We start from the raw sequence: 72089 nt of genomic DNA on the forward strand, positions 1-72089 counted from the left end.
AACACAACAAACATCCGAACAACGCGGTACACCCAGCTACAGGGGTGCCGCACACCCCCTATGTTTCACCGATGATGTGCTGGACCATGAATTTCCAGAGGGATTCAAACCTGTAAACATAGAGACTTATGACGGAACAACAAACCCTGGGGTCTGGATTGAGGACTACATCCTTCATATCCATATGGCTCGAGGAGATGATCTCCACGCCATCAAGTACTTACCCCTCAAGCTCAAAGGGCCAGCTCGTCACTGGCTTAAAGGCCTCCCCGAAAGCTCAATTGGAAGTTGGGAAGAGCTCAAAGACGCCTTTCGGGCAAATTTTCAAGGGACTTATGTCCGACCTCCGGATGCGGACGATTTGAGTCATATAACTCAATAGCCCGGAGAGTTAGCCCGGAAACTTTGGAACAGGTTTCTTACTAAAAAGAACCAGATTGTCGACTGTCCGGATGCCGAAGCCTTGGCAGCTTTTAAGTATAGCGTCCGTGACGAATGGCTCGCCAGACACCTCGGCCAAAATAAGCCAAGAACGATGGCCGCATTAACAAACCTCATGACCCGCTTTTGCGCGGGTGAGGACAGCTGGCTAGCCAGATGCAGCACCAGCGACCCAAGTACATCTGAAGTTAGAGATTGAAACGGGAAATCACGGCGCAACAGCAATAACAAACGCCGGAATAAAGAAGACAACACGAAGGGCACGGCAGTAAACGCCGGATTCAAAAGCTCTCGACCAGGTCAACAAAAGCCGCCCTCTAAAGGCACCAGGGATGAACTGTCCAGCCTCAACAAAATTCTGGACCAAGTATGTCAGATCCATAGTGCCCCTGGTAAACCTGCTAATCATACCCACAGAGAATGGTCGGTCTTCAAGCAGTCCGGCAAGCTAAACGCCGTACACAAGGGGGAGGATACACCAAGTGAAGACGAGGACGAGCCTCCCAAGCAAGACACTGGGGAACAAAAGAAATTTCCACCAGAAGTGAAAACAGTAAACGTGTTACACGTACTCAAGGGAAAAAACGACGCGGCACTACCAGGAAAATATACCCAAGTGCATGTCACCGCGAAGTCCTGCCACTGGTCGTCTCAACCGATCACTTTCGACCATCGCGATTACTCAGCAAGTATCCGACGCGCAGGATGGGCTGCCCTGGTATTAGACACAATAATTGGCGGATATCACTTCACACGAGTCTTGATGGATGGTGGCAGCAGTCTAAACCTAATATATCAAGATACAATCCGCGGGATGGGGTTAGACCCAACAAAAATTCGCCATAGCAATACTACCTTTAAAGGAGTAACGCCAGGCCTAGGGGCTCATTGTACGGGCTCCATCCTACTACAAGTTATATTCGGCTCCCCCGATAACTTCTGTCGCGAGCATTTAATCTTCCACATCGCTCCGTTCCAAAGCGGCTATCAAGCACTGCTCGGACACGAAGCTTTCGCTCGCTTTAATGCAATACCACACTACGCCTCCCTCACACTCAAGATGCCCGGTCCACGTGGCATCATTTCAGTGAAAGGAAATATCAAGCGATCTCTGCGCGCCGAAGAGAGTGCGGCTGCCTTGGCAGCCGCACACTAAAGGCGCCCGGACCAGCGAAAGCATCCAATAGGTCGTCAAGACCTCAGACACAACTAATCAAGTCCGGTGCTGCTATTCATACCGAATAAACGGTCACACCCCTATTTGCCAATACAAGGGGCTCAACGCGCAGACAAGTGGCAATTTTTTTCATCTTGAATTATACATGGTTTCTTTAAAAACTATCTTTTTGCACGACAACTTTTTCACCTAAATTCCTCTCTTTTATAGATGATCATCGTGCTACACCCGTCCAGGATACGGCACAACGGAGACACAGGCGCAGACGTGCAGCAGGGACCCGCTCCAAGGATTCTTTTTAGATTAAGACCCTGCGTAAACCTTTTTTACTGTCTCTTGTTGATAGATATCCACCGTTGAGAAGGATGTTAACGTCTTGGCATGTGGCCACGCCAGAACAGTGCACGTACCTGGACACAAGGGGCTTCCTACAAAGGCCATTATTTAGGCCCGGTTTATACCACAAAGACCGAATACCTTAGGGAGTGTTCGGCGTCGCGAGTTTGGCCCTATATGCATCAGCTCCGAATCATTGTCTTTGGTCAAATGTTGGGTTTGCCTGGATCCAGTGTTTTGGTGCCTTACGTTCCGCTTTACCGGCTAAGGTAGCACCAGGAGAACTACTGCGATTGTGCCCTGGTTCATCCGGACGAGCACCTCAGTAGAGAAAGCCGAAAACTGACTATCATGATATAGCATGAGACTGGTCAACCACTCGATGACCTATTGGAATGTTAGAATTCCTCCGCCTTAACGAAGGGCCGTTTTCCGGCCAGGCATGTACGCACCCCGGGATCGGGAGAGTGCAGAGCCACCAGGGGCTATCTAGTAGCCCCACTGTCAAACTCCTATGGCTAAGTGAAAGTGTTAAAGCATTATAGTCTGGTTGCCTCGCTCGCTCCGCTATCACCTCCTTAATAGGACCAAGATGTTGGGTTAAGTGTAAACGCATGTTTTTTGCGAGCACCTCCGCATTATATGCGTGGGGGTCGAAGCCGACGGCTGCAATCTTTCAGGTTATACACATGTATACATAAATGGCCGCCCAGGAGGCATCATATTACTTTCAGGAAAAAGTATAAAAATAGCCTTATAAAAATTTATAAAAGCATTTCGCTTACAATGACATTACATCTCACTCAAACATAATATTTTTTGAGCACTGGGTCTCTATCAAACGAGCACCCTCAAGAACTTCTTCAAAGTAGTGCTCAGCAACCATTCGGCCTATGGCCGAATCCCGCGCTGCAACAGTGGTAGCATCCATCTCCGCCCAGTATGCTTTAACATGGGCAAAGGCCATCCGTGAGACCTCTATGCACGCCGACCTCTTCATCGCATTAATGCGCAGCACCACGTCAAGGAACTGTTGCACCAAGCTGAAATAGCTATTCGGCTTTGGCCTTTCCGGCCATAGCTGATCCACAACAGACCTCATGGCGAGTCCGGACAACCTATTCAGTTTGGCCCATTCAGTTAATTGGTCAGTCAATGAAATCAGACGTTCGGGAGAATGGAATTGTCTCCAAAATAGCTAGTCTACTTCACGGTCTGTCTGACCCTGGAAGTACTTGGCCGCATCGGCAGCACTCGCCGCCAAATCCATATACACATTCTCTGAACTCCACAACCGATCTAGAGTGGCGTACTATGGATCTCCGAACTTCCTCCGCAACATAAAGGATTTCCCAGCTACAATATCCCCGGCTTCCCGCAGCTCCTCCTTCTTCACCCTCATAGCAGAGCGGATGTCTTTCCTCGTCGCAACAACCTTCTCAAGGTCTAATGCCTTCGCTAGGTTTTCCTTTTCAAGAACCCGGCAACGGTTGGCGACGGCTTTTAATTCTATGTCCATCTTGGCCATCTTATCCCGGCTCTCGCCATGCACGGCCTTCTCGGCTTTCAACTCTTTGGCCGCCTTCAAAGCAGCCGCATTACCAAACCTCACTTGTTCCTTGGCTCGGGCAAGTTCCGCCCGCAAGGCTTCAACAGTGGCAGCTCCATCTGCAGTCACAACGTATTAAAGATGCTGGCATCATGCTGCTCTTACTATGTGGCGTTTACCAGATAATGACACTTACCCTGTGCCTCATCAAGCCTTTTGTTAACAAGCTCGATGTCGGCGTCTGCCGCATCCAACTGCCGTTTTAAATTAGCAAACTCGTTAGTCCGGCTAGCCACCGGAGCTTCCATCACCTGCACATAGAGGCAGTATGGTTATTACATGGGAATATGAGCCTCTGTTCGTCGTCATTTCCGACGACAACCAGAGTCTCAGGGGCTACTATCTACACAGGGCACACCTAGCATGTGCAGGATTATCATACATTATTTTTACGTACCTCAAAGCCTGTTAGTAGACTCATAAAAGCTTCATGCAATCCGCTTTCGGTGGACAAGATTCTCTCCATCACCTTATTCATCAGCACACGGTGTTCATCTGAGATGGCCGCTCGCCCCACCAACTCCCTCAGAACATCCAATTGCACAGCAGACGGTGCCGGACTCTTTTGTCTGCTCTCTTCGGGAGTCGGACACTCGGAGCTTCGGGGGTCAATGGGATTATCTTCTGGCCTCACCGGACTCGGAGAGGCCCTCCACGACGACACTTCGGGGTCGCCCACTTCCGGAGCGGAAGAGTCCGGAGGAGGCGTTTCACTCTCCATCATCTCTGGAAGAAGATCCGCCGAAGACGAGCTCATTTGAGAGGGGCTAAGGCCCGAACTACAAAGATATATGCGGTGGTTATTTTCTCAGAAGAAAAAGATGGCATACATGTACTATTAAAGTATTTCGGGTCACTTACGACTCGCTGGCGAATTGATCCCCCGCGGACTTTGTGCAGCAAAAGCACCCCCCAAGATAGGACCCTCTGTGGGAGACTTCTTCTCCCGTTTGGAAGCTTCGGCTTCCGACTCGCCAGGCGCAGTCCTTTTCTTCCTCCGGTCGTCTTCCTTCATGAAGACGCTCGCTCCCTCGGTTAGAATGGGCAGCATTGGGGGCCCGCGTCCGCCCGTATTATCCTCCCCAGTATCTTCCTTCAAGGGCTCCGGGCAAGGTGCGACCTGGAGCATCTTTTCCAATACCGGATTCTCCAAACCCTCGGGGAGGGGGGCCGAACACCGAATCTACTTCGCCTTTGTTAGCTAGTCCTGGTCAAAAAGTGAGCTCTCAGAAATAACTTCGTAACAAGTGAGAGATAGTATGTTCGGCCGGAAGATTCCTTACCTGTTCGGCGGCGCGGTTACTGCTCAGGCCCAAGTCCTCGGTAATTTCCGGACACTCTACCTGAGGTCCGAAGAATGAATTATACATCTCGTCGTGCGTCAGGCCGAGGAAATTTTGAATGACACGCGGTCCCGCGGGATTGAACTCCCACAATTGAAGGGGCCGGCGTTTGCAAGGCTGGACTTGACGAACCAGCATAACTTGTATTACCGCAACCAAACTAAAATCTCCATTGAAGAGATCTCGAATGCGGCTTTGTAGTATAGGCACATCCTTGGCTGGACCCCAGCTCAGACCTCTGCTGATCCATGACATCAGTTGTGGTGGAGGGCCCGAGCGGAAAACAGGGGCGGCCGCCCACTTGGCACTTCTAGGAGCCGTGATGTAGAACCACTCTTGTTGCCACAATTCAGACACCTCTCGAATGGAACCTTTGGGCCATGGAGCTCCCGTCATCTCGCGTATTGAGGCACCTCCACATGCTGCATGTTGCCCCTCGATCATCTTCGGCTTTACTTCAAAGGTCTTGAGCCACAGGCCAAAGTGAGGGGTAACCCGGAGGAAGGCCTCACACACGACAATAAATGTCATGATATGAAGAAAGGAGTCTGGAGCTAGATCATGGAAATCTAGCCCGTAATAAAACATCAAACCCCTGACGAAAGGATCTAGAGCAAGACCTAGACCTCGGAGGAAGTGGGAGACAAATACGACATTCTCGTTGGGTTTGGGGGAGGGGACAGCCGGCCCTCGGGCAGGCAGCCGATGCAAAACCTCGGCGGTCAGATATCTGGCCTCCCTCAACTTTTTGATGTCTTCTTCCGTGACGGAGGAAGGCACCCATCGGCCTTGAAGGCTAGATCTAGACATGATTGAAGGTTCGGAGCACCTGACCTAAACTTTGGGTGTTTGATCTTGAGGTGGGGGAAGGATTCGATTGAGCACGGGAGGGAAAAGAGTAAAAGCCTTGTCCCTTTATAAAGAGGGTAAATATCAAGCGTCCTCTCCGTGGCCGTTTGGACTTGCCTATAGTCTAGGAGTCCTAGAAGCGGTTGGGTTACCCACGCCCGTATTGATGAGAATCCCGGAATAAGGGGACACGATCTCTGCTTCGACAAGACATGCCAAGGAAACCGCCTCGCATGACGCACTGAGGTGGGATAATAAAACGATTCGAATAAAGGCTTGGCCGTGGTGCGTCACACTACGGAATACGTCAGCGGATTAGATTTGTGTAAATATTATTCTCTCTATGGCAATATGTGTAAACTTATTTTGCAGAGCCGGACAATATCTTTGTGTTCAAAATCTTCTATGAAGTACTTGGAGGAGGAACCCGCCTTGCAATGCCGAAGACAAACTGCGCGTCAGACTTGTCATCATTGAAGCCTGGTTCAGGGGCTACTGAGGGAGTCCTGGATTAGGGGGTGTCCGGATGGCCAGACTATACCTTCGACCGGACTCCTGGACTATGAAGATACAAGATTGAAGACTTCGTCCCGTGTCCGGAAGGGACTTTCCTTCACGTGGAAGGCAAGCTTGGCAATATGGATATTTAGATCTCCTACCATTATAACCGACTTTGTGTAACCCTAACCCTCTCTGGTGTCTATATAAACCGGAGGGTTTTAGTCCGTAGGACAACATACAGAACAACAATCATACCATAGGCTAGCTTCTAGGGTTTAGCCTCTCCGATCTCGTGGTAGATCTACTCTTGTACTACCCATATCATCAATATTAATCAAGCAGGACGTAGGGTTTTACCTCCATCAAGAGGGCCCAAACCTGGGTAAAACTTCGTGTCCCTTGCCTCCTGTTACCATCTGGCCTAGACGCACAGTTCGGGACCCCCTACCCGAGATCCGCCGGTTTTGACACCGACAGAGACCATCCACTTGCCTCCCGCTACGGACATGGTTGGAGAAGGTTGTGGTCGAAGTGAGAGCTTGGGCGCTAGAGCTCGAGTATGCGGGAGCGGATGAGCAGAGGAGGAAGAAGGCATGGATAGAAAGGTGAATCCTTATCCCTTTATATGGGCGGACAAAATTAAACGTCCCCACTTGCCTAGTAAAACTTGCTTATCCCCCAAGCACCGCAATTGATGGCGTGGTTGGGTTACCCACGCCCGTATTGATGAGAATCCCGTAATAGGGGGACACGATCTCTTCTTTGACAAGACGTGTCAAAAAACTGCCTCGCATTATGTGCGGGGCTGGTTAAAAGAAACGGTTCGAATAATCACCGGGCCATGACGTAACGTCATGTTGCCAAAGCAAGCTAGCGGATTAGATCTGCGAAAGCATTATTCTCTACTGCGAAGTGTGGAACTTATTTTGCAGGGTCGGACACTATCCTTGTATTCAAATTCTTCTGTGATGTATTCGGAGAAGGAACCTGCCTTGCAATGCCGAAGACAAACTGCGCGCCGGACTCATCGTCATTGAAGCCTGGTTCAGAGGCTACTGAGGGAGTCCTGGATTAGGGGGTCTCCGGACAGCCGTACTATCTCCATTGGCCGGACTGTTAGACTATGAAGATACAAGATTGAAGACTTTGTCTCGTGTCCGGATGGGACTCTACTTGGCGTGGAAGGCAAGCTAGGCAATACGTATATGGATATCTCCTCTTTTGTAACCGACCTTGTGTAACCCTAGACCTCTCCGGTGTCTATATAAACCGGAGGGCTTTAGTCCGTAGGACAACAATCGCAACATACAATCATACCATAGTCTTGCTTCTAGGGTTTAGCCTCTCTGATCTCGTGGTAGATCTACTCTTGTAACACCCATATCATCAATATCAATCAAGCAAGACGTAGGGTTTTACCTCCATAAAGAGGGCCCGAACCTAGGTAAAACTTTGTGTCCCCTGCCTCCTGTTACCATCTGGCCTAGACACACAGTTCGGGACCCCCTACCCGAGATCTGCCGGTTTTGACACCGACAACGGGAATGGGCCACTGTTGGGCCATGCCACGTGTCGACCTATCATAGGCGTCTCCTGTCCAATGAGTGGATGACATCTATCCCAACGGTGAGGCAACACGTGTTTCCTTCGGCCAATCAGAATTTTACACGTGGAAATTTCCCATTGGTCAAGGCTGTTAATGGGTTATCGGATCCAAAATCCGACCCGATAGCTTAACGGCATTCCGTTACGGTGGATGCCACGTGTCGGTCACCCTTGACGAAAGCACTTCTGTGACACATGATTTATCGTCATGGAAGTGGACACTTCCGTGATGATAATTTTGGTAATGTCATGGTACACTTCTACGACAGCACAGGTATGACTATCTTGATTCTATCATATAATCGTCATGGATGTACATGCATGACAAAAAACGCGACCTACTGTGACAAACACGTATCATCACGGAAGTGTATTTTTGTGTAGTGTTATAAAGATGCTCTACAGGTATCTCCGAAGGTGTTTGTCGGGTTGGCATAGTTCGAGATTAGGAGTTGTCACTCCGAGTATCGGAGAGGTATCTCTGGGCCCTCTTGGTAATACACATCATAAGAAGCCTTGCAAGGAAAGTGACTAATGAGTTCGTTACGGGATGATGTATTACGGAACAACTAAAGAGACTTGCCGGTAACGAGATTGAACTAGGTCTGAAGATACCGATGATCGAATCTCAAGCAAGTAACATACCGATGACAATGGTAATTAAGTATGTTGTCATTACGGTTTGACCGATAAAGATCTTCGTAGAATATGTAGGAACCAATATGAGCATCCAGGTTCCGCTGTTGGTTATTGACCGGAGAGGTGTCTCGGTCATGTCTACATAGTTCTCGAACCCATAGGGTCTGCACGCTTAATGTTCGATGATGATTTTGTATTATATGAGTTATGTGATTTGGTGACCGAATGTTGTTCAAAGTCCCGGATGAGATCACGAACATGACGAGGAGTCTCTAAATGGTCGAGAGGTAAAGATTCATATATAGGACAATGATACTCGGACACCGGAAGTGTTCTGGGGGTACCGGGTACATATCGGGTCACCGGAAGGGGTTCCATGCATCCCCTCGGCAACTACATGGTCCTAATGGGCCAAGAAGGGGACATACCAGCCCCTAGGGGGCTAGTGTGCCCCATGTAGGCCAAAATAAGGGGAAAGGAAAGAGAGGAAGAGAGAAAGGAAGGGAGGGATTCGGCCTCCCCCTTACTTCTCTCCTCCCTCCTCCTTCCTTCCCCCTCCGGATGAATATGGAAGGGGGAGGCCGAACTGGGAGGCGCCCAAGTAGGATTCCTCCTACTTGGGGCACCCCCTTGGCTGCCTCGCCTCCCCTCCAACCTATATATATGAGTGGGCACCGCTAGAACACACAACATTGATTCCTAGCCATGTGTAGCGCCCCCTCCATAGTTTACGCCTCCGATCATATTCACGTAGTGCTTAATTAGGCGAAGCCCTGCATAGATCACTTCACCGTCACCATGACCACGCCGTCATGCTGACGGAAATCTCCCTCGACACTTTGCTAGATCAAGAGTTTGAGGTACGTCATCGAGCTGAACGTGTGCAGAACTCGGAGGCGTCGCACGTTCGGTGCTTGATCGGTCGGAACAAGAAGAAGTTCGACTACATCAACCACGTTGTCAAACGCTTCCGCTTTCGGTCTACGAGGGTGAGTGGACACACTCTTCCCCTCTCCTAGCTATGCATCTCCAAGATAGATCTTGCGCGAGCGTAGGATTTTTTTTGAAATTGCATGTTACGTTTCCCAATAGTGGCATTCGAGCCAGGTCTATGCGTAGATGATATGCATGAGTAGAACACAAAGAGTTGTGGGCGGTGATCATCATACTGCTTACCACCAATGTCTTATTTTGATTCGGCGATATTGTTGGATGAAGCGGCCTGGACCAACCTTACATGACTACGTTCATGAGACTGGTTCCACCGACAGACATGCAACTAGTTTTGCATAAAGGTGGCTGGCGGGTGTCTATTTCTCCAACTTTAGTTGAATCGAATTTGACTCCGGCCGGTCCTTGTTGAAGGTTAAAACAGCAAACTTGATAGATCACCGTTGTGGTTTTGATGCGTAGGTAAGAACAGTTCTTACTAGAAGCCCGTAGCAGGCACGCAAAACTTGCAACAACAAAGTAGAGGACGCCTAACTTGTTTTTGCAGGGCACGTTGTGATGTGATATGGTCAAGACATTGCTACCTCTTGAGCACTGTGTTGGTTTTCCCTTCAAGAGGAAAGGGTGATGTAGTAAAGTAGTGTAAGTATTTCCCTCAGTTTTTGAGAACCAAGGTATCAATCCAGTAGGAGATCACGCTCGAGTCCCACGCACCTACACAAACAAATAAGAACCTCGCAACCAATGCGATAAAGGGGTTGTCAATCCCTTCACGGTCACTTATGAGAGTGAGGTCTGATAGATATGATAAGATAATATTTTTGGTATTTTTATGATAAAGAGAAATAAAGATGCAAAGTAAAATAAACGGCAATAGAAATAGCTAAGTGTTGGAAGATTAATATGAAGGAAGATAGACCCGGGGGGCATAGGTTTCACTAGTGGCTTCTCTCAAGAGCATAAGTATTATGGTGGGTAAACGAATTACTGTCAAGCAATTGATAGAATTGAGCATAGTTATGAGAATGTCTAGGTATGATCATATATATAGGCATCACGTCCGTGATAAGTAGACCGAAATGATTCTGCATCTACTACTATTACTCCACACATCGACCGCCATCCAGCATGCATCTAGAGTATTAAGTTCATAAGAACAGAGTAATGCTTTAAGTAAGATGACATGATGTAGAGGGATAAACTCATGCAATATGATATAAACCCCATCTTTTTATCCTCGATGGCAACAATACAATACGTGCATTGTTGCCCCTGCTGTCACTGGGAAAGGACACCGCAAGATTGAACCCAAAGCTAAGCACTTCTCTCATTACAAGAAAGATCAATCTAGTAGGCCAAACCAAACTAATAATTCGAAGAGACTTGCAAAGATAACCAATCATACATAAAAGAATTTTAGAGGAGATTCAAATATTGTTCATAGATAAACTTGATCATAAACCCACAATTCATCGGATCTCGACAAACACACCGCAAAAGAAGATTACATCGAATAGATCTCCAAGAAGATCGAGGAGAACTTTGTATTGAGATCCAAAGATAGAGAAGAAGCCATCTAGCAAATAACTATGGACCCCGAAGGTCTGAGGTAAACTACTCACACATCATCGGAGAGGCTATGGTGTTGATGTAGAAGCCCTCCGTGATCAATGCCCCCTCCGACGGAGCGCCGGAGAAGACCCCAAGATGGGATCTCACGGGTACAGAAGGTTGCGGCGGTGGAAATAGGGTTTTGGGTCCGTATCTGATGTTTCCAGGGTATATGGGTATATATAGGAGGAAGACGTACGTCGGTGGAGAAACGAGGGGCCCACGAGGGTGGAGGGCGCGCCTCGGGGAGGTGGGCGCGCCCCCTGCCTCGTGCCTTCCTGGTTGATTGCTTTAAGTAGACTCCAAGTCCTCTGGATCACGTTTGTTCCGAAAATCACATTCCCGGCGGTTACATTCCGTTTGGACTCTGTTTGATATCCTTTTCCTTCGAAACACTGAAATAGGCAAAAAACAGCAATTTTGGATGGGCCTCCGGTTAATAGGTTAGTCCGAAAAATAATATAAAAGTGTATAATAAAGCCCATTAAACATCCAAAACATAATATAATATAGCATGGAACAATCAAAAATTAGAGATACGTTTAAGACGTATCAAGCATCCCCAAGCTTAATTCATGCTCTTCCTCGAGTAGGTAAATGATAAAAACAGAATTTTTGATGTGGAATGCTACTCAGCATAATTTTCAATGTAATTCTCTTATTTGTGGTATGAATATTCAGATCCGAAAGGTTCAAGACAAAAGTTTAATATTGACATAAAAATAATAATACTTCAAGCATACTAACTAAGCAATTATGTCTTCTCAAAATAACATGGCCAAATAAAGTTATCCTTACAAAATCATATAGTCTGGCTCTGCTCTATCTCCATCACACAAAATATTTAAATCATCCACAACCCCGATGATAAGCCAAGAAATTGTTTCATACTTTTGATGTTCTCAAACTTTTTCAATCTTCACGCAATACATGAGCGTGAGCCATGAACATATCACTATATTTGGAATAGAATGGTGGTTGTGGAGAAGATAAAAAGGAGAATATAGTCTCACATCAACTAGGCGTATCAACGGGCTATGGAGATGCCCATCAATAGATATCAATGTGAGTGAGTAGGGATTGCCATGCAACAGATGCACTAGAGCTATAAGTATATGAAAGCTCAACAAAAGAAACTAGTGGGTGTGCATCCAACTCGCTTGCTCATGAAGACCTAGGGCATTTTGAGGAAGCCCATCATTGGAATATACAAGCCAAGTTCTATAATGAAAAATTCCCACTAGTATATGAAAGTGATATCATAGGAGACTATCTATCATGAAGATCATGGTGCTACATTGAAGCACAAGTGTGGAAAAAGGATAGTAGCATTGTCCCTTCTATCTTTTTTGGGGCCTTCTCCTTTTTTTATGGCCTTTTTTTATTTTTTTTTCTTCCGGAGTCTCATCCCGACTTGTGGGGGAATCATAGTCTCCATCATCCTTTTCTCACTTGGGACAATGCTCTAATAATTATGATCATCACACTTTATTTACTTACAACTCAAGAATTACAACTCAAGAATTACAACTCAATACTTAGAACAAAATATGACTCTATGTGAATGCCTCCAGCAGTGTACCGGGATATGCAATGAATCAAGAGTGACATGTATGAAAGAATTATGAACGGTGGCTTTGCCACAAATACGATGTCAACTACATGATCACACAAAGCAATTATGACAATGATGAAATGTGTCATAGTAAACAAAACGGTGGTAAGTTGCATGGCAATATATCTTGGAATGGCTATGGAAATGCCATGGTAGGTAGGTATGGTGGCTGTTTTGAGGAAGGTATATGGTGGGTGTATGATACCGGCGAAAAGTGCGCGGTATTAGAGTGGCTAGCAATAACATTAGTCATAAAGAACTCATATACTTGTTGCAAAAATCTAAAAGTTATCAAAGCAAAGTATTACGCACATGCTCCTAGGGGGATAGATTGGTAGGAAAAGACCATCGCTCGTCCCCGACCGCCACTCATAAGGAAGACAATCAATAAATAAATCATGCTCCGACTTCATCACATAACGATTCACCATACGTGCATGCTACGGGAATCACAGACTTTAACACAGGTATTTCTCAAATTCATAACCACTCAACTAGCATGACTCTAATATCACCATTCATATCTCAAAACAATTATCAAGCAACAAACTTCTCATAGTATTCAACACACTCATAAGACCTTTTAACTAATCTTGGATGCCTATCACTTAGGACTAATTTTTATGATTAAAGCAAATTACTATGCTGTTTTGTAGGACTCTAAAAATAATATAAGTGAAGCATGAGAGAACAATAGTTTCTATAAAACAAATCCACCACCGTGCTCTAAAAGATATAAGTGAAGCACTAGAGCAAAAACTATATAGTTCAAAAGATATAAGTGAAGCACATAGAGTATTCTAATAAATTCCGTATCATGTGTGTCTCTCTCAAAAGGTGTGTACAGCAAGGATGATTGTGGTAAACTAAAAAGCAAAGACGCAAATCATACAAGACACTCCAAGCAAAACACATATCATGTGGTGAATAAAAATATAGCTCCAAGTAAAGTTACCGATGGACGAAGACGAAAGAGGGGATGCCTTCCAGGGAATCCTCAAGCTTTGGATTTTTGGTGTCCTTAGATTACCTTGGGGTTCCATGGGCATACCCAATATTAGGCTCTTGCCACTCCTTGTTCCATAATCCATCAAATCTTTACCCAAAACTTGAAAACTTCACAACACAAAACTCAAAATAGAAAATCTCATGAGCTCCGTTAGCGAAAGAAATCAAAACACCACTTAAAGGTACTGTAATGAACTCATTATTTATTTATATTGGTGTTAAACCTACTGTATTCCAACTTTTCTATGGTTTATAAAATCTTTTACTAGCCATAGATTCATCAAAATAAGCAAACAACACACGAAAAACAGAATCTGTCAAAAACAGAACAGTCTGTAGTAATCTGTAGGTTTCGACCACTTCTGGAACCCCAACAATTCTAAAATAAATTGCTGGACGTGAGGAAGTTATCTATTAATCATCTTCAAAAATAATTAACTAAATATAACTCTCCAATAAAAAATGGCAGCAATTCTCATGAGCACTAAAGTTTCTGTTTTTACAGCAAGGTTAAAAAGACTTTCCCCAAGTCTTCCCAACGGTTCTACATGGCCCAAACACTAATTAAACACAAAAAACACAACCAAAACATAGGCTAGATAAATTATTTATTACTAAACAGGAGCAAAAAGTAAGGAATAAAAATAAAATTGGGTTGCCTCCCAACAAGCGATATCGTTTAACGCCCTTAGCTAGGCATAAAAGCAAGGATAGAACTAGGTACTGCCATCTTTGATTTTAGGGAAGAAAAGAGCAAACTTATTATCTATGGCATTAATCTATCTATTTTGATAAAGCACATGGCTCTTAATGGTATAAGAAAGATTAAGCATTTTACGGAAATTTGCATCTAAGCTAGCTTTCATCTCTTTGGTAGATTCGTTTTGGTAGGAGAGCAAAAGAGATGTAGATTCAACCTTCTCATTCATGGGGTGCCCAAATATGGTTTTCATCTTTTCATAAGTATCTATGGCATCCCCTTCAAGAAAACCTTCTTCAAATATAGAATCTAAGACATGCTTAAACGAAGAAGGTAGGGCAACATAAAAGGTCTTTAAGTAAATTTCAATTTGGTATTGGGGGACATAGCTGGCCCGGATCCTTAATAGTCTATCCCAAGCATCTTTCAAAGATTCATCGAGTAAATAACGAAATATTCCGGAATCATCTTCATCAAAATTATTAAGATTCTCATTGATAACTCCGGTAGGTCTTTCCATAGCATCATTAATTATGAGTTTAGAGAGAATAGAAGGATTGTCCAAAGTACTAAAACTCGGGAGAGAACCCCCAACATTTTTTGATTCCGACAAGGCGAAAGAAAGGTGAGCGTAAAAGAGAGGGCGAATAAAACGGCAATGGTGAAGTGGGGGAGAGGAAAATGAGAGGCAAATGGCAAATAATGTAATGCGAGGGATAAGGGTTTGTGATGGGTACTTGGTATGTCTTGATTTGTGCGTAGACTCCTCGGCAACGGCGCCAGAAATGGCTCATTACTGGGAGTCAAATCTTGACTTGACTTGGCGCGAATCTCCCTGGCAACGGTGCCATAAATCCTTCTTGCTACCTCTTGAGCACTGCGTTGGTTTTCCCTTGAAGAGGAAAGGGTGGTGCAGTAAAGTAGCATAAGTATTTCCCACGGTTTTTGAGAACCAAGGTATCAATGCAGTAGGAGATCACGCTCGAGTCCCACGCACCTACACAAACAAATAAGAACCTCGCAACCAACGCAATAAAGGGGTTGTCAATCCCTTCACGGTCACTTAAGAGAGTGAGATCTGATAGATATGATAAGATAATATTTTTGGTATTTTTATGATAAAGAGAAATAAAGATGCAAAGTAAAATAAATGGCAATATAAATAGCTAAGTGTTGGAAGATTAATATGAACGAAGACAAACACGGGGGCCATAGGTTTCACTAGTGGCTTCTCTCAAGAGCATAAGTATTACGGTGGGTAAACGAATTACTGTCGAGCAATTGATAGAATTGAGCATAGTTATGAGAATATCTAGGTATGATCATGTATATAGGCATCATGTCCATGACAAGTAGACCGAAACGATTCTGCATCTACTACTATTACTCCACACGTCGACCGCTATCCAGCATGCATCTAGAGTATTAAGTTCATAAGAACAGAGTAATGCTTTAAGTAAGATGACATGATGTAGAGGGATAAACTCATGCAATATGATATAAAACCCATCTTTTTATCCTCGATGGCAACAATACAATACGTGCCTTGCTGCCCCTGCTGTCACTGGGAAAGGACACCGCAAGATTGAACCCAAAGATAAGCACTTCTCCCATTGTAAGAAAGATCAATCTAGTAGGCCAAACCAAACTAATAATTCGAAGAGACTTGCAAAGATAACCAATCATACATAAAAGAATTTTAGAGGAGATTCAAATATTGTTCATAGATAAACTTGATCATAAACCCACAATTCATCGGATCTCGACAAACACACCGCAAAAGAAGATTACATCGAATAGATCTCCAAGAAGATCGAGGAGAACTTTGTATTGAGATCCAAAGAAAGAGAAGAAGCCATCTAGCTAATAACTATGGACCCGAAGGTCTAAGGTAAACTACTCACACATCACCGGAGAGGCTATGGTGTTGATATAGAAGCCCTCTATGATCAATGCCCCCTCCGGTGGAGCGCCGAAAAAGGCCCCAAGATGGATCTCATGGGTATAGAAGGTTGCGGGGGTGGAAATAGGGTTTTGGCTCCGTATCTGATGTTTCCATGGTATATGGGTATATATAGGAGGAAGAAGTACGTCGGTGGAGCAACGAGGGGCCCACGAGGGTGGAGGGCGCGCCTGGGGGAGGTGGGCGCGCCCCCTGGCTCGTGCCTTCCTCGTTGATTGCTTTACGTAGACTCCAAGTCCTCTGGATCACGTTTGTTCCGAAAATCACGTTCCCGAAGGTTTCATTCCGTTTGGACTCCGTTTGATATCATTTTCCTTCGAAACACCGAAATAGGCAAAAAAACAGCAATTTGGGCTAGGCCTCCGGTTAATAGGTTAGTCCCAAAAATAATATAAAAGTGTATAATAAAGCCCATTAAACATCCAAAACAGAATATAATATAGGATGGAACAATCAAAAATTATAGATACGTTGGAGAAGCAATAGTTGGTGAGATGACAATGACGCTATGATGGAGATCAAGGTGTCAAGCCGGTGATGATAGAAATCATGACAATGCTTTGGATATGGAGATCAAAGGCACAAGATGATGATGACCATATCATTTCACATAATTTGATTGCATGTGATGTTTATCTTTTATGCATCTTATTTTGCTTAGTACGACGGTAGCATTATAAGATGATCCCTTACTAAAATTCAAGGTATAAGTGTTGTCCCTGAGTATGCACCGTTGCGACAGTTCGTCGTGCTGAGACACCACGTGAGATCGGGTGTGATAGGTTCTACGTTCACATACAATGGGTGCGAGACAGTTTTGCACATGCGGAATACTCGGGTTAAACTTGACGAGCCTAGCATGTACAGACATGGCCTCGGAACACTGGAGACCGAAAGGTCGAACGTGAATCATATAGTAGATATGATCAACATAGAGATGTTCACCATTGATGACTACTCCATCTCACGTGATGATCAGACATGGTTTAGTTGATTTGGATCACGTATCATTTAGATGACTTGAGGGATGTCTATCTAAGTGGGAGTTCTTAAGTAATATGATTAACTGAACTTAATTTATCATGAACTTAGTCTGGATAGTACTTGCAAATTATATTGTAGATCAATAGCTCGCGATGTAGTTCTCATTTATTTTTTGATACGTTCCTAGAGAAAAATAAGTTGAAAGATGATAGTAGCAAAGATGCGGACTTGGTCTGTGATCTGAGGATTATCCTCATTGCTGCACAAGAGAATTATGTCCTTGATGCACCGCTATGTGACAGACCTATTGCAGGAACAAATGCAGATGTTATGAACGTTTGGCAAGCTCGTAATGATGACTACTTGATAGTTTAGTGCATCATGCTTTACGGCTTAGAACTAGGACTTCAAAAATGTTTTGAAATGCCATGGAGCATATGAGATATTCCAAGATCTGAAATTGGTATTTCAGACTCATGTCCGCGTCGAGAGGTATGAGACCTTTGACAAGTACTTTGCCTACAAGACGGAGGAGAATAGCTCAGCCAGTGAGCATGTACTCAGAATGTATGGGCACTACAATCACTTGAATCAAGTGGGAGTTAATCTTCCAGATAAGATAGTGATTGACAAGGGCTCTCTAGTCACTATCACCAAGCTACTAGAACTACGTGATGAACCATAATGTGCAAGGGATGACGAAAATGATTCCCGAGCTCTTCGCGATGCTGAAATCAGTGAAGGTAGAAATCAAGAAAGAGCATCAAGTGTTGATGGTTAACGAGACCACTAGTTTCAAGAAAAAGGGCAAAGGAAAGAAAGGGAACTTCAAGAAGGATGGCAAGCAAGTTGCCACTCCCGTGAAGAAGCCCAAAGCTGGACCTAAGCCTGAAACTGAGTGTTTCTACTGCAAAGGAAATGGTCACTGGAAGCGGAACTACCCCAAATACTTGGCGGATAAGAAGGATGGAAGAGTGAACAAAGGTATATTTGATATACATGTTATTGATATGTACTTTACTAGTGTTCATAGTAACCCCAGGGTATTTGATACCGGTTCAGATGCTAAGATTAGTAACTCAAAACAGGAGTTGCAAAATGAACAGAGACTAGTTAAGGGCGAGGTGATGATGTGTGTTGGAAGTGATTCCAAGGTTGATAAGATCACCATCGCACACTCCCTCTACCTTTGGGATTAGTGTTGGGCCTAAATAAATGTTATTTGGTGTTTGCGTTTAAGAATGAATATGATTGGATCATGTTTATTGCGATACAGTTATTCATTTAAGTCAGAGAATAATTGTTGTTCTGTTTACATGAATAAAACCTTCTTTGGTCATACACCCAATGTAAATGGTTTATTGAATCTCGATCGTAGTGATACGCATATTCATAATATTGATGCCAAAAGATGCAAAGTGGATAATGATAGTGCAACACATTTGTAGCACTGCCATTTTGGTCATATTGGTGTAAAGCACAAGAAACTCCATGCAGATGGACTTTTGGAATCACTTGATTATGAATCATTTGATACTTGCGAACCATGCCTCATGGGCAAGATGACTAAAACTCCATTCTCCGGAACAATGGAGCGAGCTGATGACTTAGTGGATATAATACATATCGATGTATGCGGTCCGATGAGTGTTAACGCATGCGGCGGGTATCGTTATTTTTGACCTTCACAAATGATTTAAGAAGATATGGGTATATCTACTTAATGAAACACAAGTCTGAAACATTTGAAAAGTTCATAGAATTTCAGAGTGAAGTGGAGAATCATCGTAACAAGAAAATAAAGTGTCTATGATCTGATCGCGGAGGCAAATATTTGAGTTACAAGTTTGGCCTTCATATAAAACAATGTGAAATAGTTTCACAAACTCACGCCACCTGGAACACCACAGCGTAATGGTGTGTCCGAACGTCGTAACCGTACTTTATTAGATATGGTGCATTCTATGATGTCTCTTACCGATTTGCCACTATCGTTTTGGGGTTGCGATGCTTATGTGAAAATGCTTCATCCTGATAAGCTCGAACCCAAATCAGAGAAGTGCGTCTTCATAAGATACCCAAAAGAAACTGTTCCGTACACCTTCTATCACAGATCCGAAGGCAATGTCTTTGTTGCTAAGAACGGATCCTTTCTAGAGAAGGAGTTTCTCTCAAAAGAAGTGAGTGGGAGGAAAGTAGAACATAATGAGGTAATCGTACGTTCTCTCGAATTGGAAAGTAGCTCATCACAGAAATCAGTTCCAGTGATGCCTATGGTAACTAGAGAGGAAGCTAATGATAATGATCATGAAACTTCGGATCAAGTTACTACCGAGCCTCGTAGGTCAACCAGAGCATGTTCCGTGCCAGAGTGGTACAGTAATCTTGTTCTGGAAGTCTGTTACTAGACCATGAGGAACCTACGAACTATGAGGAAGCTATGATGAGCCCAAATTCCGATAAATGGCTCGAGGCCATGAAATCTGAGATAGGATCCATGTATGAGAACAAAGTGTGGACTTTGGTTGACTTGCCCAATGATCGGTGAGCCATTGAGAATAAATGGATCTTCAAGAGGAAGACGGACGCTAATGGTAGTGTTACTATCTACAAATCTCGACTTGTCGCAAAAGGTTTTTGACAAGTTCAAGGTGTTGACTATGATGAGATTTTCTCACTCTTAGCGATGCTTAAGTCTGTCTGAATCATGTTAGAAATTGCCGAATTTATGATTATGAAATCTGGCAAATGGATGTCAAAACTCCATTCCTTAATGGATTTCCTAAAGAAGAGTTGTATATGATGCAACCAGAAGGTTTTGGCGATCCTAAAGGTGCTAACAAAGTGTGCAAGCTCCAGCGATCCATTTATGGACTAGTGCAAGCATCTCGGAGTTGGAATATACGCTTTGATGACTTAATCAAAGCATATAGTTTTATACAGACTTGTGGTGAAGCCTGTATTTATAAGAAAGTGAGTGGGAGCACTACATCCTTTTTGATAAGTATATGTGAATGACGTATTGTTGATCGGAAATGATGTAGAATTTTATGGAAAGCATAAAGGAGTATTTGAAAGGAGAATTTCAATGAAATACCTCAGTAAAGTTGCTTATATATTAGGCATCAAGATCTATAAATATAGATTAAGATGCTTGATAAGATTTTTCAATGGGTACATACCATGACAAGATTTTGAAGGAGTTCAAAATGGATTAGTGAAAGAAGGAGTTCTTGCCTGTATTGTAAGGTGTGAAGTTGAGTAATACTCAAAGCCCGACCACGGCATAAGATAGAGAGAGAATGAAAGCCATTCCCTATGCCTCAGCCATAAGTTCTATAATGTATGCCATGTTGTGTACCATACCTATTGTGTACCTTGTCATGAGTTTGGTAAGGGGGTACGATAGTGATCCAGGAGTGGATGACTAGACAACGGTCAAAAATTATCCTTAGAGGACTAAGGAAATATTTCTCAGTTATGGAGGTGATAAAGAATTCATCGTAAAGAGTTACGTCGATGCAAGCTTTGACACCAATCTGGATGACTTCGAGTCTCGATTTGGATACATATTGAAAGTGGGAGCAATTAGCTAGAGTAGCTCCATGAAGAGCATTGTAGACATAGAAATTTGCAAAATACATATGAATCCGAATGTGGCAGACCCGTTGACTAAACTTCTCTCACAAGCAAAACATGATCAAACATTAGTGCTCTTTGGGTGTTAATCACATAGCGATGTGAACTAGATTATTGACTCTAGTAAACCCTTTGGATGTTGGTCACATGGCGATGTGAGATATTGGTGTTAAATCACATGGCGATGTGAACTAGATTATTGACTCTATTGCAAGTGGAAGAGTGAAGGAAATATGCCCTAGAGGCAATAATAAAGTTGTTATATTATATTTCCTTATATCATGATAAATGTTTATTATTCATGCTAGAATTGTATTAACAGGAAACTTGATACATGTGTGAATACATAGACGAAACACCGTGTCCCTAGTAAGCCTCTACTAGACTAGCTCGTTAATTAAAGATGGTTAAGTTTCCTAACCATAGACATGTGTTGTAATTTGATGAACGGGATCACATCATTAGGAGAATGATGTGATGGACATGACCCATCCGTTAGCTTAGCATATTGATCGTTCAGTTTTATTGCTATAGCTTTCTTCATGTCATATACATATTCCTTTGACTATGAAGATAATGCAACTCCTGGATACCGGAGGAATGCCTTGTGTGCTATCAAACGTCACAATGAAACTGGGTGATTATAAAGATTCTCTATAGGTATCTCTGAATGTGTTTGTTGGGTTGTCATAGATCGACATTAGGATTTGTCACTCCGAGTATCGGAGAGGAATCTCTGGGCCATCTCGGTAATACACATCATAAGAAGCCTTGCAAGCAAAGTGACTAATGAGTTAGTTGCGGGATGATGTATTACAAAACGAGCAAAGAGACTTGCCAGTAATGAGATTGAACTAGGTATGAAGATATCGACGATCGAATCTCGGGCAAGTAACATACATATGACAAAGGGAATAACGTATGTTGTCATTACGGTTTGACCAATAAAGATCTTCGTACAATATGTAGGAACCATTATGGGCATCCAGTTTCCGCTGTTGGTTATTAGCCGAAGAGGTTTCTCGGTCATGTCTACATAGTCCTCGAACCTGTAGGGTCCGCACGCTTAACGTTCGATGACGATTTTCTATTATATGGGTTATGTGGTTTGGTGACCGAATGTTGTTTGGAGTCCCGGATGAGATCACGGACACGGCGAGGAGTCTCAAAATGGCCGAGAGGTAAAGATTCATATATAGGACGATAGTATTCGGACATCAAAAGTGTTCCGGGGATACCAGGTACGTATCGGGTCACCGAAAAGGGTTCCGAGCAATCCCCGACAAACTATATGGGCCTAATGGGCCAAGAGAGGGACAGACCAGCCCCTAAGGGTCTGGTGCGCCCCCTATAGGCCGAAATAAGGGGGAAAGGAAAGGAGGAAAGGGAGAAGGAAAGGGGACGATTCGGCCTCCCCCTACCTGCTCTCCTCCCTCCTCCTTCCTTCCCCCTCCGGATGAATATGGAAGGGGGAGGCCGAATTGGGTGGTGCCTAAGTAGGATTCCTCTATCTTGGGGCGCTCCTTTGGTTGCCTCTCCTCCCCTCCAACCTATATATATATATATATATATATATATATATATATATATATATATATATATATATATATATATATATATATATATATAATGAGTAGCACTATTCTGATCCCAGAATCAGAATAGTTATTCGGATCACGATCGACCCTATATAGGGCGCGCGGAGATGCTCCTGGGTTCAGCCCACCCGAACTTCCCGTAAGAGAAAAAAGTTTCCTCGGCGGCCCACCTTATCCACTTCCCTCCCCATCCTCCCATGATCCCTTCCCCACCAACGTCCCGCCGCCACCTCTCAGGCTCTGGCGCGCCTCCCGTCGCCCCCTCCATCGGCCCGGACGCGCCTCCGCCGCCGCCCACCCTGGCTCCGATGCGCCTCCACTGCCGCCAACCCTCGCCCCGACAAGCCTCCGCCGCCCCCCACCCTGGCCCCGACGCGCCTACGCCGCCGCCGAGGCCTCGACCTAATCCCCACGCCCCCTCTAACCTCCCCTGTTAGCGCCACCCCGGCCTCCATCACAGGTAACAGGCGCCGCCGCCACCACCTTCCTGCCCGGCAACAAGCACTGCCGCCCCCACCTCCCTCCGGCGGAGGAAGCACAGCTGCCCCCATCTCCCTCCCCGGCAGACGCGCCACCGACCTCACCTCCCTCCCCGGCAGATGCGCCGTCGTGCTCCACCTCCTGGCTGGGCCGCCGCATGCCTCCACCTCCAGGCTTCCCGACGACCCCGTTCGATCCAGCCCCAGTTGGTTCAAGATGTATCCGGCGCCTCCCTGCAGATACTTCAATACATAGAAATAGTGCCCTGCCATCCTCCCTGCTCTGCTAGGGCCCGACGACGCGTTCCACCATATCCTCCCCGCGTCGAAAGCACTCATCGGGAGCTCCACACTGTCGGGCATCCCCCATGTAGCAGAGGGCGCCTCCCTTCGGCAGTCCAACCCCAACGCGTGCCGCTAGCCAACCTGCATCAGCACCGCGGAGCAATCCTCCCCTCAACCCCCTCCTATCCCACTGCACAACAGCGGCAAGAACCAGCTGTGGCTATTTTTGTAGTGTGATTTTTGTGTAAAAAAGTAAGTTTATTCTTTGATGCGAGGATGGTTCCCTGTGCAAAAGGATTGCAGAAGAGATTTCTATTTCCTTGTAGTGTTGTGTTTTTTAAGAGAAGAAAAGAGAAGTTCAGTTTCTCTTACGGGATTTCTCTCTTTCCAGGCACACAACACGCTGGAGTCCGCTGTGCTGCTGATCCACTCAAATACAGTAGCAACATCCGTGGAGCTCTTCTCGCGACAGGGAGCCTACAGCGGAACCGGAGTGGTTCAGGGGCATATCGAGCAGACTCTTTGACCCAGAGGTTTATTTGTCCCCTTGTGAAGAGGCAGAGCAGAGTGTTTCTCGCCGAGCGAGCGAGCGATCGATGCATGCACGTCAAGTCGCCTGCAGCAGATAAACACAAGCGAAGGTTCAGACGACTGTCTGTTCGCCGTGCCAGGATTCACTCGTGCTGCTTTTGTAAAGGCTCCAGAACTGCTACTCCAAGGTAAGATCGATAGGATGAAACTATGGGCAGCAAGCAGCAGTTACCTGTTCAGACGAGTGGTATAAGCTGACTCCAACAAGGCACTAAATTTTATGATTTGGTCCTTCTAAACTGTGTGGTGTAGGCTATGGCAGCAGCACCATTTTCCTCTTAATTGTAACTTTTGTGTTTCTGCTACTGCTAACAGAGGAGAAGAATGGCCAGCACCGAGCCACTTCTGCTACTGCTTGTGATTGCTTGCACAACTTACCAAGAAGAAGACAAAACGAAAAAAATGAAGGAGTTAAAGAGATAAAAAAGTAGTGTGCATACATGGTGTGGATAAGAAACGTGTGGTGTTTGAGAGGATAAGGAATGTATGCTACTATTCAATGATAAAACTAGGAAACATTCTATTTGACTAGTGCTCAGAGTCAACTATAAAGCTTGTATTTTTAAACTCTGATTCACACTAGAACTTTATAAAAAAGAATTCAAATTTATTTGCTCTAATGTTATTGCATGCTCTAATGTTTTCACTGCTTACAGTTCAAAAACAAGAACGGTTAAAGTTCAAAATATGAAATACTTGACAATAAAGAAGAAAAATAACATTCAAACAAATTAAAAACTTCGGTGAGATCAACAAGCAGATTTCATTCAATCTGTCACTTCAAAACAAATGGAAAAACCATGTAAAAATTACATGAAAAGTTCATCGTTAAAAAAAGACGAAGTTCAAATGAGAATAAAAGGAAGAAAGTATCACTAGTGAGCACGCCTTCGTGCTGGTCATTGCATACCCCCTCATGACGACGATGGTCGTGTGACCCTCTTTCCCAAATGAATCCTAACCTATAGGTCGAAATTTAACTAATGGATAATTTCGCTGTTTATTTCATAAACCAAGAAGTTCAATTATAAAAAAAATGAGAAGTTCAAAAAATACAAATGTAGAAGCTCAAAAATAATAATGGAGGAAGAAGTTCAAAAAATTCAACTTAAAAAACATTTCAAAAATAATATATAAATGATTTTCCAAATTTTAAAAAACTAGAAGTTCAAATTAAAATAACAGAGTGGTTTGGTGTTTATACAAAAATAGAATTTTCCCGTTACTAACCAGAAACTAAGAAGTTCAAATTTTAAATTTGGTGAAGTTCAATGCCTATAAAAAAATCAAAATTTCTTGATATTAAAAGAATAAAGCTGAGAAGTTCAAATTTTAGAACATCTTGATGGTTAGATGCGTGTTAAAACCATGTGAGTGTATGTGTGTGTAGGTGTGTGCCAACACAAAAGTTCGAATGAGGAAAATGTAATAAAATGAAACCTAAAAATATTCATTGCAACAAGTTCCCTTCAAGAAGGAACACATCACCGAAATATTGGTATGGCTATGAAATTTAGAAAACTAATTTTGCCCATTCTATAAAAACTAGAAGTTCAAATTTAAAATAATGGCACAATATCATTGTTTATATAAAAAAGCATTTTACCCGTTACTAACCAGTAAAACTAAGAAGTTCAAATTTAAAAAATGGTGAAGTTCGATGTCTATAAAAAATTCGGATGTTTCACATTGTTAAAAAATAAAACCAAGAAGTTCAAATTTTTAAAACAAAGAGGTTCAAAAACTCAATTTTCCTCGTTACTAAATAAGAAAACTAAGAAGTTCAAATTAAAATAACAGAGAAGTTCAAAGTTGATAAAAACCTTAGATTCTCGTTCCAAAGAATAACTAATAAGTTCAAATTAAAAAAAGGGAACAACAAAAATGATTTTAAAAAGATATTCCCTATTTTTTTTAAATTCGGATTTTCTTCGATTCTATAGATTAAATCAAGAAGTTCAATTTTAAAAAAACAGAGTAATTCAATGTACATTAAAAACTCAGCATTTCTCCTTACTGAAGAATAAAACCAAGAAGTTCAATTTATTAACGTGGAGAAGTTTGATATTTAATTAAAAACTCAATTTTTTTTGGTTACTAAAGAATAAAACAAATAAGTTCAATTCAAAATAACGAAGAAGTTTGATGTTTGTAACAAAACTACAATTTTCATATTTCTAAAAATACATAAAATAAATTCAGATAAAAAAGTTAGAGCGATTCGATATAGAAGTTCGATGATTATAAAAAACACAGATTTTCCTCGTTATTAAAGAATGAAAACAAGAAGTTTAAAAATAAATAACAAGAAGTTCAACTTTTAAAAATAGAACTCTTCAAATTTTCATAAAAAATGATTAAGAAATAAAACTAGGAAGTCCATATTAAAAAGATGGAGAAGTTCGATGATTATAGAAAACTCGGATTTTCCTCGTTATTAAACAATGGAAACAAGAAGTTCAAAAATAAAATAACAAGAAGTTCAACTTTGAAAAATAGAGCGCAAAAATTCATATTTTTTTAGGAAATTCAGATTAATATTCATAAAAACAAAATATTTTCACGTAACCGAGAGAAGTTCGGATTGATAACTGCGAGAAGTCACGTACAACATAATGTGCATTTGGTATTAAAAAGAATAAAAAAGCAAATACTAATTTTTTTTGTTATAAGTTCAAGTCCTCGATCGAAGAAAGTTAAAAAAAAATTATTGTGAGAGATGTTGTACAAAAGGAATATTATTTGTGTAACACAACGAATGGATGAGAAAATTACAAATGAAAATACGTCACAGAAGTTCAACGTGAAAACAGCTGGAAGTTCAACTAGTACGCTGAATGAATTTTAGATTAAAAACATTTAAAATCGTCGCGAGTATGAAAAGATGATCAACATGAGAAACTTGCGTGCTTACAGCAGCTTTCCATCCGTATATCACCTGCTCAATTCCGGTGAATGGATGGAGAGTTACGAGCAGTGGATGGAGACCTACGAGCAAAAAAATCACGTGAAAAACAGAGTGAAGTTCAGGTACACGCGCCGAGAAGTCCAGGTTCTTCACGCGGTGCATTTTCGAAGAATCTGTTTCGCATCTTGATGGTTAGAACGCATGATCCCGCCGTTTTCGAAATTACTTGAAACCGGCTAGGAATCAGAGAAAACCATCAACATGAAAAAGTTTCGCATTTTCCGTAGCTTTTCAGCGGTATATTATTTGCCCCATTCCAATAAAGTTTGTAGAAATTATGGCAAAAATACGTTTTTAACCATTTTCAAAACTGACATAAAACCGTAGTGAATTAGGAGAAACAATATATACAAAAAAGTTTCGCATTTCTTCAAGCTTTCCAACGCCATATCATTTGCTACATTTGTACGTACGGTTAAAAAATTAGCTCAAAAATACAAACTCGGTGGAACTTGTACCATTTTCTAAATTAATTTTAAGCCATTCAAAATTAGAAAAACTTTTAACATAAAAAAAGTAGCGCATTTTCATAAGCTTTCCAACGCCATATCATTTGCCTCAATTGGATTAGCCGTTTAGAAATGGCGTCAAAAATACGAACTCAGGTGTTCGGTTTACGAAATTTTACGATTTTCCGAATTACTCTTTAACCGTAGGGAATTAGAGAAAACTTTCAACAAGGAGCGGTTTTTCAGCAGCTTTCCAACGCCATATTATTTGCCTCATTCCGATAAACGGTTTAAAATGCGATCGAAAATACGATTCACGTTTTTTGTATGAAGAAAAAACGGTTTTCAAAACTGCTCTTAAACCGCTTACATTTTGCCAAAAATTTAACTTGGGTCATGATACTGATGTCCATAGCTATCCAACGGTATATCGCAATCCCCATTTGGACACCTTTTAGCTGAAGTTCAACCTAGTGCTCGGGGGAGGTCAGGCGCGTTACTCGGGAAGTTCATGTTGTGATCAGAATATTATTCTGATCCCGTGATCAGAATAGTGTTTATGTATATAATATATATATATATATATATATATATATATATATATATATATATATATATTATATATATATGAGGGGGCACCACTAGAACAGACAACATTGATTCCTAGCCGTGTGCGGCATCCCCTCCCCCCCCCCACAGTTTACGCCTCCGATCATATTCACATAGTACTTAGGCGAAGCCCTACGTGGATCACTTCACCATCACCGTCACCATGCCGTCGTGCTGACAGAACTCTTCCTCCACACTTTGCTGGATCAAGAGTTCGAGGGACATTATCGAGCTGAACGTGTGCAGAACTCGGAGGTGTCGTACGTTCAGTGCTTGATCGGTCGGAACGAGAAGAAGTTCGACTACATCAACCGCGTCGTCAAACGTTTCCGCTTTCGGTCTACGAGGGTACGTGGATACACTCTTCCCCTCTCGTTGCTATGCATCTATAGATAGATATTGCATGAGCGTAGGAATATATTTGAGATTACATGTGATGTTTCCCATCAAACCCCACATAGGGTGAGGAAGTAGGGTCCGATCTCCCTATTAATGTTAATAGCAGTTCGACCGCAGGACACCATCTGCATCACGTGGATGACCCAACGGTCATCGAAGCCTTTTCGAAGCAAAACTTCCCAAAGTAATGGCCAACTCATTGTATCGTAGGCCTTATGGAAATCAATCTTCAGGAAGACCGCCTTGAGGTGTTTCGCACGGACCTCGTGGAGGACTTCATGAAGGACTAGAACCCCATCCAGGATATAATGGCCTTGGATGAAGGCCGATTGATTGGGGTGGGTAATGTGATCCACAAGCAGGGTCACCCTATTGGCATACCCTTTTGCCAAGATATGGAAGATCATGTTGATCACCGTGATCGGTCGGAACTGGCGAATGTCGGACGCCCCAGGCACTTTCGGAATCAGTGAGATGATCCCGAAATTGAGGCGGCCGATGTCAATGGATCCCACATAGAATTCATCGAAGATGGCCATGATCTCGGGTTTGATCACATTACAGATAGTCTGGAAAAATTTCACCGGAAGGCCGTCAGGACCCGGGGCTGATGTTGGGTTCATGCCTCTAATGGCCTCCCAGACCTCGCCCTCAGAAAAGGGAGCGGTTAGGGCAGCGTTCTCCTCAGGGGAGACTCGTCTTTTTGTAAGTTTGCAAGCTCAAAATAATAGCATATTAAATAATAGATGATTGAACACATTCAACGAGAGTAGTTCTAATTTAAATACTACTCCCTCCGTCCCAAAAATAAGTGTCTTGACCTTACTATAAATTTACACTAGGGTTAGTATAAAATTAAGACAATTATTTTGGAATGCAGGGAGTATTACAATCCAATTAAGTTGCCTAGAAAGCCGGTCCAGTTGTGTCTGCACGACAGTGGACGGCTTCAACTTCCCGTTGGTTAGGTAAGCGACTTTCTCCTTCGTCGGCTCCGCGGCGAGGGCCTTGCCCGTGTTTGACGGCTGGTTGGTGATACGTCTCCGTCGTATCTATAATTTTTTATTGTTCCATGACAATATTATACAACTTTGATATACTTTTGGCAAATTTTTATACTATTTTTGGGGACTAACATATTGATCCAGTGCCCAGTGCCAGTTCCTGTTTGTTGCATGTTTTTTGTTTCGCAGAAAATCCATATCAAACGGAGTCCAAACGGGATAAACACTGCCGGAGATTTTTTTGGAATATATGTGATTTTTGGTAAGAAGAATCAACGCGAGACGATGCCCGAGGGGGCCACGAGGCAGGGGGCACGCCCCTGACCCTTGTGGCCACCCCGTAAGGCGGCCAGTGCCCTTTTTTGTCGCAAGAAAGCCAATATCCAGATACAAATTGAGTTAAAATTTCAGCCCAATCGGAGTTACGGATCTCCGGGAATATAAGAAACGGTGAAAGGCCAGAATCTGGAATGTAGAAACAGAGAGACACAGAGAGACAGATCCAATCTCGGAGGGGCTCTCGCCCCTCCGCCGCCATGGAGGCCATGGACTAGAGGGTAAACCCTTCTCCCATCTAGTGAGAAGGTCAAGGAAGAAGAAGAAGAAGAAGAAGAAGGGGGCCCCTCTCCCCCTCTCTCCCGGTGGCGCCGGAACGCCGCTAAGGCCATCATCGTGCGACGGCGATCTACACCAACACCTCCGTCATCTTCACCAACATCTTCATCACCTTCCCCTATCTATCTACAGCGGTCCACTCTCCCGCAACCCGCTGTACCCTATACTTGAACATGGTGCTTTATGCTTCATATTATTATCTAATGATGTGTTGCCATCCTACGATGTCTGAGTAGATTTTCATTGTCCTATCGGTAATTGGTGAATTGCTGTGATTGGTTTAATTTGCTTGTGGTTATGTTGCTATCCTTTGGTGCCCATCATATGAGCGTGCGCATGGATCACACCATAGGGTTAGTTGTATGTTGATAGGACTATGTATTGGAGGGCAAGAGTGATAGAAGCTTCAACCTAGCATAGAAATTGATGTATACAGGATTGAAGGGGGACCAATATATCTTAATGCTATGGTTGGGTTTTACCTTAATAAATGTTAGTAGTTGCGGATGCTTGCTAATAGTTCCAATCATAAGTGCATAGAATTCCAAGTCAGGGATGACATGCTAGCAGTGGCCTCTCCCACATAAAACTTGCTATCGGTCTAGTAAAATAGTCAATTACTTAGGGACAATTTTGCAACTCCTACCACCACTTTTCCACACTCGCTATACTAACTTTATTGCTTCTTTACTCCCTCCGGTCCTTTTTACTTCGCATATTAGATTTGGATCAAGTCAAACTTTGTAAAGTTTGACCAAATATATATTAAAAAATATCAATATCTACCATACCAAATATATATCCCATGAAACTACATTTCGTAATGAATCTAATAAAATTGATTTGGCATCGTAAATGTTAATACTTTTTTTTATAAATTCGGTCAAAGTAGAGATGCTTTGACTTTAGACAAAACTTATATGCAGTCTAAAAAGGACCGGAGGGAGTACCTAAAACAGTCCCTATTTTTTATTTACGTTCTCTTTATATTCTTGCAAACCTATCCCGTTACACCTACAAAGTAATTCTAGTTTTATACATGTTCTAGGGTAAAGCGAGCGTCAAGCATGCATAGAGTTGTATTGGTGGTCGATAAAACTTGAGGTAATATTTGTTCTACCTTTAGCTCCTCATTAGGTTTGACACTCTTACTTATCGAAAGAGGCTACAATTGATCCCCTATTCTTGTGGGTTATCAAGACCTTTTTCTGGCGCCGTTGCCAGGGAGTTATAGCGCGGGGTGAATATTCTCTTGTGTGCTTGTTTGCTTTATCACTAAGTAATTTTTATTTGTTGTTCTAAGTTGTTCTCTATCTTTAGTTATGGATATGGAACACGAAATACCAAAAAATTAGGTTTACTTGCTACACATGGAGATGGGGAACTTCCAAAAACCCTCGATGCTCATTATGTGAAAGATATTATGTACTACTGTGATAATCCTGAGAAAACCCCATTCAATTATATAATGGGAGACATGTTGGATCAACGTGAATACTTTAGGGATTATCGCTTGACTCAAAAAGGGAAACTATTACGGGATCAAATTTATATGTTGCACTGGTATGCTCGGCAACTATGCTTGAGATATGATTATACTTGTTGCTCTAGGATGAAGGCTCCACACCTTCCCTTTTCATGCAATTTTAATGATAATGAAACCTTAGCTTCTTATGCTAATGGTATATAAGATTATTATGATGTGGAACGAATAGAAGAATTTTTTGCTTTTAAGGGTGCATGTGAAATTGAATCTTTGTTTAAAGAGTTTGAAGATTTTGATGATTTAGTTTATAGACCTGAAAATTTATCTATCCTTAAATATTGCTATGAGAATTATAAATACAATTATGATATTGATGAACTTATTGAGAAAGTCTCTGTTGTCCAAGAAGAGACTAGAATTTTGCAGGAGTCTATGGAAGAAGGAATTGATGAAACTGTGGGCTCATTGGATGAAAACGATGATGAGGAGAGCAAAGAACAAAAGGAGGAAGAGCGGATTAGCTACCCGTTCCCACCTTTTAATGAGAGTAACTCTTCAACTCATACATTGTTTAATTTCCCTTCGTGCTTACCGAAGGATGATTGCTATGATGATTGTTATGATCCCATTGATTCTTTTGAAATATCCCTTTTTGATGATGCTTACTATGCTTGTGGCCAAGATGTCAATATGAATTATGCTTATGGATTTGAACTTGCTATAGTTCCTTATGTTAAACATGAAATTGTTGCTATTGCACCCATGCATGATAGTCCTATTATCTTTTTGAATTCTCCCGACTACACTATATTGGAGAAGTTTGCCCTTATTAAGGATTATATTGATGGGTTGCGTTTTACTACTACACACGATGATTTTGATAGATATAATATGCATGTGCTTTCTTCTCCTACTTGCAATTTTTATGAGAGAGGAACTACATCTCCGCCTCTCTACGTTTCCAACACGATAAAATTGCAAGAAACTTCTTATGCTATGCATTGGCCTTTACTTGATGTGCATGAATTGTTCTTGTATGACATGCTGATGCATAGGAAGAGAGTTAGACTTATTTCATTGCTTGATATATGTTTCTTTGTGCTCACTACTAAATGCCAAATCATTGCTAATTCCAATTGGCTTTGATATACCTTGGGATCCTGGTGACTCCATTACTTGAGCACTATATGCCTAGCTTAATGACTTTAAAGAAAGAGCTACCAGTGAGACAACCCAAAAGTTTTAGAGAGTCATTTATTTCTGTTGTGTGCTTTTATAAAGTTTAAAAATAAAAATAATGTGCCAAGATTTGCCTTTAGGATGTTTACATTGCTTGTTGGTTTGTGCGGTGCAAAACAGAAACTTTGGTTGTAGTGCGCAATTTTACATTTTTTTTACTGGAACGTCAAACGGTTCTGAAACTTTTTGCACTGTCTTTCTATAATTTTTTTCCTAATTTTTCAGAATGTTTGGAGTACCAGAAGTATGATGAATGTTCAGATTACTACATACTGTCCTGATTAAGACAAATTCTGTTTTTGATGCATAGTTTGCTTGTTTTGACGAAACTATCAATTTCTATCAGTGGATTAAGCCATGGAAAATTTATATTACAGTAGCTACAGTGCGAAAACAAAATATGAATTGGTTTGCAATAGTACTTAGAGTAGTGATTTGCTTTCTTATACTAACGGATCTTACCGAGCTTTCTGTTGTGTTTTGTGTGGATGAAGTGTTTGAAGATCGAGGAGATCTCAATGTGAGGAGAAGGAGGAGAGGCAAGAGCTCAAGCTTGGGGATGCCCAAGGCACCCCAAGTAAATATTCAAGGAGACTCAAGAGTCTAATCTTGGGGATGCCCCGGAAGGCATCCCATCTTTCTTCAACAAGCATCGGTATGTTTTCGGATTCGTTTCGTTCATGCGATATGTGCAAATCTTGGAGTGTCTTTTGCTTTTAGTTTTCACTTTTATTTGATGCACCATGCTAGTATGATATAGTCCATGGTTGATTTATAGAATTCTCATTGCACTTCACTTATATCTTTTGAGTATGGCTTTATAGAACGCTTCATGTGCTTCACTTACATCATTTGAAGTTTGGATTGCCTGTTTCTCTTCACATAGAAAACTGCCATTTGTAGAATGCTCTTTTGATTCACTTATATTTGTTAGAGCATGGGTGTCGGTGTCAAAACCGGTGGATCTCGAGTAGGGGGTCCCGAACTATGCGTCTAGGCTGGATGGTAATAGGAGGCAGGGGACACAATGTTTTACCCAGGATCGGGCCCTCTTGATGGAGGTAAAACCCTATGTCCTGCTTGATTAATATTGATGATATGGGTAGTACAAGAGTAGATCTACCACGAGATCAGAGAGGCTAAACCCGAGAAGCTAGCCTATGGTATGATTGTCTATTGTCCTATGGACTAAAACCCTCCGGTTTATATAGACATCGGAGAGGGTTAGGGTTACACAAGGTCGGTTACAAAGGAGGAGATATCCATATCCGTGTTGCCTAGCTTGCCTTCCACGCCAAGTACAGTCCTATCCAGACACGAGACGAAGTCATCAATCTTGTATCTTCATAGTCTAACAGTCCGGCCAATGGAGATAGTTCGGCTGTCCGGAGACCCCCTAATCCAGGACTCCCTCAGTAGCCCCTGAACCAGGCTTCAATGACGATGAGTCCGGCGCGCAGTATTGTCTTCGGCATTGCAAGGCGGGTTCCTCCTCCGAATACATCATAGAAGAATTTGAATACGAGGATAGTGTCCGACCCTGCAACATAATTTCCACATACTTCCGTAGAGAGAATAATATTTTCGCAAATCTAATTTGCTGACTTGTTTTGACAGTATGACGTTATGTCATGGCCCGGTGATTATTCGAACCATTTCCTTTAACTAGCCCCGCACATAACGCGAGGCAGTTTTTTGACATATCTTGTCAAAGCAGAGATCATGTCCCCTTATTACGGGATTCTCATCAATACGGGCGTGGGTAACCCAACCGTGTCTAGGACTCCTAGATTATAGGCAAGTCCCAAACGGCTACGGAGAGGACGCTTGATATTCATCCTCTTTATAAAGGGACAAGGTTTTTGCTTTTTCCCTCTCGTGCTCAATCGAACCCCTCCCCCGCCTTGAGTTCTAACACCCAAAGCCCAGGTCAGGTGCTCCGGATCTTCAATCATGTCCGGATCCTGCCTTGAAGGCCGATGGATGCCCTCCTCCGTTACGGAAGAGGAAACCAGAAGTTGAGGGAGGCCAGATACCTGACCACCGAGGTTTCGCATCGGCTGCCTGCTCGAGGGAAGGTCGTCCCTACTCCCGAACCCAACGAGAATGTCGTGTTCGTCTCCCACTTCCTCCGAGGCCTAGGACTCACTCTGGATCCCTTCATCAGGGGTTTGATGTTCTATTACGGGCTAGATTTCCACGATCTAGCTCAGGACTCCTTTCTCCACATCTCGACATTTATTGTCGTGTGTGAGGCCTTCCTCTGCATTACCCCTCACTTCGGCCTGTGGCTCAAGACCTTTGAAGTGAAGCCGAAGATGATCGAGGGGCAACATGCAACGTGCGGAGGTGCATCAATAGGCAAGATGGCAGGAGCTCCATGGCCGAAAGGTTCCTTTCTAGAGGTGTCCGAATTATGGTAACGGGAGTGGTTTTACGTCACGGCTCCCAGAAGTGCCAAGTGGGCGGCTGCCCCCGCTTTCCGCTCGGGCCCCCACCACAACTGATGTCATGGATTAGCAGAGGTCTGGCCTGGGGTACAGCCAAGGACGCATGCCTATACTGCAAAGCCGCATTCAAGATCTCTTCGAGGGAGATTTTAATTTGGTTGTGGTAATGCAAGTTATGCTGGTTCGTCAAGTCTAGCCTTGCAAACGCCGGCCCCTTCGCTTGTGGGAGTTCAACCCAGAAGGACCGCATGCCATTCAAAGTTTCCTCGGCCTGACGCACAAGGAGATGTACAAGTCATTCTTCGGACCTCAAATAGAGTGTCCGGATACTACCAAGGACGTGGGCCTGAGCAGTAATCGCACCGCCGAACAAGTAAGAAATCCTCTAGCCGAACACACTGTCTTTTATTCATCATGAAGTTATTTCTGAGAGTTCGCTCTTTGACCAGGACTGGCTAACAAAGGCGAAGATGATTCGGTTTTTGGCCCCTCTCCCTGAGGGTTTGGAAAATCCGGTATTGGAAAAGATGCTCAAGCTCGCACCTTGCCCGGAGCCCCCGAAGGAAGATACAGGGGGAATAATATGGGCAGACGCGGGCCCCCATCACTGCCAGTTCCAACCGAGGGAATAAGCGCCTCCATGAAGGAGGATAACCGGGGGAGGAAAAGGATTGCTTCCGAGGATCTGGAAGCCGAGGCCTCCAAACGGGAGAAGAAGTCTCCAACAGAGGGTCCTGCCTCGGGGGGTGCTCTTGCCGCACAAAGTCCGCAGGGGGATCAGCCCTCCAACGAGTCATAAGTGATCCAAAAAAATACTTTAATAGTGAAGGTATACTATCTTTCTTCTAAGAAAATGACCGCCGCATATATCTTGCAGTTCGGGCCTTAGCCCCTCTCAGCTAAGCTCGTCTTCGGGGGATCTTCTTCCGAAGATGGTGGAGAGCGAAACGCCTCCCCCGGACTCCTCCGCTCAAGAAGCGGGCGACCCCGAGGTGTCGTCGCAAAGGGCCTCTCCGGATCCAGTGAGGCCAGAAGATAATCCCATAGACCCCCGAAGTCCCCAGGGTCCGGCTCTCGAAGAGAGCAAAAAGAGTCTGGCACCGTCTGGTATGCGGTCGGACGTTCCGAGGGAGCTGGTGGGGCGAGCGGCCATCTCAGAAGAACACCATACACTGATGGGTACGGTGATGGAGAGAATTTCATCCACCGAAAGCAGATTACATGAAGCCTTTATGAGTCTACTGACAGGCTTTGAGGTACATGAGATAATATGTGATAGTATCGCACATGTTAGGTGTGCCCTGTGTAGATAGTAGCCCCTGAGACTCTGGTTGTCGTCGAGAACAGCGGCGAACAGAGGATCATAGTCACAGGCAATAACCAGACTGCCTTTATGTGCAGGTGGTGGAAGCTCCGGTGGCTAGCCGGACTAGTGAGTTTGTCGAATTAAAACGACAACTGGATGCGGCAGACGCCGACATCGAGCTTGAAACAAGAGGCTTGACAAGGCACAGGGTAAGTGTTATTTTCTGGTGAATGCCACGTAGTAAGAGCAGCATGATGCCAGTATCTTTAATATGTTGTGACTGCAGATGGAGCTTCCACCGTGGAAACCTTGCGGGCAGAACTTGCCCGAGCCAAGGAACAAGCGAGGATTAGTAATGCAGCTGCTTTGAAGGCGGCCGAAGAGTTGAAAGCCGAGAAGGCCGTACATTGCGAGAGCAAAGAGAAGATGGCCAAGATGGCCGTAGAATTAAAAGACACTGCTGACCGTTGCCGGCTCCTTGAAAAAGAAAATCGAGCGAAGGCAACTGACCTTGAGAAGGCCACGATGGCGGATAAAGACACCCGCTCTGCTATGAGAGCGAAGAAGGAGGAGCTGCGGGAAGCCGGGGATATTGCGGCTGGGAAGCCTTCATGCTACGGAGGAAGTTCGGAGATCCATGGTATGCCCCTCTGGATTGGCTGTGGAGTCCGGCAGATGCATATATGGACTTGGCGGCGAGCGCTGCCGATGCGGCCAAATACTTCCAAGGTCAAACAGATTGTGAGGTGGACAAGCTGTTCTGGTCACAATTCAACATTCCAGAGCGTCCGCTTCCATTGACTGATCAGCTAGCCAAATGGGCCAAACTAAATAGGTTGTCTAGACTTGCCATGAGGTCTGTCGTGGATCAGCTATGGCTGGAAAAGCCAAAGCCGAACAACTATTTCAGCTTAGTGCAGCAGTTCCTTGGTGTGATGCCGCGCATTAATGCGATGAAGAGGTCGGCGTGCATAGAAGGCTCACGGATGGCCCTTGCCCGTGTTAAAGCATACTAGGCGGAGATGGATGCTACCACTGCTGCGGCGCAGGGTTCGGCCATAGGCCGAGTGGCTGCCGAGCACTATTTCGAGGAGGTTCTCGAGGGTGCTCGTTTGATAGAGGCCCAGTGCTCGAAGAATATTATGTTTGAGTGATATGTATTCCCATTGTAAACACAATGTTTTTATGAATTTTTATAAGGCTATGTTTATACTTTTGCCTGAAAGTAATATGATGCCTCATGTGCGGCCGTTTATGTATACATGTGTATAACCTGAAAGATTGCAGTCGTCGACTTCAGCCCCCACGCATATAATGCGGAGGTTCTCGCAAAAAACATGTGTTCACACTTAACCCAATGTCTTGGTCCTATTAAGGAGGTGATAGCGCAGCGAACGAGGCAACCGGACTATAATGCTTTAACACTTTCACTTAGCCATAGGAGTTTGATAGTGGGGCTACTAGATAGCCCCTGGTGGCTCCGCACTCTCCCGATCTCGGGGTGCGTACATGCGTGGCCGGAAAATGGCCCTTCGTTAAGGCGGAGGAATTCTAACATTCCGATAGGTCATCGAGTGGTTGACCAGTCTCACGCTATATCATGACAGTCAGTTTTCGGCTTTCTCTACTGAGGTGCTCGTCCGGATGAACTAGGGCACAATCGCAGTAGTTCTGCTGGTGCTGCCTTAGCCGATAAAGCGGAACGTAAGGCACCAAAACACAGGAGCCGGGCAAACCCAACATTTGACCAAAGACAATGATTCGGAGCTGATGCATATAAGGCCAAACTCGCGACGCCGAACACTCCCTAAGGTATTCGGTCTTTATGGTATAAACCGGACCTAAATAGTGCCCTTTGTAAGAAGCCCCTTGTGTCCAGGTACGTGCATTATTCTGACGTGGCCACATGCCAAGACGTCAGCATCCTTCAAAATTGTGCTGAGAATTCGGTGGATGTGTATCAATAAGAGACAGTAAAAAGGTTTACGCAGGGTCTTAATCTAAAAAGAATCCTTGGAGCGGGTCCCTGCTGCACATCTGCGCCCGTGTCTCCGTTGTGCCGTATCCTGGACGGGTGTAGCACGATGGTCATCTGTAAAAGAGAGGAACTTAGGTGAAAAAGTTGTCGTGCAAAAAGTTGGTTTTTTAAAGAAACCATGTATAACTAGAAATGAGTAGAAATTGCCACTTGTCTGCACGCGTTGAGCCCCTTGTATTTGTAATAGGGGTGTGGCCATCAATCCGGTACAAATTACATATAGCAGCACCGGACTCGTCTAACCGCGTCCGTGGTCTTGACGACCTATAAAATGCTTTAGTTGGTGAGGCCATTTTTAGTGTGCGGCTGCCAGGGCAGTCGCATTCTCTTGGCGCGCAAAGATCGCTTAATACTTCCGTTCACTGTAATGATGCCACGTGGACCGGGCATCTTGAGCGTGAGGGAAGCGTAATGCGGTATTGCATTAAAGCGAGCAAAAGCTTCGCGTCCAAGTAGTGCTTGATAACCGCATTGGAACGGAGCAATGTGGAAGGTTAAATGTTTGCTACGGGAGTTATCGGGGAAGCCGAATATAACCTTTAGTAGCAGGGAGCCCGCGCAGTGAGCCCCTGGGCCTGGCGTTACTCCTTTAAAGGTAGTGTTGCTATGGCAAATTTTCGTTGGGTCTATCCCCATTTCGCGGATTGTATCCTGGTATATCAGGTTTAAACTGCTGCCACCGTCCATCAGGACTCGTGCAAAGTGGTATCCGTCAATTATTGGGTCTAATACCAGGGGAGCCCATCCTGCCCGCCGGATACTTGCTGAGTAATCACGATGGTCGAAAGTGACTGGTTGAGACGACCAGTGGCAGGGTTTCGCGGTGATAGGCCCTTGGGCATATTTATCTGGGAGGGCCGCTTTGCTTCCCATGATCACGTGTAATACATTGACTGTTTTGACTTTTGATGGAAACTTCTTTTGTTCCCCGGTATCTTGCTTGAGAGGCTCATCCTCATCTTCGCTTGGTGTATCCTCCCCCTTGTGTACGGCGTTGAGCTTGCCGGACTGCTTGAAGACCCAACATTGTCGGTGGGTATGATTAGCGGGTTTACCAGGGGTGCTATGGATCTGACATACTTGGTCCAGAATTTTGTTCAGGCTAGACAGTTCATCTCTAGCGCCTTTAAAGGGCGGCTTTTCCTGACCTGGCCGAGAGCTTCGGAATCCGGCATGTACCGCCATGCTCCTCGGGCTGTCTTCTTTATTCCGATGCTTATTATTTTTGCTGCGTCGGGATTTCCCGTTTTCATCTTTAACTTCGGATGTGCTTGGGTCGCTGGTGCTGCATCTGGCTAGCCAGCTGTCCTCACCGCGCAAAAGCAGGTCATGAGGCTTGTTAGTGTTGCCATTGTTCTTGGCTTTTCTTGGCCGAGGTGTCTGGCAAGCCATTCGTCGCGAACGCTATGCTTAAAAGCTGCCAAGGCTTCAGCATCCAGGCAGTCAACTATTTGGTTCTTCTTAATAAGAAACCTGTACCAAAGCTTTCGGGCTGACTCTCCGGGCTGTTGAGTTATATGACTCAGATCGTCCGCATCCGGGGGTCGGACATAAGTCCCTTGAAAATTTGCCCGAAAAGCGTCTTCGAGCTCTTCCCAGCTTCCAATGGAGTTTTCGGGGAGGCTTTTAAGCCAGTGCCGAGCTGGCCCTTTGAGCTTGAGGGGTAAGTACTTGATGGCGTGGAGATCATCTCCTCGAGCCATATGGATATGGAGGATATAGTCCTCAATCCAGACCCCAGGGTCTGTTGTTCCGTCGTATGCCTCCATGTTTACGGGTTTGAATCCCTCTGGAAATTCATGGTCCAGCACCTCATCGGTGAAACATAGGGGGTGTGCGGCACCCATGTATCTGGGTGTACCGCGTTGTTCTGATGTTTGTTGTGTTACATCATATGCTGGGGCGCGCTTGCGTGGTCCATAGATGGATGTGGTTGCGCCTTCCTTTTGGTGCGAGCCCTCATGTGGATCGCTTATTGGCTTGTGAGTGGAGTTGTTTGCCGCTCCATGTTGGCCGTGAGGTTGTCTATCCGGCCAGGTGGCCGTTTTGATTTTTGGTTGTGGGGGATCTAGGGCCTCCTCATCGAATTCGGGTAGCAACTTCCGCTTCGGGTAGCTCTTGGTGGGGCGATTACCACCATACTTTGTTGTTGTGTTGAGTACTTTACTCCCTCTGATTTGGAGTGTGTCCTGCGCAGCCTTGAGCCTTTGCTTCTGCTTTTTCAGACTCCTCGCGGTGGCAACCAGCCTTTGACGGGCATTCTGCTGCTCCGGGTGCCTGTCCGGCGTTATGTCATCTGGACTATTATCTTTGACAGGATTGGTTTGTTCGGTTTGATTCTCTGTATTGCCGTGGTCCGGCAGTGGTTCGCCCTGCTCCAACGATGGGTCTGTATGATCGTTATTTCTTCCGAGGCGGGATTTGGGGTGGTGCTTACGCCGCCGCTTTGACTGCTTCTCGAGGGGACAAGCCTTCGTTGCGTCCTTCCGTTCCTTGTCGTCGTCTTCTTTTGGTGTGTCCACCATGTATACGTCATATGATGAGGTGGGCGTCCAGCGCCCTGTGGGCGGTGGTTCTTCTTCGCCTCCCGCATCGTCGTCCATACTGTCGATGTTTTCGGAGTCGAAGTCGAGCATGTCGGTTGAGTCATCGACAGTGGCTACTAAGTGGGTGGTGGGTGGGCCTCGAATTTCTTCGTCATCCGCATCCCAGTCCTGCCGGACATAATTCGGCCAGGATTCTCCTGACAAGGAGAGAGACCTTAATGAGTTTAGTATGTCTCCAAAGGGCGAGTGCTGAAAAATATCCACGGAGGTAAACTCCATGATCAGCGCCCAATCGGATTCGATAGGAACGGGCGCAGGCGGTCCGGAGTCCGTGGCCGGAGAAGGATCCGGCAGTTTAACAACACGGCTCTCGTGCAAGGCAAGGTCGATGTTCGGCTCGATCGCCGCAGAGGGTAAGGCCTCCATGGAGGGGTCCATCCACCCATTCGCGGAAGGCGCGACTGGCTCCGAATTGATGGTTGGAGAGGCTGCCGGTGCGATCTCCTTAACACTGTCCGATGGGAGAGCTAAGTCAAGCTCATCGTGACCGCGTGGCGCACAAGGCAGAGGCTCGAATTCATCGAAGATCAAATCTCCACGGATATCGGCCGTGTAGTTTAAGCTTCCGAACCTGACCAGGTGGCCAGGGGCGTAACTTTCCATCTGCTCCAGATGGCCAAGCGAATTGGCCCGCAGTGCAAAGCCGTCGAGCACGAAGATCTGTCCGGGGAGAAAAGTCTCACCCTGGACCGCATCACTATCGATGATAGTAGGAGCCATCAAGCCTAACGGCGACGACACAGAGGAACTCTCAATGAAAGCACCAATGTCGGTGTCAAAACCAGCGGATCTCGTGTAGGGGGTCCCGAACTGTGCGTCTAGGCTGGATGGTAACAGGAGGCAGGGGACACAATGTTTTACCCAGGTTCGGGCCCTCTTGATGGAGGTAAAACCCTACGTCCTGCTTGATTAATATTGATGATATGGGTAGTACAAGAGTAGATCTACCACGAGATCAGAGAGGCTAAACCCTAGAAGCTAGCCTATGGTATGATTGACTGTTGTCCTAGGGACTAAAACCCTCCGGTTTATATAGACACCGAAGAGGGTTAGGGTTACACAAGGTCGGTTACAAAGGAGGAGATATCCATATCCGTGTTACCTAGCTTGCCTTCCACGCCAAGTAGAGTCCTATCCGGACACGAGACGAAGTCTTCAATCTTGTATCTTCATAGTCTAACAGTCCGGCCAATGGAGATAGTCCGGCTGTCTGGAGAGCCCCTAATCCAGGACTCCCTCAATGGGCATATATTTTGTAGAGAGAATTAAACTCTCTTGCTTCACTTATTTCTATTTAGAGAGATGACAAGAATTGGTCATTCACATGGTTAGTCATAAAATCCTACATAAAACTTGTAGATCACTGGATATGATATGTTTGATTCCTTGCAATAGTTTTGCGATATAAAGATGGTGATATTGGAGTCATGCTAGTGGGTAGTTATGGATTGTAGAAATACTTGTGTTGAAGTTTGTGATTCCCATAGCATGCACGTATGGTGAACCATTATGTAACGAAGTTGGAGCATGAGGTATTTATTGATTGTCTTCCTTATGAGTGGCGGTCGGGTACGAGCGACGGTCTTTTCCTACCAATCTATCCCCCTAGGAGCATGCGCGTAGTACTTTGTTTCGATGACTAATAGATTTTTGCAATAAGTATGTGAGTTCTTTATGACCAATGTTGAGTCCATGGATTATACACACTCTCACCCTTCCATCATTGCTAGCCTCTTCGGTACCATGCATTGCCCTTTCTCACCTCGAGAGTTGGTGCAAACTTCGCCGGTGCATCCAAACCCCGTGATATGATACGCTCTATCACACATAAGCCTCCTTATGTCTTCCTCAAAACAGCCATCATACCTACCTATCATGGCATTTTCATAGCCATTCCGAGATATATTGCCAGGAAACTTCCATCATCTTCATATACATGACTTGAGCATCATTGTCATATTGCTTTGCATGATCGTAAGATAGCTAGCATGATGTTTTCATGGCTTGTCTGTTTTTTTATGTCATTGCTACGCTAGATCATTGCACATCCCGGTACACAGCTGGAGGCATTCATATAGAGTCATACTTTGTTCTAGACATCGAGTTGTAATATTGAGTTGTAAGTAAATAAAAGTGTGATGATCATCATTATTAGAGCATTGCCCCAGTGAGGAAAGGATGATGGAGACTATGATTCCCCCAAAACTCGGGATGAGACTCCGAACTTTAAAAAAAAAGAGGCCAAAGAAGACCAAATAAAAAAAGGACAAAGAAGCCCAAGAAAAAAATGAGAGAAAAAGAGAGAAGGGGCAATGCTACTGTCCTTTTACCACACTTGTGCTTCAGAGTAGCACCATGTTCTTCATATAGAGAGTCTCTTGAGTTATCACTTTCATATACTAGTGGGAATTTTCATTATAGAACTTGGCTTGTATATTCCGATGATGGGCTTCCTCAAATGCCCTAGGTCTTCATGAGCAAGCAAGTTGGATGCACACCCACTTAGTTTCAGTTTGAGCTTTCATACACTTATAGCTCTTAGTGCATCCGTTGCATGGCAATCCCTACTCCTCGCATTGACATCAATTGATGGACATCTCCATAGCCCGTTGATTAGTTGCGTTGATGTGAGACTTTCTCCCTTTTTTGTCTTCTCCACACAACCTCCATCATCATATTCTATTCCACCTATAGTGCTATATCCATGGCTCACGCTCATGTATTGCGTGAAATTTGAAAAGGTTTGAGAACATCAAAAGTATGAAACAATTGCTTGGCTTTCCATCGGGGTTGTGCATGATTTGAATATTTTGTGTGGTGAAGATGGAGCATAGCCAGACCATATGATTTTGTAGGGATAACTTTCTTTGGCCATGTTATTTTGAAAAGACATGATTGCTTTATTAGTATGCTTGAAGTATTATTGTCTTAATGTCAAATGATAGACTATTGCTTTCAATCACTCGTGTCTTAATATTCATGCCATGATTAGATTACATGATCAAGATTATGCTAGGTAGCATTCCACATCAAAAATTATCTTTTTTATCATTTACCTACTCGAGGACAAGCAGGAATTAAGCTTGGGGATGCTGATACATCTCCGTCGTATCTATAACTTTTGATTGTTCCATGCCAATATTATACAACTTTCCTATACTTTTGGCAACTTTCTATACTATTTTTGGGGACTAACATATGGATCCACTGCCCGGTGTCAGTTCCTGTTTGTTGCATGTTTTTTGTTTCGCAGAAAATCCATATCAAACAGAATCCAAACGGGATAAAAACTGACGGAGATTTTTTTGGAATATATGTGATTTTAGGGAAGAAGAATCAACGCGAGACGATGCCCGAGGGGGCCACGAGGCAGGGGGCGCACCCCAGGGGGGTGGGCACGCCCCTAACCCTCGTGGCCACCCTGTAAGGCAGTTGGTGCCCTTCTTTCGCCGCAAGAAAGCCAATATCTGGATACAAATCGTGTCAAAATTTCAGCCCAATCGGAGTTACGGATCTTCGGGAATATAAGAAACGGTGAAAGGCCAGAATCTGGAACACAGAAACAGACAGACACAGAGAGAATGATCCAATCTCGGAGGGGCTCTCGCCCCTTGATACGTCTTCGTCGTATCTATAATTTTTGATTGTTCCATGCCAATATTCTACAACTTTCATATACTTTTGGCAACTTTTTATACTATTTTTGGGACTAACATATTGATCCAGTGCCCAATGCCAGTTCCTGTTTGTTGCCTGTTTTTTGTTTCACAGAATATCCATATCAAACGGAGTCCAAACGGAATAAAAACTGACGAAGATTTTTTTGGAATATATATGATTTTTGGGAAGAAAAATCCACACGAGACGATGCTCGAGGGGCCCACGAGGCAGGGGGCGCTCCTGACCCTCGTGGCCACCCCGTAAGGCGGTTGATGCCCTTCTTTCACCACAAGAAAGCTAATATCCGGATAGAGATCGTGTTAAAATTTCAGCCCAATCGGGAGTTACGGATCTCCGGGAATATAAGAAACGGTGAAAGGGTAGAATCTGAGAGCACAGAAACAGAGAGAGACGGAGAGACATATCCAATCTCGGAGGGGCTCTCGCCCCTCCCATGCCATGGAGACCAAGGACCAAAGGGGAAACCCTTGTCCCACCTAGGGAGGAGGTCAAGGAAGAAGAAGAAGGAGGGGGCTCTCTCTCCCTTGCTTCTGGTGGCACCGGAGTGCCACCGGGGGCCATCATCATCACCGCAATCTTCACCAACAACTTCACCGCCATCACCACCAACTCTTCCCCCCTCTATGCAGCGGTGTAACCTCTCTCTTACCCGCTGTAATCTCTACTTAAACATGGTGCTCAACTCTATATATTATTTCCCAATGATGTATGGCTATCCTATGATGTTTGAGTAGATCCGTTTTGTCCTATGGGCTATTTGATGATCAAGATTCGTTTGAGTTGCATGTTTTATTATTGGTGCTATCCTATGGTGCTCTCCGTGTTGCAAAAGCGCGAGGGATCCCCATTGTAGGGTGTTGCAATACGTTCATGATTCGCTTATAGTGGGTTGCGTGAGTGACTGAAACACAAACCCGAGTAAGGGGGTTGTTACGTATGGGATAAAGAGGACTTGATGCTTTAATGCTATGGTTGGGTTTTACCTTAATGATCTTTAGTAGTTGCGGATGCTTGCTAGAGTTCCAATCATAAGTGCATATGATCCAAGTAGAGAAAGTATGTTAGCTTATGCCTCTCCTTCAAATAAAATTGCAATAATGATTAGCGGTCTAGTTATCGATTGCCTAGGGACAAATAACTTTCTCGTAACAACAAGCTCTTTACTAAAACTAACTTAGTTGTCTCTTTATCTAAAACAGCCCCTACTTTTTATTACTTGCTCTTTATTATCTTGCAAACCTATCCAAAAACACCTACAAAGTACTTCTAGTTTCATACTTGTTCTAGGTAAAGCGAACGTCAAGCGTGCGTAGAGTTGTATCGGTGGTCGATAGAACTTGAGGGAATATTTGCTGCCTTTAGCTCCTCGTTGGGTTTGACACTCTTAATTATCGAAAACTGTTGTGATCCCCTATACTTGTGGGTTATCAAGACATTTTTCTAGCGCCCTTGCCAGGGAGCAATAGCGTGGGGTGAATATTCTCGTGTGTGCTTGTTTGCTTTATCACTAAGTAATTTTTATTCGCTTTTCTTAGTTGTTTTCTATCTTTAGTTATGGGTAGGAAACACAAAATACCAAAAAAATAGTTGTACCTACTGAACCAATGGTTGAAGAACCACTCAAAATCTATCACACTCCTAAAGCTTTTTACTTGGATAACCTTCAATCCCTATGTGCTCGTGCTGAAACCCCAACTAGCTTAGTTGAGGGCAAATCTTTAGATGAGCATGCTTGTTATGTGCGACACCGTATATCTGAAAAAGGGAAACTTTTACTGGGTCAAATTCATCGTTTGCAATGCTATGCTTGGAATTTATGTGAAATCTATGATTTTACTTGTTGTTCTGAAAACCCTAAGAAACACCTTCCCTATCAATGTGAGTTTAGTGATAATGGAATCGTATCTTCGTATGCTAAGGGTGTTTATAATTACTATGATGTTCAACAAATTGAAGAATTTGTTGCTTTTAAGGGTGCTTACGAAATTGCTTCTTTGATTGAAAAGTATGATGCTACTCTTTACAAATCTGAAAATTTTGCCATACTTAAATATTGCTATGATAATTATGCTTCTAATGCCTATGTTGAACCATATATTCAGGACTACTCCGCTGTCCAAGAAGAGACTAATATTATGCAGGAGTCTATGGAAGAAGAAATTGATGAAACCGTGAGCTCATTGGATGAAAAAGATGATGAGGAGAGCGAAGAACAAAAGGAGGAAGAGTGGATTAGCTACTCATGTCCACCTTATAATGAGAGTAACTCTTCAACTCATACATTGTTTAATTTCCCTTTGTGCTTACCGAAGGATGATTTTGATGATGACTATTGTGATCCCTTTGATTCTCTTGAAATATCACTTTTTGATGATGCTTGCTATGCTTGTGGCCAAGATGCCAATATGAATTATGGTTATGGAGATGAACTTGCTATAGTTCCTTATGTTAAACATGAAATTGTTGCTATTGCATCCACGCATAATAGTCCTATTATCTTTTTGAATTCTCCAAACTACACTATATCGGAGAAGTTTGTGCTTATTAAGGATTATATTGATGGGTTGCCTTTTACTATTACACATGATGATTTTTATGAATATAATATACATGTGATTGCTGCTCCTACTTGCAATTATTATGAGAGAGGAACTATATCTCCACCTCTCTATGTTTCCCACATGATAAAATTGCAAGAAACTGTTTATACTATGCATTGGCCTTTACTATGTGTGCATGAATTGTTCTTTTATGACATGCCGATGCATAGGAAGAGAGTTAGACTTCGTTGTTACATGATATATGTTACTTTGTGCTCACTACTAAATGCCAAATCATTGTTAATTAAAATTGGCTTTTATATACCTTGGGATCCGGGTGGATCCATTACTTGAGCACTATATGCCTAGATTAATGGCTTTAACGAAAGCGCTGCCAGGGAGACAACCCGGAAGTTTTAGAGGGTCATTTATTTCTATTGAGTGATTTCATATATTTTAAAAGAAACAAAAATAAAGAGGGGAACCCAAAACTTTTTCAAAAAGGAAAGTGAAAGTGAGAAAGACAAGCATTGTTGAAGTGGGAGAGCTCCTTGAACTTTGTTCATGCTCACGGCAACTTTGTGAATCTTGATTACAGAAACTTTTCAACAAACATAAGTATCTGCTTGTACAATTCCATTGTATTATAAAAATAATGTGCCAAGGTTTGCCTTTAGGATGTTTACATTTGCTTGATGGTTTGTACGGTGCAGGACAGAAACTTTGGCTGTAGTGCGTGATTCTACATTTTTAGTTGGAAGGTCAAACGGTTCTGATTCTTTTTGCAATGTCTTCCTATACAAATTTTTTATTTGTCCTAATTTTTGCAGAATTTTTCAAGTATCATAAGTATGGTGAATGTTCAGATTACTACAGACTGTTCTGTTTTAGACAGATTCTGTTTTTGATGCATAGTTTGCTTGTTTTGATGAAACTATCGATTAATATCAGTGAATTAAGCCATGAAAAAGTTATATTACAGTAGAGATAATGCGAAAACAAAATATGAATTGGTTTGCAACAGTACTTAGAGTAGTGATTTGCTTTATTATACTAACGGATCTTACCGAGTTTTCTGTTGAAGTTTTGTGTGGATGAAGTGTTCGATGATCGAGAAGGTTTCGATGTGAGAAGAAGGAAGAGAGGCAAAGAGCTCAAGCTTGGGGATGCCCGAGGCACCCCGAGTAAATATTCAAGGATACTCAAGCGTCTAAGCTTGGGGATGCCCCGGAAGGCATCCCCTCTTTCTTCAACAAGTATCGATATGTTTTAGGATTCGTTTCGTTCATTCAATATGTGCAAATCTTGGAGCGTCTTTTGCATTTAGTTTTCATTTTTTTTCTTTTATGCACCATGCTGGTATAAGATAATACTTTTTTGATTTATAGAGTGCTCTATGCACTTAACTTATATCTTTTGAGTATGGCTTTATAGAATGCTTCATGTGCTTCACTTATATCATTTCAAGTTTGGATTCCATGTTTCTCTTTACATAGAAAACCGCCATTTGTAGAATGCTCTTTTGCTTCACTTATATTTGTTAGAGCACGGTCATATCTTTTGTAGAAAGAATTAAACTCTCTTGCTTCACTTATATCTATTTAGAGAGATGACAGGAATTGGCCATTCACATGGTTAGTCATAAAATCCTACAAAAAACTTGTAGATCACTGAATATGATATGTTTGATTCCTTGCAATAGTTTTACGATATAAAGATGGTGATATTAGAGTCATGCTAGTGGGTAGTTGTGGATTAGTAGAAATACTTGTGTTGAGGTTTGTGATTCCCGTAGCATGCACGTATGGTGAACCGTTATGTAACGAAGTCGGAGCATGAGGTATTTATTGATTGTCTTCCTTATGGGTGGTGGTCGGGGACGAGCGATGGTCTTTTCCTACCAATCTATCCCCCTAGGAGCATGCGCGTAGTACTTCATTTCGATAGCTAATAGACTTTTGCAATAAGTATGTGAGTTCTTTATGACCAATGTTGAGTCCATGGATTATACGCACTCTCACCCTTCCACCATTGCTAGCCTCTCTAGTATCGCGCAACTTTCGCCGGTACCTTAAACCCACCATATACCTTCCTCAAAACAGCCACCATACCTACCTATCATGGCATTTCCATAGCAATTTCGAGATATATTGGCATGCAACTTTCATCATCATCATATACATGACTTGAGCATTCATTGTCATATTGCTTTGCATGATCGTAAGATAGCTAGCATGATGTTTTCATGGCTTGTCCGTTTTTTGATGTCATTGCTACGCTAGATCATTGCACATCCCGGTACACCGCCGGAGGCATTCATATAGAGTCATATCTTTGTTCTAGTATCGAGTTGTAATATCGAGTTGTAAGTAAATAAAAGTGTGATGATCATCATTATTAGAGCATTGCCCCAGTGAGGAAAGGATGATGGAGACTATGATTCCCCCACAAGTCGAGATGAGACTCCGGACAAAAAAATAAAAAAAAGAGAAAAAAGGGAAAGGCCAAAAAAAGAGAGAAGGCCCAAAAAATGAGAGAAAAAGAGAGAAGGGGAAATGTTACTATCCTTTTACCACACTTGTGCTTCAAAGTAGCACCATGTTCTTCATATAGAGAGTCTCTTGAGTTATCACTTTCATATACTAGTGGGAATTTTCATTATAGAACTTGGCTTGTATATTCCGATGATGGGCTTCCTCAAATGCCCGAGGTCTTCATGAGCAAGCAAGTTGGATGCACACCCACTTAGTTTCAGTTTGAGCTTTCATACACTTATAGCTCTAGTGCATCCATTGTATGGCAATCCCTACTCACTCACATTGATATCTATTGATGGGCATCTCCATAGCCCGTTGATACGCCTAGTTGATGTGAGATTATCTTCTCCCTTTTGTCTTCTCCACAACCACCATTCTATTCCACCTATAGTGCTATGTCCATGGCTCACGCTCATGTATTGCGTGAAAGTTGAAAAGGTTTGAGAACGTCAAAAGTATGAAACAATTGCTTGGCTTGTCATCGGGGTTGTGCATGATGTGAATTTGTGTGGTGAAGATGGAGCATAGCCAGACTATATGATTTTGTAGGAATAACTTTCTTTGGCATTGTTATTTTGAAAAGACATGTTTGCTTTATTAGTGGGCTTGAAGTATTATTGTTTTTATGTCAAATGATAGACTATTGCTTTGAATCACTCGTGTCTTAATATTCATGCCATGATTAGATACATGATTAAGATTATGCTAGGTAGCATTCCACATCAAAAATTATCTTTTTATCATTTACATACTCGAGGACGAGCAGGAATTAAGCTTGGGGATGCTGATACGTATCTATCGTATCTATAATTTTTGATTGTTCCATGCCAATATCCTACAACTTTCATATACTTTTGGCAACTTTTTATACTATTTTTGGGACTAACATATTGATACAGTGCCAGTTCCTATTTGTTGCATGTTTCGCAGAATATCCATATCAAATGGAGTCCAAACAGAATAAAAACTGATAGAGATTTTTTTTGGAATATATATGATTTTTGGGAAGAAAAATCCACACGAGATGATGCTCGAGGAGCCCACGAGGCAGGGGGCGCGCCCCAGGGGGGCAGGCGCGCCCCTGACCCTCGTGGCCACCTCGTAAGGCAGTTGATGCCCTTCTTTCGCCGCAAGAAAGCTAATATCCGGATAGATATTGTGTTAAAATTTCAGCCCAATCGGAGTTATGGATCTCCGGGAATTTAAGAAACGTTGAAAGGGTAGAATCTGAGAGCGCAGAAACAGAGAGAGACAGAGAGACAGATCCAATCTCGGAGGGGCTCTCGCCCCTCCCACGCCATGGAGACCAAGGACCAGAGGGGAAACCCTTCTCCCACCTAGGGAGGAGGTCAAGGAAGAAGAAGAAGGAGGAGGCTCTCTCTCCCTCGCTTCCGGTGGCACCGGAGTGCCACCGGGGGCCATCATCATCACCGCAATCTTCACCAACAACTTCATCGCCATCACCACCAACTCTTCCCCCCTCTATGCAGCGGTGTAACCTCTCTCTTACCCGCTGTAATCTCTACTTAAACATGGTGCTCAACGCTATATATTATTTCCCAATGATGTATGGCTATCGTATGATGTTTGAGTAGATCCGTTTTGTCCTATGGGCTATTTGATGATCAATATTGGTTTGAGTTGCATGTTTTGTTATTGGTGCTGTCCTATGGTGCTCTCCGTGTCGCGCAAGTGTGAGGGATCCCCGCTGTAGGGTGTTGCAATATGTTCATGATTCGCTTATAGTGGGTTGCGTGAGTGAGTGAAACACAAACCCGAGTAAGGGGGTTGTTGCGTATGGGATAAAGAAGACTTGATGCTTTAATGCTATGTTTGGGTTTTACCTTAATGATCTTTAGTAGTTGCGGATGCTTGCTAGAATTCCAATCATAAGTGCATATGATCCAAGTAGAGAAAGTATGTTAGCTTATGCCTCTCCTTTAAATAAATTTGCAATAATGATTACCGGTCTAGTTATCGGTTGCCTAGGGACAAATAACTTTCTCGTAACAACAAGCTCTTTACTAAAACTAACTTAGTTGTGTCTTTATCTAAACAGCCCCTACTTTTTATTACTTGCTCTTTATTATCTTGCAAACCTATCGAAAAACACCTACAAAGTACTTCTAGTTTCATACTTGTTCTAGGTAAAGTGAACGTCAATCATGCGTAGAGTTGTATCGGTGGTCGATAGAACTTGAGGGAATATTTGTTCTGCCTTTAGCTCCTCGTTGGGTTCGACACTCTTACTCATCGAAAACTGTTGCGACCCCCTATACTTGTGGGTTATCACCCCTCCGCCGCCATGGAGGCCATGGACCAGAGGGGAAACCCTTCTCCCATCTAGGGAGAAGGTCAAGGAAGAAGAAGAAGAAGAAGGGGGACTCTCTCCCCCTCTCTCCCGGTGGCGCTGGAACGCCGCCGGGGCCATCATCATGCGACAGCGATCTACATCAACACCTCTGTCATGTTCACCAACATCTTCATCACCTTCCCCCATCTATCTACAGTGGTCCACTCTCCCACAACCCACTGTACCCTCTACTTGAACATGGTGCTTTATGCTTCATATTATTATCCAATGATGTGTTGCCATCCTATGATGTCTGAGTAGATTTTCGTTGTCCTATTGATAATTGGTGAATTGCTATGATTGGTTTAATTTGCTTGTGGTTATGTTGTTGTCCTTTGGTGCCCATCATATGAGCGCGCGCGTGGATCACACCATAGGGTTAGTTGTATGTTGATAGGACTATGTATTGGAGGGCAAGAGTGACAGAAGCTTCAACCTAGCATAGAAATTGATGCATACGGGATTGAAGGGGGGACAATATATCTTAATGCTATGGTTGGGTTTTACCTTAATAAACATTCGTAGTTGCGAATGCTTGCTAATAGTTCCAATCATAAGTGCATAGAATTCCAAGTCAGGGATGACATGCTAGCAGTGGCCTCTCCCACATAAAACTTGCTATCGGTCTAGTAAAGTAGTCAACTGCTTAGGGACAATTTCGTAACTGCTACCACCACTTTTCCATACTCGCTATACTAACTTTATTGCTTCTTTACCTAAAACATCCCCTAGTTTTTATTTACATTCTCTTTATATTCTTGCAAACCTATCCAGTTACACCTACAAAGTAATTCTAGTTTTATACTTGTTCTAGGTAAAGCAAGCATCAAGCGTGATGTGATTGAGGGAATATTTGTTCTACCTTTAGATCCTCGTTAGGTTCGACACTCTTACTTATCGAAAGATGCTACAATTGATCCCATATAGTTGTGTGTTATCAGTTGGCCTCCTCGGGCGGCAATTTTCGGCCACGGATCTTGTGGTGGTCGAGCTCAACGGTGTGCAACGGAGGAGTGCAAGGGGCGCTTGGTAGCTGAAACACGAAGAATAAGTGTTAAAAATCTTAAGAAAATTTGTAAACATTGTTGGATGTTTCATCTGAAGGAAATATGCCCTAGAGGCAATAATAAAGTTGTTATTTATATTTCCTTTTATCATGATAAATGTTTATTATTCATGCTAGAATTGTATTAACCGGAAACTTAGTACATGTGTGAATACATAGACAAACAGAGTGTCACTAGTATGCCTCTACTAGACTAGCTCGTTAATCAAAGATGGTTAAGTTTCCTAGCCATAGACATGAGTTGTCATTTGATGAACGGCATCACATCATTAGAGAATGATGTGATTGACTTGACCCATCTGTTAGCTTAGTAGTATGATCGTTTAGTTTATTGCTATTGCTTTCTCCATAACTTATACATGTTCCTATGACTATGAGATTATGCAACTCCCGAATACCGGAGGAACACTTAGTGTGTTATCAAACGTTACGACATAACTGGGTGATTATAAAGATGCTCTACAGGTGTCTCCGATGGTGTTTGTTGAGTTGGCATAGATCGAGATTAGGATTTGTCACTCCGATTGTCAGAGAGGTATCTCTAGGCCCTCTCGAATGCACATCACTACAAGCCTTGAAAGCAATGTGACTAATAGTTAGTTACAGGATGTTGCATTACGGAACGAGTAAAGAGACTTGCCGGTAACGAGATTAAACTAGGTATGATGATACCGACGATCGAATCTCGGGCAAGTAACATATGGATGACAAAGGGAACAACGTATGTTGTTATGCGGTCTGACCGATAAAGATCTTCGTAGAATATGTGGGAGCCAATATGAGCATCCAGGTTCCGCTATTGGTTATTGACCGGAGACGTGTCTCGGTCATGTCTACATAGTTCTTGAACCCATAGGGTACGCACGCTTAACGTTCGATGACGATCAGTATTATGAGTTTATGTGTTTTGATGTACCGAAGGTAGTTCGGAGTCCCGAATGTGATCACGGACATGACGAGGAGTCTTGAAATGGTCGAGACATGAAGGTTGATATATTGGAAGGTTATGTTTGGACACCAGAATGGTTTCAGATGAGTTCGAGCATATACCAGAGTACCGGGGGGGGGGGGGTTACCGGAACCCCCCGGGGGCTTAATGGGCCTACATGGGCTTTAGTGGAAGAGAGAGGAGGCGGCCAAGAGGAGGGGCGCGCGCCCCCAAAGCCCATCCGAATTGGGGAGGGGGCCGACCCCCCTTTCCTTCTTCCCTTGTTCCCCTCCCCCCTCCTAGTTGGACTTGGAAAGGGGGGAAACCTACTCCTAGTAGGAGTAGGAATCCCCCCTTGGGGGTGCACCATGAGGCCGGCCGGCCCCTCCTCCCCTCTCCTTTATATACGGGGGAGGGGGCACCCCATATACACACAAGTTGATCTCTTAGCCGTGTGTGGTGCCCCCCTCCACAGATTTCCACCTCGGTCATATTGTCGTAGTGCTAAGGCGAAGCCCTGCGTCAGTAACTTCATCATCACCGTCAACACGCAGTCGTGCTGACGAAACTCTCCCTCGGCCTTAGCTGGATCTAGAGTTCGAGGGACGTAACCAAGCTGAACATGTGCAGATCACGGAGGTGCCGTGTGTTCGGTACTTGATCGGTTGGATCACGAAGACGTTCGACTACATCAACCGCGTTACTCAACGCTTCCGCTTTCGGTCTACGAGGGTACATAGACACACTCTCCCCTCTCGTTGCTATGCATCCTAGATAGATCTTGTGTGATCGTAGGAATTTTTTTTTGAAATATTGCGTTCCCCAACAGTGGCATCCGAGCCAGGTCTATGCGTATATGTTATATGCACGAGTAGAACACAAAGGAGTTGTGGGCGTGGGTATATACATATTGCTTGCCGTCACTAGTGTTTTCTTGATTCGGCAGTATTGTTGGATGTAGCGGCCTGGACCGACATTACATGACCGCGTTGTGGTTTCTCCAACTTTAGTTGAATCAGATTCAATGAACAAGGTTCTTTCTGAAGATCAAAAAGCAATCACTATACCGCATTGTGGTTTTTGATGCGTAGGTAAGAACAGTTCTTGCTAAGCCCGCAGCAGCCACGTAAAACTTGCAACAACAAAGTAGAGGACTTCTAACTTGTTTTTGCAGGGCATGTTGTGATGTGATATGGTCAAGACGTGATTATATAAATTGTTGTATGAGATGATCATGTTTTGTAACACAGTTATCGGCAACTGGCAGGAGCCATATGGTTGTCGCTTTATTGTATGAAATGCAATCGCCATGTACTTGCTTTACTTTATCACTAAGCGGTAGCGATAGTCTTAGAAGCAATAGTTGGCGAGACGACAACGATGCTACGATGGAGATCAAGGTGTCAAGCCGATGACGATGGTGGTCATGACAGTGATGGAGATCAAAGGCACAAGATGATGATGGCCATATCATATCACTTATATTGATTGCATGTGATGTTTATCCTTTATGCATCTTATTTTGCTTAGTACGCCGATAGCATTATAAGATGATCTCTCATTAAATCTCAAGGTATAAGTGTTCTCCCTGAGTATGCACCATTTCTACAGTTCGTCGTGCCAAGACACCACGTGATGATCGGGTGTGATAAGCTCTACGTTCACATACAACGGGTGCAAGCTACTTTTGCACAAGCAGAATACTTGGGTTAAACATGACGAGCCTAGCATATGCAGATATGGCCTCGGAACACTGAGACCGAAAGGTCGAGCGTGAATCATATAGTATATATGATCAACATAGTGATGTTCACCATTGAAAACTACTCCATCTCACGTGATGATCGGACATGGTTTAGTTGATATGGATCACGTGATCACTTAGATGATTAGAGGGATGTCAATCTAAGTGGGAGTTCTTAAGTAGTATGATTAATTGAACTTTAATTTATCATGAACTTAGTACCTGATAGTATTTTGCATGTCTATGTTGTTGTAGATAAATAGCCCATGCTGTTGTTCCATTGAATTTTAATGCGTTCCTAGAGAAAGCTAAGTTGAAATATGATAGTAGCAACTATATGGACTGGGTCCGTAACTTGAGGATTATCCTCATTGCTGCACAGAAGAATTATGTCCTAGAAGCACCGCTAGGTGTACCACCCGCGCCAGCAACTGCAGACATTGTGAATGCCTGGCAGATGCGTGTTGATGACTACTCGATAGTTCAGTGTGCCATGCTTTATGGCTTAGAACCGGGACTTCAACGACGTTTTGGACGTCATGGAGCATATGAGATGTTCCAGGAGTTGAAGTTAATATTTCAAGCAAATGCCCGGATTGAGAGATATGAAGTCTCCAATAAGTTCTATAGCTGCAAGATGGAAGAGAATAGTTCTGTCAGTGAATATATACTCAGAATGTCTGGGTACCACAACCACTTGACACAAATGCGAGTTAATCTTCGTGATGATAGTGTCATTGACAGAGTTCTTCAATCACTGCCACGAAGCTACGAAAGCTTCATGATGAACTATAATATGCAAGGGATCGATAAGACAATTCCCAAGCTCTTCGTGATACTAAAGGCTGCCGAGGTAGAAATCAAGAAGGAGCATCAAATGTTGATGGTAAAAAAGACCACCAGTTTAAAGAAGAAGGGCAAAGGGAAGAAGGGGAACTTCAAGAAGAACAACAAGCACGTTGGTGCTCAAGTGAAGAAGCCCAAGTCTAGACCTAAGTCTGAGACTGAGTGCTTCTACTACAAAGGGACTGGTCACTGGAAGCGGAACTGCCCTAAGTATTTGGCGGATAAGAAGGATGGCAAAGTGAAAGGTATATTTGATATACATGTTATTGATGTGTACCTTACTAATGCTCGCAGTAGCACCTGGGTATTTGATACTGGTTCTGTTGCCAATATTTGCAACTCGAAACAGGGGCTACGCATTAAGCGAAGATTGGCTAAGGACAAGGTGACGATGCGCGTGGGAAATGGTTCCAAAGTCGATGTGATCACCGTCGGCACGCTACCTCTACATCTACCTTCGGGATTAGTTTTAGACCTGAATAATTGTTATTTGGTGCCAGTGTTAAGCATGAACATTATATATGAATCTTGTTTGATGCGAGATGGTTATTCTTTTAAATCAGAAAATAATGGTTGTTCTATTTATATGAGTAATGTCTTTTATGGTCATGCACCCTAGATGAGTGGTCTATTTTTACTAAATCTTGATAGTAGTGATACACATATTCATAATATTGAAACCAAAAGATATAAGTTTAATAATGATAGTGTAACTTATTTGTGGCACTGCCGTTTAGGTCATATTGGTGTAAAGCGCATGAAGAAACTCCATGCTGATGGGCTTTTGGAATCACTTGATTATGAATCACTTGATGCCTGCGAACCATGCCTCATGGGCAAGATGACTAAGACTCCATTCTCCGGAACAATGGAATGAGCAACATACTTATTGAAAATAATACATACTGATATATATGGTCCGATGAGTGTTGATGCTCGTGGCCGGTATCGTTATTTTCTGACCTTCACAGATGATTTGAGGAGATATGGGTATGTCTACTTGATGAAACTAAGTCTGAAACATTTGAAAAGTTCAAAGAATTTCAGAGTGAAGTGGAAAATCATCGTAACAAGAAAATTAAGTTTCTACGATCTGATCATGGAGGTGAATATTTGAGTTATGAGTTTGGTCTTCATTTGAAACAATGCGGAGTAGTCTCGCAACTCACGCCACCTAGAACACCACAACGTAATGGTGTGTCCGAACGTCGTAACCACACTTTATTAGATATGGTGCGATCTATGATGTCTGATGTCTACTACACAACCTTCTTCTTGTAGACGTTGTTGGGCCTCCAAGTGCAGAGGTTTGTAGGACAGTAGCAAATTTCCCTCAAGTGGATGACCTAAGGTTTATCAATCCGTAGGAGGCGTAGGATGAAGATGGTCTCTCTCAAGCAACCCTACAACCAAATAACAAAGAGTATCTTGTGTCCCCAACACACCCAATACAATGGTAAATTGTATACGTGCAATAGTTCGGTGAAGAGATGGTGATACAAGTGGTATATGGATAGTAGATATAAGTTTTTGTAATCTGAAAATATAAAAACAGCAAGGTAACTAATGATAAAAGTGAGCACAAACGATATTGCAATGCTAGGAAACAAGACCTAGGGCTCATACTTTCACTAGTGCAAGTTCTCTCAACAATGATAACATAATTGGATCACATAACTATCCCTCAACATGCAACAAAGAGTCACTCCAAAGTCACCAATAGCGGAGAACAAACGAAGAGATTATGGTAGGGTACGAAACCACCTCAAAGTTATTCTTTCCAATCAATCCGTTGGGCTATTCCTATAAGTGTCACAAACAGACCTAGGGTTCGTACTAGAATAACACCTTAAGACACAAATCAACCAAAACACTAATGTCACCTAGATAGTCCAATGTCACCTCAAGTATCCGTGGGTATGATTATACGATATGCATCACACAATCTCAGATTCATCTATTCAACCAACACATAGAACCTCAAAGAGTGCCCCAAAGTTTCTACCGGAGAATCACAATGAAAACATGTGCCAACCCCTATGCATAGGTTCATGGGCGGAACCCGCAAGTTGATCACCAAAACATACATCAAGTGGATCACGTGATATCCCATTGTCACCACACATACGCACGGCAAGACATACATCAAGTGTTCTCAAATCTTTAAAGACTCAATCCGATAAGATTACTTCAAGGGGAAAACTCAATCCATTACAAGAGAGTAGAGGGGGAGGAGAAACATAAGATCCAACTATAATAGCAAAGCTCACGATACATCAAGATCTCGCCAAATCAAGAACATGAGAGAGAGAGATCAAACACATAGCTAGTGGTACATACCCTCAGCCCCGAGGCAGAACTACTCCCTCCTCGTCATGGAGAGCACCGGGATGATGAAGATGGCCACCGAAGAGGGATTCCCCCTCCGGCAGGGTGCCAAAACAGGTCTAGATTGGTTTTCGGTGACTACGGAGGCTTCTGGCGGCAGAACTCCCGATCTATTGTGCTCCCCGATCGTTTTAGGGTATATGGAGATATATAGGCGGAAGAAGTACGTCCGGGGAGCCACGAGGGGCCCACGAGGGTGGAGGGTGTGCCCAGGGGGGTGGGCGTGCCCCCTGCCTTGTGGCTTCCTCGTTGCTTCCCTTACGTGGACTCCAAGTCTCCCGAGTTGCTTTCCTTCCAAAAATAAGTTCCATGAAGTTTCAGGTCAATTGGACTCCGTTTGATTTTCCTTTTCTGTGATACTCTAAAACAAGGAAAAAACAGAAACTGGCTCTGGGCTCTAGGTTAATAGGTTAGTCCCAAAAATCATATAAATAGCATATAAAACATCCAAGGTTGATAATATAATAGCATGGAACAATAAAAAAATTATAGATACGCTGGAGACGTATCAGCATCCCCAAGCTTAATTCATGCTCGTCCTCAAGTAGGTAAATGATAAAAACAGAATTTTTGATGTGGAATGCTACCTAACATATTTATCCATGTAGTTCTCTTTATGGTGGCAATGATATTCAGATCCATAAGATTCAAGACAAAAGTTCAATATTGACATAAAAATAATAATATTTCAAGCATACTAACAAAGCAATCATGTCTTCTCGAAATAAAATGGCCAAAGAAAGCTATCCCTACAAAATCATATAGTCTGGCTATGCTCCATCTTCACCACACAAAATATTTAAATCATGCACAACCCCGATGACAAGACAAGCAATTTTTTCATACTTTTGATGTTCTCAAACTTTTTCAATATTCATGCAATATATGAGCGTGAGCCATGGATATAGCACTACAGGTGGAATAGAATGGTGGTTGTGGAGAAGACAAAAAGGGAGAAGATAGTCTCACATCAACTAGGCATATCAACGGGCTATGGAGATGCCCATCAATAGATATCAATGTGAGTGAGTAGGGATTGCCATGCAACGGATGCACTAGAGCTATAAATGTATGAAAGCTCAACAAAAGAAACTAGTGGGTGTGCATCCAACTCTCTTGCTCACGAAGACCTAGGGCATTTTGAGGAAGCCCATCATTGGAAAATACAAGCCATGGTTCTATAATGAAAGATTCCCACCAGTATATGAAAGTGACAACATAGGAAACTCTCTATCATGAAGATCATGGAGCTACTTTGAAGCACAAGTGTGGTAAAAGGATAGTAGCATTGCCCCTTCTCTCTTTTTCTCTCATTTATTTTTTATTTTTTTTATTTGGGCCTTTTTCTCTTTTTTATGGCCTCTTTTCTCTTTTTTTATTTGGGCTTCTTTGGCCTCTTTCGTTTTTTTATTTTCGTCCGGAGTCTCATCCCGACTTGTGGGGGAATCATAGTCTCCATCATCCTTTCTTCACTGGGACAATGCTCTAATAATGATGATCATCAGACTTTTATTTACTTACAACTCAAGAATTACAACTAGATACTTAGAACAAGATATGACTCTATATGAATGCCTTCGGTGGTGTACCGGGATGTGAAATGACTCATGAGTGACATGTATGAAAGAATTACGAACGGTGGCTTTGCCACAAATACAATGTCAACTACATGATCATGCATAGCACTATGACAATGATGGAGCGTGTCATAATAAACAGAACGGTGGAAAGTTGCATGGCAATATATCTCGGAATGGCTATGGAAATGCCATGATAGGTAGGTATGGTGGCTGTTTTGAGGAAGGTATATGGTGGGTTTATGGTACCGGCGAAAGTTGTGCGGTACTAGAGAGGCTAGCAATGGTGGAAGGGTGAGGGTGCGTATAATCCATGGACTCAAGATTAGTCATAAAGAACTCACATACTTATTGCAAAAATCTATTAGTTATCGAAACAAAGTACTACGTGCATGCTCCTAGGGGGATAGATTGGTATGAAAAGACCATCGCGCGTCCCCGACCGCCACTCATAAGGAAGACAATCAATAAATAAATCATGCTCCGACTTCATCACATAACGGTTCATCATACGTGCATGCTACGGGAATCACAAACTTCAACACAAGTATTCCTCAAATTCACAACTACTCAACTAGCATGACTCTAATATTACCATCCTCGTATCTCAAAACAATCATCAAGTATCAAACTTCTCATAGTATTCAATGCACTTTATATGAAAGTTTTTATTATATCCCTCTTGGATGCCCATCATATTAGGACTAGTTTCATAACCAAAGCAAATTACCATGTTGTTTAGGACTCTCAAAATAATATAAGTGAAGCATGAGAGTTCATCTATTTCTATAAAATAAAACCACCACCGTGCTCTAAAAAGATATAAGTGAAGCACTAGAGCAACAACAAACTACTCCGAAAGATATAAGTGAAGCTCAATGAGTAGTCGAATAATTATGCAACTATGTGAAGACTCTCTAACATTTAAGGATTTCAGATCTTGGTATTTTATTCAAACAGCAAGCAAAACTAAATAAAATAAAATGACGCTCCAAGCAAAACACATATCATGTGGCGAATAAAAATATAGCACCAAGTAAAGTTACCGATGAATGAAGACGAAAGAGGGGATGCCTTCCGGGGCATCCCCAAGCTTAGGCTCTTGGTTGTCCTTGAATATTACCTTGGGGTGCCTTGGGCATCCCCAAGCTTAGTCTCTTGCCACTCCTTATTTGTAACATCCCAAAATTCTAAATTTTGGAATGTTATAATAAATAGATAGATTGATTGATTGTTTGATTGATTGTCTAAAAGTGAGTGAATTCGAAACTTTTGAAAGTTAAATGAGAGGGAATAAAAGGACTTTCCCAAACATCCATATTTGCTTTCTGATCTCCATGAATTCAAATTCTTTTCAACACAAAACCCTAGAGAGAAGATGACATGACTTCTTCCATTTAAAATGAAAAGGGTGTTTGAAAAATATTTGAATTCCACTGGGAAATATTCCAATTCAGAAACTTTATGCAACTCAATGATTTTCACGAGAGAAGATAAAATGCCTTCTTCAAATTATGAAATATGAGTTGGGAGTTTCAAAGGATCAATTTCAAGTCCCTTTGGAATTAATTTCCAATTTGGATTTATTTGAGTTTTATTCAAATTATTTTTCTCCAAAAATAAAATATATAGAAATTAGGGTAACATGATTCCCTACAACAGAAAATTGGAGAGAAATAAATTTGATTTCATTTTAGTATTTCTAAAATGATTTTTATTGGACTTTATTAGACCAGTGGCACTCTTTGAATTATTAGAATTTGTATATATTTTATTTAATGCTAGAAAAATGTTCATGTCGTAGAAAATCTTTTTCTGAAAATTTTGATATATAATATGCCTATATAAAGTTTTATTTTATTTTCGTTTTTCAGTTTATCACATTCTGTAAAAAAAACTGCACCGCGCGGCCGGCCGAAGGCCTTTAGGCCCATTGCCTCTTTTCTTCTCTGTTTCATATATTTTCGTCTACGTTTAGTCCCACATTGCCTAGCCTTTGACCCCTAAGCCTCTTTTCCACCAATAAATATAGACCCATAGAGCCTCCAAAAATCATCCAATTCGGGTTAAATCAATATTTTGGTTTGACTAGATTCATTTAAGAAAAATATATTTCTCCTCTCCGGCGCGACTTCTGGAAATTATCTCTTCTCTCCAAAGTCGTCTTTTCTCTGCCTTATAAAGGTATCTTTCTTTTTTTTCTTATACCTCCGTAGTTTATTATTTTTAGACTAATATGATAAAATAATTAGATTATCAATTAGTCTACGTATTTATACATTAGACCCTAGCCCGTAGCTATTTTTTCTTCCGTAAAACAGCTTGGCCCTGATTTTTCAAATAGCCATAACTTTTTACCCGTGTGCCCAAATCCAATGAAACCAACGCTCACTTCTTCGTTATGATCTCCTCTATCCAGTAATCCAACTCAAACATGTTTTTGAAAATTTTAAAATTTGAATTAGATCAGATTTGAATTCAAACTTCTTTTGATCATATCTTTTTATCTGTAACTCTGTTTGAGTTGATTCTTTTTGCAAATCGAAGCTCTTGACCTAAATTTTCTGATAATGCCAAATTCACATAAGTTTGGTACTGTTAGAAATTGTTTTATGTTGCAAGAGCTATTTGCTTGGTTTTGATGTTTTCCGAATCGACTTCTTCGATCTTTCTGGTCTTTTGAGTGATTGCTTATGTGTGTTTACTATTGCTTGATTACGATAGATTGACCGGAGTGTGACGAGTAGAGCTATCAAGATTTTTGAGTGCGAATCATCTTCATCAACATTGCAGGCAAGGTCACACTTTGATCATACCTCTTACTACCCAGTTTTATTTGCATTAGATCAAACCTCAAACATTGCATGATTAGGATCTAATTAAATTGTGAGATGGGAAGTAGTTGAGGTAGCACCTATTACTTGTTTATTATCAAACACTTGGGAGTTACTTATCCGAATTCCTTATATTGCTATGCTATGCTTGTAGACGTGGTTGGGGTGAGTGAAATCCATGACAGATGTGAGACTGTTAATTAATGGTTCAACTTAAGGTGGCAACTTAAATACACATTTGGGTGGATTGAGGCACCTGGTTATTCTAGGATTGCCTGCCTAGGCACCTGGGTAATCCAGGACTTGCCTGTTTTCTTTTGGACCGCCACCCAAGCTCAAAGGGATCATGAGACTACTCATACTAGAAACTTCCATGTGCAGCCACAAGCTATTATGGGCTCTAGCATAGTTGACTAAGTTGTGCGAACTCTTACAGTGGTAGACTAGCAGATGTACGGGATGTAGGTGGTACGGTCTACCCGATCGTAAGGTGCTAGTCCTTCTGAAAGACTATGTCTCGGTCATCCGTCTTCTCAAACACCATGTAGTGTGAGAAACCAAACGGAGGCGATCGAGTCTTGTGGGGAAAAGTGCACAAACCTCTACAGAGTGTATAAACTAATCATGATTAGCCGTGTCCCCGGTTATGGACAATTTGAGTATCTAGTACTTGGATTATCATGTGAATCTCATCATGTTACTTTAAATTAATTTTGTTGGGTTTAATGATGTTACTTAATTTGGATTGAGAATGCTGTCAAGCATTCTCAATGTTCAACAACCACCATGATAGTTAAATAAATTATATTCCTTTGTAGTAGGGAAAAATTGGCTTTTCGCAAAAACTATAACCATAGAGCTTTTCCACCAGCCAAATATGCATGTAGTGATAGCCTTTGTTCATCATTCTCTATGGTGTGAATCTGCCAGTACATTCAATGTACTGACCCATTTCGGGCTGCAACGTCTCATGTTGCAGGTTTCTTACGATGAGTAAGTGATACGTTAGGGCTACGATTTCTACACTCAACTTTGCCGTTGGTGTTGATGGGAATCCACAACCTTGTTACTTCCGCTATTTTTTTGGATTGAGGTAATAGTATTTACTTTACTTTATACATGTGATTTACCTTTGTTATAAATCCTTCGAGTACTGTGTGTGTCAGCATACCGATCCAGGGATGACACTTAAGCACAGAGACTTGATCCATTCGGATCAGGTCGCTACAAGATGGTATCAGAGCACATGTTGACTGTAGGAACGTGACCCTTGAAACTGGCAAGTCCATAGCAAAGATTTTTCTCTACAACTTTCCCTTTCAAAAGATCTTTTACCTCTCTTCTCTTCTGAGCTTGTTCAAAAATTCCCTTTAGTGAGACCATACCCCTTTCCCCTTTTGACCACTCGAAGATTCGACTGATGAGACCACTCCAAGAAGTACAAGATATCGGACAGCTAAGACCACTTCGGAATGAAGAGTATTTTCCATGCCTCTGAATAATGGAAACTACAACGGTTGAAGACCGAAGACAAGTAGAATTTGAAGGCTCTGAAGAATTCCCAAATTTGTATGACCTAGGAAGGCTACCCTTATGGAACTTGGCAGACTATGGAAACTGTCAATACCCGAGATCAAGGTGTGTTGGAGAAAGACTGGAACATGGAGCATAGGACTCAAAGTTTTGTCAAGAAACCCTAAGGCAGGAGATATCAACTGTGGAGAGATAGCTCATGGGAATGACAAGAGCAGGAACACGGTTATTCGTGATGTCATCACCCGCTGATGCTATTGTCACCGTGCTAAGTTAAGGATGCATTTCTTCAGAATGGATTTGATGGAAGAAGGCTGATGGAGCACCTAATAGTAAGATGAAGTTTTAACCTTAGCCGGTGTATCGCCAGGATCGGGAGTAGTACATCAAGAAGTTTAAGGAGGAGCTCCATGAAGCCGTATTAGACAAGGAAGCATTTCGTGAAGAACTCAGGAACCAAAAGCTGAAAGTAGCCAAGCTAGAGGAGCTACAACCTCGAGATACCGGAGATTTATCAGGAACTGAAGGACCGTATGACCATGGCTCATGCCAAGGATGTTGAAACCTAGAAGTTTGGAATACAATTCTAGAATATTCAAGGAGGTCACGAGAGACTTCGCGTCAATAGAGATGCTCTGACAAAAGAACTGGAAAAAGGACAAGCATGATTGGAAGAAGCCATTGGAGGCATGAACAAGGCTTGAAGAGTTTGGAGACATTGAAGATTTATTGACCTTTAGAAGACCAAACCCCTGTTATATACCTACGTTAGATGCGACGTTTCTGAGCTGTCATTTGCTTGATGTTTTTCCCGATGGCCACAAATAAAATCTGTCTTTTCAAAACTTTTGTTTGTATTGTGTGTATCCCTCTCTATCTCTCTTATCTTACCCCAAACCCATGGACCCAATAGAGGATGAATGAAGATGAGCTTATATTTTCTGGACCGATAAGTAAATTGGAGACGGACCGATGGATTCAGAACATGGAGGATCACATGAAGAATAACCCTATAGTCGGAAAGGATATGACCCAGCATGCTCTTCAGTGCTTTGAAAGAGGTGCTGCTACTTGGTGGAGGATATACCAAACCATGAATGGATGACAAGGAGTAACCACTTGGAGAGAATTAAAGTTGACTCTGCAAAGATCTCACCTTGTGTCCCAGAAGTTGAAGTCTTATGGAAAGGATATAAGGAAACCTTGTGCATGCAAGATTTGTGGAGAAATAGGATACACCCATAAAGAACACAAGGATGAATGCCCTAACTGTGAAGGAAGTCACCCAATTGAAGAATGCCCAACTAGGAAGATTACTTGTTTCTTGTGTGAAGGGACTACCCACTATCCTGCTCAGTGTCACATTTACCCCATGGTACAACGAACCATCCAGCAGAAGAAAGAAGTAATGAAAGGAGCCCTCATGGAAATTTTAGAAGAACCCGTGATGAAGGAAGATGTGGAAGACACACCTAAAAAGGACCCGAGTAAACCCTGCACTAAGTCTTGCTATTCATGTGGAGAAGAAGGACACATCTCCCAAAATTGTTTGAATGGGGATCTAATAGAATTCCCGACATAGGAAGTAGAATATGACCCACAGGAAATAGAAGCCCTGATTGGAATGGAAAAGTCCAGGAAGAGAAACCGATTGGAGCCCAGGAGGAACCTGAGTCATATCATCTGTTACAGGTGGAAGGAGTCAGGGCACTACCTCAACAATTGCCCAAAAAGGAAACCTCGATACTTGTCAGAAGTAATATGTTTTAGTTGTAATGGAGCAGGGCACTTTGCCAGAGAATGCCCCAAGGAGAAGGAAACTTGTGCTAGATAGTTGAGTTTGCAACAAAAGAAATGGAGTAGTAGAAGTGAGAACATTTTATTTTCTATTGAGGTGTTGAGTTGAGACATGTAATGGAAAAGCGAGAGATTGTAATCATTGGAGAATGAATAAAGTTAGCATCGTTGGTACTGATATGGATTTTATGAGTTGTTACTCTATGAAGAAGAATTTTGGCCATTTTGAGGATATGAGAAATATGGTCTATGGAAGATTTGTGCATTTTAAGGGTGGTAGTACCCTGTAAGAACCCTTGACCACTGGAAAAGATAAGGATACTCCACTGAGTGGATTTCGGACAAAATGAATATGAGTTTTGTCTCGATATGTGTGATACCCTAAGAGTATGTGGGATGAAGTTGGAGACCGTCAGTTGTTTGGACGAAATGAGATCAAGGAGTCAGAAGAGAATGCTAAGTGGATTCAAGATAGACTGAAGGTAGCTCAGTCCAAGCAGAAGAGTTATGTAGACTCAAAAACTCAAGGAGGTAGTCTATGAAATTGGAGACAGAGCATGTCTTCGCATGTCCCCTACGCGAGGAGTTAAACGGATTGGAGTTAAGGGACAGTTAGCCCCGAGATTTGTAGGACCATACCGAGTTTTGGAGCGTATGGGAGAAGTGGCCAACAAGTTGGAGTCACCCGAAGGACTGTCAGGAGTTCATGATGTGTTTCACATTTCCCAGTTTAAGAAGTGCCATGCAGAGATGGCCAGTACTCCCCTGTAAGGACGCTTGACCCTGGAAAGGATAATGATGTTCCTCGAAGTGGAATATGGACTTCATAAGTGTAAGTTTTATCTTGGTATGAGGGATATCCCACGAGGATGAATAGATAAATTACTATTGGATATAAAGGGGGTATGATGTTGGAAATATGGATCAATGAAAATCCCATGATGAGTCTGAGTAATCATGTCCTAGTTTTGGTGCCAATAGAAGGAAGGAAGACAATACAATTGGATGGATTTAAGAATACTAGGAAGTTGGAAGTTGGAATAATGATAAGTTGCCCGATGATAAGTTCAAGGACTACAGGTGATGAGGTGGGCCATAACCCATAGGCCCAGGACCTGCCAAGAAGCAAGCACATTCTTGCTGAAGGAAAAACCCTGGAAGAAGTTACGATTTTAACGACAGACGATCTTACAGGAGTTACGCAAAACCTGCGAGTTGTGAAGGAACAATAGATGGTTGTTTGGCTTGCAGAATCTATGGATTTATCCGAACTTGGTTCGTCGACAAGAGAAATTCTGCAATGCTTGTTAGGATGACTGAGTGTTAGAATGCGAGATTCGCTAAACCATATACAAGGTAATGATTTGGGTGCGGGATGGATTGATCACCATAACAACTTACTCTTATTGTTTGCCTTGCTATATGGAATGGTAAATCTGAGTGACTTACCTATAGTAGAGAGACGACGATGAAAACCTTGTTTAAACCTTAGAATGGTATAGCAATTTTTTTCCTTGTACAAGGCAGCTTTTGCCGACCGTAGGTTATACGGTGAGGATCAACCCAGACCCATTTCCTGCAGGAGAAACCATAAATTGTTGACCACCATGAGATATCGATAGTTGTTTAGTTTTGGCGCCCGACCCGTCAGCTAAGAAGACCCAATCTCGGAATAACCTTACCAAGAGGAAAGGACAGAAGAATTGAGGAAAAGGTTATGCCACTACCGGAAGAGCCAGAGAAGGAATTATCTCGAGAATCTGAGAAGACCGACACTGTTAACAATATGGATGAAGTATATGAGTTTCGATGGAGCTGTAACCATGCTTCTAAGGGTGGTAGCACCCCAGACCCCTGTGATGATTGATGGATTTTGAGAAGACCCCGAACCTAACCTATTTGTTTCTAGCCTCTCCGAATCTCGAGGACGAGATTCATTTTAAGGGTGGTAGGTTTGTAACATCCCAAAATTCTAAACTTTGGAATGTTATAATAAATAGATAGATTGATTGATTGATTGTTTGATTGATTGTCTGAAAGTGAGTGAATTCAAAACTTTTGAAAGTTAAATGAGAGGGAATAAAAGGACTTTCCCAAACTTTCATATTTGCTTTCTGATCTCCATGAATTCAAATTCTTTTCAACACAGAACCCTAGAGAGAAGATGACATGACTTCTTCCATTTAAAATGAAAAGGGTGTTTGAAAAATATTTGAATTCCATTGGGAAATATATTCCAATTCAGAAACTTTATGCAACTCAATGATTTTCACGAGAGAAGATAAAATGACTTCTTCAAATTATGAAATATGAGTTGGGAGTTTCAAAGGATCAATTTCAAGTCCCTTTGGAATTAATTTCCAATTTGGATTTATTTGAGTTTTATTCAAATTATTTTTCTCCAAAAATAAAATATATGGAAATTAGGGTAACATGATTCCCTACAACAAAAAATTGGACAGAAATAAATTTGATTTCATTTTGGTATTTCTAAAATGATTTTTATTGGATTTTATTAGAACAGTGGCACTCTTTGAATTATTAGAATTTGTATGTATTTTATTTAATACTAGAAAAATGTTCATGTCGTAGAAAATCTTTTTCTGAAAATTTTGATATATAATATGCCTATATAAAGTTTTATTTTATTTTCGTTTTTCAGTTTATCACATTCTGTAAAAAAAACTGCACCGCGCGGCCGGCCAAAGGCAAAAAAAAAACTGCACCGCGCGCCCGGCCGAAGGCCTTTAGGCCCATCGCCTCTTTTCTTCTCTGTTTCGTATGTTTTCGTCTATGCTTAGTCCCACATTGCCTAGCCTTTGACCCCTAAGCCTCTTTTCCACCAATAAATATAGACCCATAGAGCCTCCAAAAATCATCCGATTCGGGTTAAATCAATATTTTGGTTTGACTAGATTCATTTAAGAAAAATATATTTCTCCTCTCCGGCGCGACTTCTGGAAATTATCTCCTCTCCAAAGTCGTCTTTTCTCTGCCTTATAAAGGTATCTTTTTTTTCTTCTTCTTATACCTCCGTAGTTTATTATTTTTAGACTAATATGATAAAATAATTAGATTATCAATTAGTCTACGTATTTATACATTAGACCCTAGCCCGTAGCTATTTTTTCTTCCATAAAACAGCTTGGCCCTGATTTTTCAAATAGCCATAACTTTTTACTCGTTTGCCCAAATCCAACGAAACCAATGCCCACTTCTTCGTTATGATCTCCTCTATCCAGTAATCCAACTCAAACATGTTTTTGAAAATTTTAAAATTTGAATTAGATCAGATTTGAATTCAAACTTCTTTTGATCATATCTTTTTATCCGTAACTCTATTTGAGTTGATTCTTTTTGCAAATTGAAGCTCTTGACCTAAATTTTTTGATAAGGCCAAATTCACATAATTTTGGTACTGTTAGAAATTGTTTTATGTTGCAGAGCTATTTGCTTGGTTTTGATGTTTTCCGAATCGACTTCTTCGATCTTTCTGGTCTTTTGAGTGATTGCTTATGTGTGGTTACTATTGCTTGATTACGATAGATTGACCGGAGTGTGACGAGTAGAGCTATCAAGATTTTTGAGTGCGAATCATCTTCATCAACATTGCAGGCAAGTTCACACTTTGATCATACCTCTTACTACCCAGTTTTATTTGCATTAGATCAAACCTCAAATATTGCATGATTAGGATCTAATTAAATTGTGGGATGGGAAGTAGTTGAGGTAGTACCTATTACCTATTTATTATCAAACCCTTGGGAGTTACTTATCCGAATTGCTTATATTGCTATGCTATGCTCGTAGATGTGGTTTGGGTGAGTGAAATCCATGACAGATGTGAGATTGTTAATTAATGGTTCAACTTAAGGTGGCAACTTAAATACACATCTGGGTGGATTGAGGCACCTGGTTATTCTAGGATTGCCTGTCTAGGCACCTGGGTAATCCAAGACTTGCCTGTTTTCTTTTGGACCGCCACCCAGGCTCAAAGGGATCATGAGACTATTCATACTAGAAACTTCCGTGTGCAGCCACACGCTATTATGGGCTCTAGCATAGTTGACTAAGTTGTGTGAACTCTTACAGTGGTAGACTAGCAGATGTAGGGGATGTAGGTGGTATGGTTTACCCGATCGTAAGGTGCTAGTGCTTCTGAAAGACTATGTCTCGGTCATCCGTCTTCTCAAACACCATGTAGTGCGAGAAACCAAACGGAGGAGATCGAGTCTTGTGGGGAAAAGTGCACAAACCTCTGCAGAGTGTATAAACTAATCATGATTAGCCGTGTCCCCGGTTATGGACAATTTGAGTATCTAGTACTTGGATTATCATGTGAATCTCATCATGTTACTTTAAATTAATTTTGTTGGATTTAATGATGTTACTTAATTGGGATTGAGAATGCTGTCAACCATTCTCAATGTTCAACAACCACCATGATAGTTAAATAAATTATATTCCTTTGCAGTAGGGAAAAATTGGCTTTTCGCGAAAACTATAACCATAGAGCTTTTCCACCAGCCAAATATGCATGTAGTGATAGCCTTTGTTCATCATTCTCTATGGTGTGAATTTGCCAGTACATTCAATGTACTGACCCGTTTCGGGCTGCAACGTCTCATGTTGCAGGTTTCTTACGACGAGTAAGTGATACGTTAGGGTTACGATTTCTACACTCAACTTTGTCGTTGGTGTTGATGGGAATCCACAACTTTGTTACTTCCGCTATTTTTTTGGATTGAGGTAATAGTATTTACGTTACTTTATACATGTGATTTACCTCTGTTATAAATCCTTCGAGTACTGTGTGTGTCAGCATACCGATCCAGGGATGACACTTAAGCACAGAGATTTGATCCATTCGGGTTAGGTCGCTACATTATTCCATAGTCCATCGAATCTTTACCCAAAACTTGAAAACTTCACAACACAAAACTTAACAGAAAACTCGTAAGCTTCGTTAGTGAAAAAAAAACAAAACACCACTTAAAGGTACTGTAATGAACTCATTATTTATTTATATTGGTGTTAAACCTACTGTATTCCAACTTCTCTATGGTTTATAAACTCTTTTACTGGCCATAGATTCATTAAAATAAGCAAACAACACACGAAAAACAGAATCTGTCAAAAACAGAACAGTCTGTAGTAATCTGGATCAAACGT

At 42.6% G+C, this 72089-nt stretch overlaps 1 long non-coding RNA gene across 1 annotated transcript; it reads left to right on the forward strand.

Moving 5' to 3' along the window:
- Nucleotides 1-22703: 22703 nt before the first annotated feature.
- LOC123189724 (uncharacterized) lies at nucleotides 22704-24534 on the forward strand. The gene is made up of 2 exons (XR_006495971.1): nucleotides 22704-23585; nucleotides 23725-24534. It is a non-coding gene; the product is annotated as an uncharacterized lncRNA (long non-coding RNA).
- Nucleotides 24535-72089: the final 47555 nt, after the last annotated feature.

Source organism: Triticum aestivum, chromosome 2A (genome assembly GCF_018294505.1).
Source record: "Triticum aestivum cultivar Chinese Spring chromosome 2A, IWGSC CS RefSeq v2.1, whole genome shotgun sequence".
NCBI lineage: Eukaryota > Viridiplantae > Streptophyta > Magnoliopsida > Poales > Poaceae > Triticum > Triticum aestivum.